The sequence below is a fragment of the Aquarana catesbeiana genome, linkage group LG13 (assembly GCF_042186555.1).
Source record: "Aquarana catesbeiana isolate 2022-GZ linkage group LG13, ASM4218655v1, whole genome shotgun sequence".
NCBI lineage: Eukaryota > Metazoa > Chordata > Amphibia > Anura > Ranidae > Aquarana > Aquarana catesbeiana.
In genome coordinates, this window is record NC_133336.1 from 168,274,512 (window position 1) to 168,346,600 (window position 72,089).

Genomic DNA, 72,089 nt, shown 5'->3' on the forward strand with positions numbered 1-72,089 from the left:
TGGAGGAAATGGAGGACCGCAGCAGGCGGAACAATCTGCGCTTACGAGGCCTTCCAGAGGCTACGGGCACGGAAGACCTGGCAGCTACAATCATAGCGATCTTCCGGGACCTGATGGGGGAACTATATCCGAACAGCCTCTCCTTCGACAGAATACACAGAGCCTTAGGACCCCGTTCGACAGACTTGGAGAGACCAAGGGACGTCATATGCAGGATCCATCAATATGCCCAAAAAGAGATGATACTTCGGGCAGCCTGGGAGAAGGGCAACATGGAGTTTGATGGAGCATGCATAAGGATTATGCCGGACCTGTCCAGACCGACGCTGCAAAGAAGAGCTCTCCTAAAACCGGTACTGGAAGCGGCTAGACTGTCTGGGGCTACCTATCGCTGGGGATTCCCCATCTCAGTGATTTTTAAAAGGGCACAGCATTCGTTCACCTTACGGAACCCCACAGATCTTCCGTCTCTCTTTACTTTCTTGGAGATCGAACCAGTAGAAGTACCAGACTGGCTCCAGATTCTCCAACCGTACAACCCCCGCACCGGACCATCGCACCAGAGGAGAGCACGGTCACCGAGGCCACAGCGGAGCCGGAACAGACCGAGATACAGATCTGCGGAGACACCAAGAGAGGACTGAACAACCGTGGCTGACGGGTAAGCTGAGAGGACCTGCCTCCCTATGGAAATGACTTCATTCATGATCCCAATATGCCCACGAGTTTCCTCCGTCCATATCTAATTCTACCAAACTGTGTCTTTCACTGAGTTATTCTACTGCAAAATTGTCATAATCTTTATTACTTCACTGGGGATATCTACACCGAATAAGGGGGACTCCCGTACAGCGGGAACTAATCTCTCCAGGACTGTTCACTGGACAATGAGAGGCATGGGGGAGGGGGAATCACCCCTGAACTATGACGCTGGACAGCCAAGAGACACGGCCTAAAGCATACAGACACAGAGAATAAAGGGCGGGGAAAAGACCTCCGAGAACAACCCTCTGACCTCTTCTTTGCGTGGTTTCCTGCATTCAGTATACTGATGAACGCATTGCGTCAGTGAGAGAACAGAACCAGGTATGGAGGAGGGACGATGCCCTGAACTACCTGAACTACGCCTCGAGCGTGCCTTACCTGGATAGACCCCCTTGATTCTTACCCCATGTATCCCACGAGACTTCCACTGGACCTAAGCTCTTATCCACCCTCTGTTCCGTTATTTTCCCTGCTATAAGAGGGAGGGTGCATAATCAATGATCACCGCAGAAACTGTAAGCAAGGAAAACGGTAAAGTGATAAGCAAGATAGTTGTATGTCGCGCTGCAGTTATAACAGATACTTACCGGGCGCTAGACAAAAAATAGTTGATTGACTGTGTTATAGAGTTGAAATAATGCCTAATGCTTGCAGTTGCTTTACACAAGGGATTTCTCCTACAAGTATAGTATACAGGTGTACTCACCCTAATGAGTAGAGCAACCAACCAGAATAAAACCTGGGATGCATATTCGTGGAGAGGTCCTAGTCCACTTACACTAGAAACTGAGCATCTTAGAGAGAACCAGACCCTAGAAGTAGAGGTGAAAAGACTGAACCCTTACTACATCACAGTTGACACAGAACAACCTTATCATACACATAGAGATACAAGACCACCAGTAATAGAGGGAGGTAGACGAATTATCACGGGATAATGGGCAGGTACTGGATAGGCTAGCCCCCCCATGCCTCACATACCATGATTGACCAGAAACCTTGGATGGATACCAGATAGTTCACGGAAAGGATAGAGATGTGGAGAGGAGGAACTGGGGGGAATCATCATTCGACATGGGAGGAGTATTCTCAGCGATACTGTTACGTTTTTCCCTCTTTCTGTTTATAAGGTTACATGTTCTGTTATACTTACTAAGATTTTCATGTCTACTGAGAATAGATATTTAACTTATGTTATCAAGCTGAGGGGGGTGGGCGGTGCCGGGAGGGCCTCTCCCGGTCATCTCTTACCTCTTCCCCAATAGGACGAAGCACATCTCGTGGTACATACCAGAGAAAGCTTCAATACACACTGTTGGTGTATTTGTATTTTTCGAAACAGATAGGATAGTTATACTATCTGACGGTTGCCGATCCTTTTTTGACGGCATTCATTTGTTGCCTTAAATTACCTTTTCCTCCCTTTTCTTCTCTGCATCTTGCTAACTTTCTCTTTCCTTACCCTACCCCACTCCCCCCCCCCCCCCCCTACATTTATCTGTGGTTTCCTTAACCTCACTAGCCACAATCAGGGAGAATATGGACTCCATAAACATTTATTCCGTAAACGCGAGGGGCCTAAACATACCTGAAAAGCGACGAATGCTCCTAAATGACCTTAAAAAGGCACACACTGACATAGCGCTCATACAGGAGACACATTTCAGAACAGACAAACTCATCTACCTCAAAAGTCGTCAATTCCCCCATGTATACCACGCGACGAACGCGACCACTAAATCAAAAGGAGTGTCCATACTTATTGCAGGGACTGTGCCGTGGACATGTAGTGACGTGCGTGCAGACCCGGAAGGGCGGTACGTATTTGTTAAAGGAACACTACGAAATACACGGGTCACCATAGCCACGATATATGCCCCCAATGACAGACAGGACACATTCCTACACCGTACATTGAAGCTGCTCTCGGACTTTCAGGAAGGCCAATTGATTCTAGGGGGAGACTTTAATACGCCTCTCAACCCCGCGGTTGATACCTCTTCGGGGGTCTCCTCTATGCGAGCGGGTACCCTAAAGAGGATAACGAAAGACCTTCATAATGCCCAACTGATCGACATCTGGAGACTGACTCACCCGGGGGAAATAGACTATACTTTCTACTCGACTCCACATAAAGTATATTCAAGACTGGACTATTTTTTCATTCCCCATAGACAGCTAGAGGCTATCCAAGCAGTGGAGATAGGCAGTGCCACCTGGTCAGACCACGCTCCTATTACCATGCGCTACTGCCTATCGTCCAATTGGACCACTAGATCCAGATTCTGGAGACTTAATGAAAGTCTACTGCAAACACCAGAAGTCCTGACAGATATTGAGAAGGAACTGCGATACTTTTTCCAGATAAACGACATTGACAACTGTGACCCGGGTATCTTATGGGAGGCGCACAAAGCCGTAATGAGGGGAGTGTTCATCAAACATGGAGCTCGCATCAAAAAAGAAAGAGAACACTTGTTATTGGAGCTTCTTGAGAAGATCCGGGTCATAGAAACAAAGCATAAGACAACACCGACCACATCCCTAGAGACAGAACTGCTGACAATAAGAAAACAAATATTGGAGCTACTACAATATAGGGCCAAAGCAGCACTACAGAGGTGTCGTAAACTTTCCTACGAATCGGGGAATAAATGTGGGAAATTACTTGCCAAGGAGGTACGAAATCTAAGACTTAACACATATATACCCCAGATAATAGATCAATCAGGACAGAAGAAGAATACTCCGACACAGATAGCGGGGGAATTTAGAGATTTTTACACCTCCCTTTACAATCTTCCGGTTAGACAGCCCAATGACTCCAAAATAACGGAATACCTCTCTGCATCTCAGATCCCCCAACTAGCGCCAGAGAACAGTGCAGAGCTGGAAGAACCCATCACTCTAGAAGAAATACAGCAGGTAGTAAAAGGCATGAAACCAGGCAAAGCCCCGGGCCCAGACAGACTCACCCTGCAGTATTATCAAACCCTACAACCTATCCTAGGCCCTTACATGGTACGGCTATTTAATGGCCTAAACAATGGAGTCTCCTTTCCTAGAGATACGCTTAGGGCACACATCTCTATAATACTAAAAGAAGGCAAAGACCCAACTGCCTGTGGCAGCTATAGGCCCATATCCCTTCTAAATGTGGATCTTAAAGTTTTCACAAAAGTACTAGCCAATAGATTAACCCAGTTCATGCCTGATTTAATTCATGTTGACCAAGTAGGGTTCATCCCGGCAAGAGAGGCACGGGATAACACTACAAAAGTACTAAATCTCATCCACGTAGCTTCCCAACAGAAGACCCCATGCGTCTTTCTCAGCACAGACGCTGAGAAGGCGTTCGACCGTGTCAATTGGGGATTCATGTCAGCAGTCCTCAAACAAATTGGATTGGGAAATAAAATGATACAGTGGATCACAAGTATTTACACTATACCTACGGCTCAGGTCAAGGCAAATGGGATTCTGTCAGACCCCTTTACAATAAATAATGGTACCAGACAGGGCTGCCCATTATCGCCGCTACTATTTGCCCTGACACTGGAGCCATTTTTGTGCACGGTCCGCTCAAATCCAGACATAACCGGGGTAACGGTGAAGGGCACTCAATACAAAATTTCTGCGTACGCAGATGACCTCATGTTCTCCCTGTCCAACCCAACGATCTCGATACCAAACCTACTCAAAGAGTTCAACAGATATGGAGCCCTGGCTAATTTGAAAATGAACTTTGACAAATCGGCCGCGATGGGAATGAATATCCCACCGGGCAGAGTGGACTCATTGAAGTCACAGTTCAAGTTTAAATGGTCAATGGACTCTCTTAAATATCTTGGCACCATGATTCCGAATGACTTGAAACGTACCTTTGACCTCAACTTTCCACCCTTACTGACCGAGACACGTTTACTACTGCAAAACTGGCGAAAGGGACTTCACTCATGGTTTGGCAGGTGTAACCTGCTTAAAATGTCGATACTCCCGAAATTTTTGTACCTGTTCCAGGCCCTTCCAATTAAAATCCCATCTAAATATTTTGAACAAATACATTCATTATTCACCAGATTTGTTTGGGCACACTCTAAACCTAGGCTACGTAGAAACTACTTAACATTACCTAAAAATATGGGAGGAATCGCCCTACCGGACCTGAAAAAGTACTACACAGCGGTCCATTTAGGTAGAATAATAGACTGGAACCGTCATTATAAAAGCAAACTGTGGACACAATTGGAGCAGGCACAGTCCGAAACTACTCTAAAAGGAGCAATCTGGTGTTACGACCGGATCTCCTCACAGTTAAAGTCCCACCCGGTCATCGGTGCCACCCTTCGGATTGGAGGATCAGCGATCTCCAAAAACCTCTTATCCACCAGTGACTCCCCCCTTTATCCCATATTGGGCAACCCTGCATTCTTGCCTGGCATGGGAAGGGAGGGATATAAGACACTAATATCGTCAGGAAAAGACAGAGCAACACATTTTTTAATAGATAATACCTGGCCGTCACTACAATCACTTACGGACGCTAGAGGACAGTTCAAACTGTCATTTTGGGAAGCCTTAAAACTACATCACTTTCTACACTCAATCCCCAATCCAACGCACTTCAGTAGAGACCTGACGACCTTTGAAGACTACTGCAGAGATGAGGGAGTTTTACCCCAAGCTCTATCTAAAATGTATAACTTACTTAACACCCCGGCGGAACTACCAGACTTGACACACATAAAAAAATGGGAAACAGACTTAAAATGCCACTTTACGGACACTCAAAAACTAACGATAATTAGGTTCTCTCTGAAATCATCCATATGTACAAAGACGCAGGAACTCAATTACAAAATATTAACCAGATGGTATTATACCCCTGTCAGGCTTCACAAGATGTTTCCTAGTTCCTCAGAGGGATGCTGGAGATGTCACTCTGCCAAGGGAACACTCCTCCACATTTTTTGGTCCTGCCCTCTGTTGCGGCACTTTTGGACAACAGTCCAAACGATTTCCCAGAAATTCACGGAATACCCGATGAAGGACGATCCGGCTTTCATACTGCTGCATGTCTCTTCTATTCCGCCAAAGAAATATAAGAAATCAATAATACGACATTTACTAAATGCAGCTAAATCCTGCATCCCACTAATGTGGAAAAAAATAACACCCCCGACGGGGGGAATGTGGCTGCGCAGAGTGGAGGAGATCAGGAGATTGGAGGACTTAGTCCTTACGGCACAGAATAAGCAGGAACAACATCTCAACACCTGGACGCTCTGGAATACATTTATAGACTCAGACGAAGGACAGGCTATGCTAGCGACTTGAACATATACTAATAGGATTAATACTCCATCTGCGGAACCTAGAGACGCTAATTCCACAGACCACCCTTACAATACCCCCCCCTCCCCCCTTCCCACTTTCCTTCTCAGCTCGTATTCACCTCTAAGACTGCTTCTCCCTCTTCCTGTCCCTTACTCTTTTCTTTTTTCTCTTTATTAGTTTTTTCTTTTTTGGGAGAATTCTGGTGCTCCTAGACTGAGATCATTACGTATCCATGTACTGAGCTGGACTGAAAGGAGCATGGAGTTCTTCCAGACACAAAAGAATACGGAAACAAGGCTCAGAGTTGGTTGTAATATGCTAGATTGCAGTTATCACATGTATATACCTTTCAGTGTACAAGAAGTATTGTTGTGAAACACTGTAACATGTCTTATATCTTGAATTTCTGTATGAGAAAATAACAATAAAATTTATATTTGAAAAAAAAAAAAAATAAATATAAACCCCTAAGTGATATAACAAAATGATAATTACAGCGCTGATTCAATAATTTACATTACTGAATTGGCGCTGTAATGAACATGTTATTACTGTAAACTCTGTACATATTGTCCAGCCCTTGTAAAATATTTGTGGCTATTATCTCACAAATAATATACTCTAGTGTTTTATTTCAAGGTAAAAACTGCCTTTCCTCTCCCTCTTATATTGAGTTCTAACCAAACTGCTTACATACTGTTCAGCCACTGTACTATATTTGTGGCTATTTTCAAATACAATATATTCAAATAATTTTTTTCCAAGATAAAACCTGCATCATCTCTGCCTTTTTTATTGCCGCCTAACAATTTTATACTGTCCAGCTAATATACAGTGCCTTGCAAAAGTATTCACCCCCCCCTTGGTATTTTTTGTGTTTTGTTGCCTCAAAACCTGGAATTAACATGGATTGTTTGAGGATTTTCATCATTTAATTTACAGAACATGCCCACATGCCCCGGTCCATGAGTTTTGGTGTTCGGCCGTCTCTTGGCAGGTTTGCTGTTGTGCCATGTTCTTTCCATTTGGTTATGATAGATTTGATGGTACTCCTAGGGATCATCAAAGATTTGGATATTTTTTTAAAACCTAACCCTGACTTGTACTTCTTGACAACATTGTCCCTTACTTGTTTGGAGAGTTCATTGGTCTTCATGGCAGTGTTTGGTTAGTGGTGCCTCTTGCTTAGAAGTTGCAGCTTCTGGGGCCTTTTAAAAAGGTGTGTATATGTAATGACAGATCATGTGACACTTAGATTGCACACAGGTGGACATCATTTCACTAATTATGTGACTTCTGAAGGTAATTGGTTGCACCAGAGCTTTTTATGGGCTTCATAACAAAGAGAGTGAATACATACGCACATGCCAATTATCAGTTTTTAATTTCTGAAAAATAGTTTTATGTATATATTTTTCTAATTTTACTTCACTAACTTAGACTATTGTGTTCTGATCCATCACATATAATTCAGATTAAAAAAAAAACCATTGAACTAAAGGCTGTAATGTAACAAAATAGGTAAACAGCCAAGGGGGTGAATACTTTTGCAAGGCACTGTATAATATTTGTGGCTATTGTCTCTCAGATAATACAATCTACTGTTTATTTAAAAATAAAACCTGATTTTTCTCTCTCTGTTTGCTGCCTATTTAAGCCATTGTGTACTGTCCTGATGCCGGCTAATTTATACCAAATGTGCACACAATCTTTATTTTGAGTGTTTAGGAAAAAATTGGAAATATGGAGATAGGAGGGGGTTTGGGAATAGTGTAGGGGTGGTTATTAAGGTAATTTACTTTATTTTGATATTATTAAACTGTTAAGACAGTGAGGTGTGATACTCCAAAAAAGACACTCACAATTATACTATAAAACTGTTTTACCACTGATCAATATGCATGAGGTTGAGGGATTTAGCTTTGTTTTTTAAAAGGAAACATTTCTATTGATTTTAGATTTGCTATGGTTGCTACCTCCATCGCTCAGGCCTATTAACATGATGAAAAAAAAGGCTATCTTTTTTAGGTGGTTTTGGCTGCGATACCCTATTTTTCCAATTGGGGTGTTTCCGCTTTATTTATGCCAAGAAAAATTAAAAAATGTAAAAATGAATTACACATTCAAAATACGTGTCTCAGCAAACACTCTCTGTGAAAAGTGATTGTAATATTCAGTAATACCACATACATCTTTCAAAAATCAAATTTTAAGGATTGGTGTATCTTTCATGTCACATAAACAGGACCTGTTCCCTCTATACATTTTATTCTTAATTTTTGCTTCGCCAAATATCCCCCATGGCAGTGCCTAGTGCCCTTAAAAACATCCAGAATTTAACAGCAGGATTCTGAATGGAATCACTGCAAAATTTGGGTTTGCTGAACTATGAACCAGATTTGCTGAACTTTCAGCATATAGAACTGGGGCAAATGTGCTCATCATTACTAGTGTCAAGTGATCATGACCATTTTAAGTGGATTTGCTTGATAAGCTTTTAAATGTTGAAAGTAAAAGTAGCTTATGAAATGGCCTAATTGACTTTCTAAAAGCTTTTTTAACTTCAGTATTCCTGAGTGTATAAATAAAGGGGTTTAACATTGGGGTGACAATGGTGTACATCAGAGCAAGGAATTTATCATATTGACTGCCTTTTGGCTTGATGTAGACAATAATGCCTGTACCAAAGAACAGACTGGATACAATAAGATGGGAGGAGCATGTAGAAAATGCCTTCTTTTTTCCTGCAGTGCTATCAATCTTTAACACAGTTCTTATGATATGAATGTAGAGAACTACTATTATAATAAAAGGACAAATCACTGATGTAATGGTTACTGATGTGGTAGCATAATTGCTGAGCATTGGGTCAGAACATGCCAAATTCTGCAGTGGTGCGAAGTCACAAAAGAACTTGTTAATCTCATTGGGACCACAGTATTCCAGAAGAATTGTAAAAGCAGTTGGTACAAGTGGAAAAATGAACCCAGCTATCCATGAAAGAGACCCTAATACATAACAAAATGCATTGCTCATAATTGTTGAATACCGCAGTGGATTATTAATAGCCAAATATCGATCTAATGACATCAATGTAAGAAGAAAACATTCAGTTTCCCCTAAAGCATGTAAAACATACATCTGTGTAAAACAGCCAATTACAGATATGCTATAATCACAATTTGCAAGGATAGATAGGAGTTTGGGAACAGTTACTGAAGCAAACATAATTTCTAAAAAAGCAAATATGGTGATGAAGAAGTACATTGGGATATGGAGAGCTGGATGTGTTCTAATTAAAGCAATGATAGCAATGTTTCCAAGCATACATAGGATATAAGATAATAAAACAACATAAAATATTATATTGTAGAATTTTTGAAAGCTGGAAAAACCCACTAGCAGAAATTCATTTACAATAGTCTTGTTGACATTGTGCATTGTTGACTTGGAAAAAAAAAACCTGAGGGAGACAAAGAAAAAAAATGCATGCTTTGGTTTTAAAGAACTCTTGTAGTAAGAGGTATATTTAGGCTGCCTTTGTGGTAAGTGTTGGGAGAAAGGTTAAATGTTAAAGTGGTTCTAAAGTCAAAAGGGTTTTTCTTTTCATTAGCTTTATATTTCCCCCACCCCCCACCCTAAATACTTACCTGTCACCTCTCTCGATTCAGCACTCTGCCCATCTGTAGCAACACTGGTCTCTGTCCCTCTTCTCATAGGGTAGCAGACAATAGCGGGACCAATTGGCTGCTGTCAATCAAAATCTGTGGGAGTATGGCTAAGCCGCACTGTGTGTGTGTCTATAGCTGCACATAGACCAGTTTGGGAGCGTGCCCACACATGTGCCCTCAGTGCACACAGATTGCTATGGGACACACACACAGGGAATGAGTGCCAGCAGGGGATCCCAGAAGAGGAGCTAACTGGATTTTTTTTTTATTTTAGGTAAAAAAAAAAAAAAAGAGCCTTTATCATGACTTTAAGGGTAAGTTCAGGGGTTGCATCAAATTTTTAGCGTCTGTTGAGGAGAGGATTAACGTGTAACTAAAAGCAAACCATTTTTTTCATTTTGGATAGAGTGAAGAGGGAATAGAACCCCTGCTAGGATTTTATTGTTGCCTTTGCCCCTATTGGGGAGATGCACCCTCTCCAAATTTGAGCTCTCTAATGTAAGTGATTGGGGCAGAGCTAAAGCAACACAATCACTTCTATAAATGCAGAAACAATCCCCCCCATAACCGACCTGGGTGGGGGGAATGCAGAGAAGACTTTAGGGGTCTAATAAATCCTTGATGGACCCATAAAGAGTGCCTAACACCTCGTATACAGTATGCCTTTACAGAAGGGGCTCGCCAACCCCCTCCCCTTGTTATAGTATAAAATCAAGTAAAAAAAAAAGTTTAAATCATGTTAACATAAATACAACTGCCAGTCCTCCTTCCCTGTGTGCATGCACACAAACACACACACACAGCACACATGGGTTCAAAAAACAGTTGTGCAACATATATTAGGTGTCCCCATGTGCATATTAGTGAGAGGAATAATTGTAGGCTTATTATTTACAGTTAACTCTAAACTGATTTGCTGAAAATGTTTTTAAAATGTCACCTGTAGGAAACTGGGTATCGTACAGTAGTTAGCTGCCACTTCAAGGGTGCAGAAAACCTTAAGTCTTGACATATTGATATCAATTTACTTGACTCATATTTAACTTTACATTTTATAGAAAATCTGGGGATGTTATTGTGTTTATGTGCAATAAATTAATTTGAATGTACTTTTACTGAAAATATTGATGATAAACAGTTAAGCTAAAATTGTGGGGCATAACATTTTATTCTATGGGACATTTGATTTTAGAAAATGTATAATGTTTTGTGATTTCAGTGTGTTTACATGTGAATAATGTGCATTTTAGGATATGTGATAGAAAAAGGGAAAAAGCTCCAATGGCAAATAAAAGGCACCAACAGAAAAAAGGTTAAATATTTATTAAATAGATTGTAGACCAAAACATGTTTCTTTTTTAGTTGAAAAAAAAGTGATGTATTTTAACTTAATGCAATCACATTAAAATGTATAGTTTAGTATTTTTCAGTAGCTGAAATCTAAACATTTTAGTATTACTTTTAAAATAGTATTTACCCCTTGGAGGTAAGGTGGCAGTGGGCATACTGTATTTTTGCAAACAGGTAAAAGATGCAAACCAAAAAGATTAAGAAAGCTGTATAGACTTTTATGTAAATACGTAAATGGGGTATGAGGATTATTTCTGATTTTGGGTAAAGCTCCTCTTGCTAAAAACATTAAGAGGTGTACAGCAATCACATTGCACAGACATATTGAACAATGCAATTTTAGTTTCTATGTTGTACTTTCTGTTTGTTTTTTTATAATCTACTATACGTTCCAATTGGGAACAGTATTATCCTGTTAAACTTTTCTATTTCTCGAACAGACCTACATTTTTAATTCTAAAGGTATAGGTTTATGCTTAATATTGCTACTGTAAGATTTTTTGTTATACTATGTAATCTTGTCTGTATTAGGCCCCATTCACATGGGGTGGATCCGCTGGACGGACTCCGCTACCCCAGCAAGAGATTGATCTGTTGATCCCCGCTGAGCAGGCCGATGACCGGTCCGTCTCTGCTCTCTGTGCAGGGACGGACTTGTCAGAGCCCTACTGTTCTATGTGGGGAGATCGGATGAAAATGGACAGCCTGTCCATTTTCATCCAATTCGATCCGCTGGACGGATGGTGACCATATCGCCATCCGTCTGTTTTGAGCGGATCTTGTCAGATCGGATGGCAGGCGGGTGTCAGCGGACACATCTCCACTGACATCCGCCTGCCCATAGAAGTCAATAGGTGGCCACTAGACATGTGGAATCAATGGGAGATGAGTACAGCGCTGCACCAATAATAGTGGAAAAATGGTTACACAGTAAGCAGCTGACACTCCTCTTAGACAAAGGAAAATAAAATTAGGAAGTGTATAAAGTGTAGCGCTATATGTGTAAATATAATAAATGAAAAAACAAAGTGAACTAGGCCCAAACCATTCCTGGGGGGCCCACGAAAAGAATAAAATTAATCTGGTTCAAGATTGCATATAAATGACTAAATACAATCAAAATTAAGCAAAGTGCCACATACTGTCATATAGATTGGTACTAGTGGACCAGTGAAAAAACAATGTGAAAAATGATATAAAAGTGATATAAAAGTGAAAAAATAGCAAAATGTCCATAAATGTTAAAAATTATGATCTAAATGGAGTTCAACACCCACCACCCAAAAGTCTCTGAGGGTTGAATAATGAAAACAATGGTGGAGAACTTCTGCCAAGTGGATAGCTGGAACACCAGGTAAATAGAACGTCTAAATGAGTGTCGGGACCACCACCAAAGCATCGGAGGAGGCTTACCGGAACCAGGTGACTTGAAAAGACATACGTCTTACAAGTCCCAGAAAGCTTGTTTAGCCACCAAGGCTGGCAAGATGGATCCTCAGATGTCCTCAACTTCCAATGGGGGGGGGAGGAGAAAGATAGAGATCCCGTCACAGCTTCAGCCGTCCAGACTTATCAACAGGCCAACCGGATAAAATTACATGCCATGGGAGAAATAAAGCTCACATGGCATGATATCGTTTAAAAACATGAATTTATTGAAACAATAAAAAGGAACACTCACATTTTTGAAGATCAGAATAAGCTCAAAACAGTATAACAAACGCGGTAATCGTAGGGAGTCCACCCAACATGTTTTGGCTAACGAGCCTTCATCTGGGGTGTGGAGCCCCCCTACCTCACCGCTATTTAAACTAGAAATGACCCCCACTGGGAGTGTCACAACACAGGAAGTGCCCCACTGATGTCACTTCCGGTTCAATAGATAGGTATGGGGTATATATAAATTGTGGGGTTCTGATCAGTGGTATTAAGCCACTAATGCCAATAAATAGCATTCAAGCATAAAAATGGTAAAACAAAAGAGACATCTATATTATTCATATGGCCAGCCGACCCGGAAGTGCTCGGAATATAACCAAACCTCGGTGTCAGCATGGCCAGATAGGCAGATCGGAGCGCCGTCGCACTCCGCCCGCCGGGCGTGTCCAGGTGGCAGAGCCGTGCGCAATAGCGGAAGTCACAGAGGAAAGCCCGCATGCGCACCAAGCCTCGCTCTCAGTAGGCGAATCCATAGGTCGGAGCGTCATCACGCTCCGCACCTCGGATTCAACATCCGGAAAATAGACAGAGCCCGTCTAGGTCGAATGCTGCGCACGCGCGCTCGCCGTTCGGGACTCAGCTACGTCACCACGCCGACAGCTCTCACACTTCCTGTAATTAGGGAGGAGGGCCCCAATAGGCCAGAGAAGGCCGGAATACCATCCCGGCGATCTCTTAACTCATATCAGGTGTCAGCAAAGGTGGAAAAATTGAAGACCTGGAACGCAATACAAATTGTGAATGTCTACACACTCAAAATAAAATGTTAGTAAAATTAAAATTAAAAATAGTGCTGATAATTATATGGGGGCAATAGCCGCAACCATACAGCGTTAAAAAGTGACACTACCAATGGGGGCATCCCGAACAATCGATAAATTACACCATAAGCAAAGGGGACTACCAATAACAGTAATACCATTAAACCAGGGAACATCCACCAAGATACACAGATATATGAAGTAATGGTATAATGTCACGATATAGAATATATTAATGATCAAAAAACTACCTAGCATTGGTGTAAGAATTTAGTTAAAAAACACATATACACCTGAAAGCGAAATATAAAAATGGTATAAAAAATATAGATAAAAATACAATTAAGAGAGATCACGAATAGCTATGCCTGATTAATAAAAAAATAATGTCCCACTCCACGTTAATACCTTGTGGGAAGTGGCAACCCAATTCGTAAATCCAGTAAGTCTCACGACGGGAGACCCCCCTAAGGGTTGATCCACCCCGTCAGGGGGCCACATATTTGTCGATAATGAGAAACTGGGTACTCTCGGGGTTCCAATCGTGGGATTCCCTATAATGGCGAGGTACAATGTGTTTGGTACTACCCGCCTTGATAAGATTGATGTGCTCTGAAACTCTGGTCGTAAATGACTTGATAGTTCGTCCCACATACTGTTTGCCACATGAGCAGGTCAGGAGGTAAACTACCCCCGTGGTCGCACAGGTGCAAAACTGCTTGATCTTGTAGGAATGGCCAGTCACCGTGGAGGAAAAAGTGTGACTAGCTCTCCTACCATTGGTATTGTATTGACAGACCAAGCATTTTCTGCAGGGGTGGAAACCGGTCCAATTGTGAAAAAAGGAAGGTTTATTAGGGGGATTAACCACATTAGGTGCCAGCCTGTTACGAAGGGACGGAGCACCCCTGAAGACCACCTTAGGGGTTTCGGGCAACATAGGGCCCAAGATCTTATCTGTTTTTAGAACGTCCCAATGGTGTTCAAAAATCCTTCTGATGTGTTTATGTTGGATGGAGAAGGATGTCATGAAAGACCATTTAAAGTCCTCATTGACCTGTCTAGGTCTGTCTTCTAAGAGTGTTTGACGATCAGCAAGACAGGCATTATCTATCTCCCTATCCAAATCTGAGGGTTTGTAACCCTTCTCCAAAAATCTATTTTTAAGAGACACTGCTTGGGTCTTAAAGGTGTTGAGATCACTGCAGTTCCTGCGCAGTCACAGGAACTGGCTTTTAGGGACTGATCTGATCCAAGGGGCATGGTGGCAGCTATCGGTAGGAATATATCCATTCCGATCGTTAGATTTAAAATAGGTACTGAATACAAATTGACCTTCCCTCCTCTCAATAGTCAGGTCCAAAAAATGGACAGAAGATAAGCTTGCTTCGAAAGACAAGACAATATTCATGTTGTTATTATTAAGGGTCGCAAAAAAATCAACCAAATCGTCCGAAGTCCCAGTCCATAGGAGGAGGACGTCATCTATGTAGCGAGCCCACAACAAAAGGTGCGGGCTCTGCATAGCATAGACGACATCCTCCTTCCATTTGGCCATAAATAAATTAGCCAGACTGGGAGCGAACTTCGCTCCCATTGCGACCCCTTTATGTTGCCGGTAGAATCTACCATCGAACCAGAAGTAGTTGTGCTGGGTTGCAAACTCAATTAGTTCGATAATGTAGTCCACCTGGGGTGTGGCAAGGGAAGCGTCTCTGTCAAGAAAGCATTTGACTGCATCGATGCCCCTGTTTTGTGGGATGCAGGTGTAAAGTGATGCAACGTCCGCAGTTGCCATGATAAGATCACCTGAGTAGGACACATTAGAAAGTAATTTAATCACATCTTTGGTGTCCTTCAAATAGGACGGCATCTTGGTGACTGATGGCTGGAGGAAAAAATCAATATATTTTCCAATTTTTGAGGTGACCGAGTCGATGCCACTAATTATTGGCCGACCGGGGGGATGTAGGGGGTCCTTATGAACCTTGGGCAGGTAATACATAACGGGTATGCGTGGAGCAAGTGGGACTAAAAATGATCTCTCTTTCTTGTTTAAAATATAAGAATTATACCCTTTAGACACCAGTCGTTGTAACTCTTTCTTGTACTTATGTGTAGGGTTACCTGGTAATTCAATATATGTCTCGTGATCTCCCAAAATGCGATGCATTTCGTGGATATAATCAGATTTGTTCAATAAGACAATGCCACCGCCCTTATCGGCGGGATGGATGACTAAGTTTTTGTTGTCGACGTTCACAATTTGCATTGAGTTCCAGGTCTTCAATTTTTCCACCTTTGCTGACACCTGATATGGGTTAAGAGATCGCCGGGATGGTATTCCGGCCTTCTCTGGCCTATTGGGGCCCTCCTCCCTAATTACAGGAAGTGTGAGAGCTGTCGGCGTGGTGACGTAGCTGAGTCCCGAACGGCGAGCGCGCGTGCGCAGTATTCGACCAAGACAGGCTCTGTCTATTTTCCGGATGTTGAATCCGAGGTGCGGAGCGTGATGACGCTCCGACCTACGGATTCGCCTACTGAGAGCGAGGCTTGGTGCACATGCGGGCTTTCCTCTGTGACTTCCGCTATTGTGCACGGCTCTGCCACCTGGACACGCCCGGCGGGCGGAGCGCGACGGCGCTCCGATCTGCCTATCTGGCCATGCTGACACCGAGGCTTGGTTATATTCCGAGCACTTCCGGGTCGGCTGGCCATATGAATAATATAGATGTCTCTTTTGTTTTACCATTTTTATGCTTGAATGCTATTTATTGGCATTAGTGGCTTAATACCACTGATCAGAACCCCACAATTTATATATACCCCATACCTGTCTATTGAACTGGAAGTGACATCAGTGGGGCACTTCCTGTGTTGTGACACTCCCAGTGGGGGTCATTTCTAGTTTAAATAGCAGTGAGGTAGGGGGGCTCCACACCCCAGATGAAGGCTCGTTAGCCGAAACATGTTGGGTGGACTCCCTACGATTACCGCGTTTGTTATACTGTTTTGAGCTTATTCTGATCTTCAAAAATGTGAGTGTTCCTTTTTATTGTTTCAATAAATTCATGTTTTTAAACGATATCATGCCATGTGAGCTTTATTTCTCCCATGGCATGTAATTTTATCCGGTTGGCCTGTTGATAAGTCTGGAAGGCTGAAGCTGTGACGGGATCTCTATCTTTCTCCTCCCCCCCCATTGGAAGTTGAGGACATCTGAGGATCCATCTTGCCAGCCTTGGTGGCTAAACAAGCTTTCTGGGACTTGTAAGACATATGTCTTTTCAAGTCACCTGGTTCCGGTAAGCCTCCTCCGATGCTTTGGTGGTCGTCCCGACACTCATTAGACGTTCTATTTACCTGGTGTTCCATCTATCCACTTGGCAGAAGTTCTCCACCATTGTTTTCATTATTCAACCCTCAGAGACTTTTGGGTGGTGGGTGTTGAATTCCATTTAGATCATAATTTTTAACATTTATGGACATTTTGCTATTTTTTTACTTTTATATCACTTTTATATCATTTTTCACATTGTTTTTTCACTGGTCCACTAGTACCAATCTATATGACAGTATGTGGCACTTTGCTTAATTTTGATTGTATTTAGTCATTTATATGCAATCTTGAACCAGATTAATTTTATTCTTTTCGTGGGCCCCCAGGAATGGTTTGGGCCTAGTTCACTTTGTTTTTTCATTTATTATATTTACACATATAGCGCTACACTTTATACACGGCCACTAGACATGTGCATTAGTTTTTGTCCGAATGCATTTTCGTCCGAATTTCAGGTATTTTTGTTATTGTTTTAACAAACGATAACGAAAGTGCAGAATCCGAAAAACGAAAGATCCGACATAAACAAATGCTTTATTTTCATTTTCATTGTTACAACAGTTTGATATAGATAGGAGATTCGACATGATGATGACAATAACAATCTGTGTCCATCAAACCTGTGGTCAAATGTGCCTAACCTTAACTTAACTAAGATTATTCTACATAGAGAGAAAAGATTCGACGTAGGGGGGAAAAGATTCGACGTAGGGGAGAAAAGATAAATAAAAATAATGATGATGATGAATGTTATTGGCTGATTGTAACCAAAGAGGAGGAGCAGTAAAATAGCTAGAACTAAGTACACATGTATTTTGGCTTATGGTGTCTGTTGAAAGTTGAAAGAAGATTCGACGGAGCAGGTAAACTATACAGCGTCGTACAGTTTAGCTGCTCCATCGAATCTTCTTTGAACATTCGACAGACACCATAAGCCTTCAATGACAGATTCAACCTTAATTTGGATTTTTGGACGAATGCAATTTTTAATGAAAAACTAAATAAATAAAAACGAATTTCGAGAGTAACTAAATACATTTATTTTTTCGGACGAAAACGAAATTCCGAAACAAAATATTTCAGTGTGCACATGTCTAGTGGCCGCTCGGAAAAACAGGCAGGCGGATCTAAGCTGGCCGATCCCGTGAAAGGGGCCCAAATCATTAAAGAGTTCTTATTGCTTTGTAACTATAACAGTGAGACCTTCTTTGTTATTTTTATTTCTGCATAACACACAAGATTAGTAAGCCTCGGTTCACACCAGAGGCGGCACGACTTGCAGGTCGCCTCACCGAGGCGACCTGCACACGACTGCCCGGGCGACTTGCAAAACGACTTCTGTATAGAAGTCTATGCAAGTCGCCCCAAGTCGCCCCCAAAGTCGTACAGGTCACCTGACAAGTCATCCCTGTGTGAACCGAGCCTTAGGGACCTTTGTAACATCTAAGTTATAACAATTGTAAATGTTATAAAATGAAAACAAACATTCCAAATATATTAAAAACAAGATCTGAAAAAAGATATGCCTTTATTTCGACAAAGAAAACCTAGTTTGCCTCAAAAGGCTATGTTTAAAATAATTTTAAAATTGTGATACTTTTTTAGCCTTTTGAGGCAGATTTGATTTTCTATGTGATAGTAAAAGTATACCATTTAAAAAAAATGAAATTGATGTGTGTGTTGCCTACTTTATACCAGGTTTTTCCTTTCTTCAAATAACCTTCTGAATTGTTGTCTTGGTGCAAGCGTGATCTGATTTATGATAGTACTGGCTTTTGCATTTATGAACAAAGAAAAACAGCAAAGTGAAATTACCATGTAGCCTGTGTTACATAAATCTCTTGAATCTATTTTTTATATTCAACTGTAAAGTCAGCAAAAGTAACATATGTGGGATATTCAAACATGATATTGAGAGCATGTTATATCCTTTTAGATGACACGTACACGATCCCTGTAACTTTTACAATTAGTGTATTTTTAAAATATCAGTTGAAAATAATGAATGCAGACCTTATATCACTTAGGAATAGCTTTAATAAAATCTAGCATTGCCATGGCTTCTTTATAGTAAAAGCAAATTGAACTTGTAATTATTCTGACTGGGGATTAACTCCCATATGATAGTTCAATTACAGAAAAAAAACTGTTAAAAAAATGAGTGAACTCTCAATAGATTTGAAAATTAGAAAAAAATAATAATAATGTAACATGGCTTTTCACAGTGTCTAAATTGGTAAAAACATAATTACTAGAATATGTATTTACCTTTTGTCATTGTGACTTTGATATTTTTATTGGTGGGGTTAGGTTGCAGTGGGCTACATTTTCAAAAATATGAATAAAATCTTAAAGGATCCAAAAGTTGAATTGCCCCCCTGTGAAACTTTATTTGGGGAAAATGACATGGAAGATCAAAGTGGCTTGGCACAGACATACTAATAAGCATGGTCAGACAGGGCATTTTTCTTATTTCAGACATGCTGATGCTGATCTCAGGTTTACAATATCAGATAAGAATGAGCAAATCTGCATTGCTAGCTTTGCTTGGATATCAGTTTAATCCTGCCTGAAATCCACAAAACCCCAAACCTAGCAGAAAATCCCAGTTGAAATCTATGGGGAGGGGAGCAACTCTAAATTCTGGCCATTTTCGAAGCTAATAGGTAAGCTATTAAAAAAAAAAAATTGCATGGGTAGCAGGGCACTGACATCTATAAAATAAAAACAGATGTAGACAATATTATATGTGGGGAGAGGGTCCATTTAATGTCACTTCACAGGCGACATGGGAAAATACTTACCCTTTATATTACATGCTTGGGAGATGCCTTTAAACTGTGATGTTATAGAACAGTATGATTTTCACAGACTGTGTCAGAAACACCATATTCTGCCATCACACATTTTAGATGTGTAATCTTTTTTTTTCATTAAGCTTGGCTCAAATAAAACAGCAGCACCCCAATCTGAAATTTCAACTTGGAAAAAAGGCTGTTGGCTGCAACACCTCATTTTTTTTTATCCTGCAGTAATAGGCTTGAATTGAAAAGTGGGGTAGCAGCCACAACAGATCTAAAATTAATATTTATTTAAAAAAAAAAAAAAAGTTAAATCCCTCAACTTTGTACACATTGGCATGCGGTAAAACAGTTTAATAATATAGTTTATGAGTTTCTTTTTTTCATGATACCACAATGCATTATCCTAAAATGTTAATAAAATGTCAAAACAGAGTGCATAAAAACCCCAATCCAAAATCGCCTAAACTCTCTCCCATCTCCATATCCCCAATTACTTGCAACATCTTGATGGCAGGTGTGTTTTTAATAGAAGTTGGCTAGTGCCAGGATAGTATGTGAGCATGAGAGTATTCAGCCAATAGAAATGGACAAGGCAGGTTGTATCTTGCAATAAAAATTAGAGTGTATTATCTGAGAGACAATAGCCACACATTTTTGTTCAGTGAGTATGTAAGCAACTTGTTTGGGCTGCAATATAAGATAAAGAGAAAGATAGAGAGAGACAAGGAAGGTTTTAACGTGAAATAAACATTAGGGTTTAATATTTGAGAGACATAGGCTGTCCCCTGTTCCCACTTACAGACCAACTAAAAAAATGATAGCCAAAAGCAAAGGCAGAGGTGCTTACACATGGAAGTATTAGATGGCAAGCCCCTTTCCCACTCGCCCTTCTTCCTCTAATGTGATAATGGCTGGCATGAGGAGAGTCTCTAAAGAGCAGGGATTTATTTCACCCCACTAGTGGCTCATCTTACATGAGGTTTTGAAGTGGCTAACAAAGCTTTTCTCCTCTTATGTCTCCTAGGTGCATGGCAGCCACTTGCCTGCAACTGCTGCTTATGCACCCTTTTCGTCTTCCACCTTTACTTCTCTCAGGTGCACAGCAACCACCTGCCTGCAAGTGCTGCTAAAGTGTCCTTTTCCTTCTCCTCCTATGTATAGAGTAGCCAATGTCCCCAAATGCTGCTACTGTGCCTTTTTCACCTTCAAGTAGAACTAAAGGAAAAACATTTTTCTTTTTGAATAGCATTAGGGAGGATTATGCCCCATTTTTTTTTTTTTGTTTTTGTTTTTTTTTGCCATCTCTGTCCCATTAGTAGGATTTTCCTTCATGTCATTCCCATAGCTAAAACATAAAGTGAGAGTATATTCCTCCAAAGTGAGGGAAGCCTTGCTTGTCACCAGAACTAATGTTGCCATTAGATGATTTCTCCTCTATTTCTTAATTGGTGACAACGCCAAATTTAGGATTACTTTCACTTTTACTCTCAGTGATAAAAAATAAACTTGCCAAATAAGAGGGTTAATATCTTTAATGACAGCAATAAAAAAACTGACAAGTGTTGTAATCCCTCTGCACTCTATCCAAAATGAAAAAAGAAAACATTTTGCCTTAAGCACTTCTTTGTCAGCTTGGCAAAACTTCTGTCTTTGCATCTGCTCCCTTTCCCATAATTGTATAGCCTGTGCTTCACCACAGTGGCAGGTACCCAGCCAACATTATTTTGCCTAGAATTCAACCCCCTCTGCCACCCTCCATTATTTCCCCCAGAAGGCTATCCCTGCCCTCCTGTAGCATGTTGAATGCAATGAAGCAGCAGAAATCAGAGGAGGAATACAAGGAGGAGGGTTGGGCTGCTGGTGGTGAAGAGGAAGAAACAGGGCATTCATCAAGGGGAACATTTTACTCCTTCCAAATCCTGGGCGTTCTACAAGGGTGGGGTGAGATTAGGGAACACGCAGGGTCTTCTGATGCAGGCAATTTTTTGCTGGAGATCACTATCCTGACGTCATCCTGAGGTCTGGAAAATAATCCTTTTGTCTCCCTCACTGAGGATATATCTGTGAAAGCTGGAGGGCAGACAGCTCCTAGGACATTGTGTGTAAGACCTGTGTTTGGGACTTTCATGTGTGCCTGAAGCTTTGAGTTGGATGTTTGTGGACCTATTGGTCATTTTGGAGTATTCTGAATCCCTGAATCCCTCTCCTGTTTCAAGTTTCTCAGCAATGAATTCTAAAAAGAGATCTCTGAGATTGAGCCTGTGTTGTTGGATGTGCATAGAACTGTGCTTTTGACTGGCACAACAAAGGAAACAAAATGGTAAGCACAACCTAGCGCAGTAAATGTTAATAATGGAATGAGACAATATAATACCACTCACATTATTCCAACTTTTATGCAGCCATATCATTATGAATGATGAACATCAGTTGTGACAGCCCTTCTCCGACATAGCCAAACCACCTGGATCATCAGCTGTATGTCTTGTGTGCAGCCCAAGCAGCTTCCTCCAATAGTCTTAGTATGTGAGCGGAGGGGGGGTGGTCCCACACACAGGCTGCTCTGACAATTTAACACTGACAGACACCAGGACAAAGAGCAGGAGACCAGCAGACTTGTTATTAACAAGAGGCGTGCTGGTAACCTAGTCACATGATGCATTTCGGAGGCATGGCCTCCTTTCTTAGATGTCATAATGTTGTTCTATATTATGTTATATCTAAAATGCTAAATTTCTTGAGTGTTTTCAGTATACATAGACAATGTTGGTGATGATGGACAGTCCTTGGTTTGGCAGGTACTGTTGGAGGTATTTAGGCATTGTACGCAACACCATTGATTTTGATTAGGAGTGGAGACATTCAAAATGTTGTATGGAAAGAAAAATATATATCTACAGCAGCCAGAAAGTGTCATTTGTTTTTATTTAATATGTGTTAGACAGAATACTATTGGCATGCTACAAAGTCATATTTATAAAAAAAAAGCTATGGGTAAACTGTCTTGTGCTTTCATGTAATTAGAGGCATTGTCCCATCAGTTTGCCTATGGCACATATAAAGATTGCTCCCACTAACATGCTGGTTAGATATATCATCAAAGGGTATTCAACCTTAGCTGAGATTTTTTTTTTAAGGTAGAAATAAGAAAAAATGTAATTGAAGGCATAAGCAGCCAGGTACTTCTACCCATAACTTAATAAACACACGTTTTAATGCAACATAACTAAGCAGTTATGGTAAACTAATTTTAGTAGCACATGAATGTGTACATTTTAACTTTGAGTGGCTTCTCTTCAACATTTAATACCTCCATTGCAATGAAAACTGCTTTTGCAATGACCTACTTATCTTTCTAAAAGCATTCTTCACTTCAGTATTCCTAAGTGTATAAATAAAGGGGTTTAGCGTTGGAGTGACAACAGTATACATTAGAGCAAGGAATTTATCATAGTGACTGCCTTTTGGCCTGATATAGACAATAATGACTGTACTATAGAACAGACAGGCTACAATAAGATGGGAAGAACATGTAGAAAACGCCTTCTTTTTCCCTGCTGTGCTGTTTATCTTTAGCACAGTTTGTATGATATTAATGTAGAGAACTACTATTGTAATAAAAGGACATATCACTGAGGTAATGGCTGCTGACATAGTGGCAAAATTGCTGATCAATGGGTTGGAACATGCCAAATTCTGAAGTGGAGCCAGATCACAGAAAAATTGATCAATCTCATTGGGACCACAATACTCCAGAATAACTGTAAAAATTACAGGTATAAATGAAATAATGAACCCAGCCATCCATGGAAGGGAACCTAACACACAACAAAATGTGCTGTTCATAATTGTTGCATACCGCAACGGATTGTTAATAGCCAAGTATCGATCTAAGACCATCAGTGCAAGAAGAAAGCATTCTGTTTCTCCTAACGAGTTTAAAGAATACATCTGTATAAAGCAGCCAATCGCGGATATGCTGTAATCAGCCTTGGAGAGGATTGATAAGAGTTTTGGGATAGTTACAGAGACAAACATAATTTCTAAAACAGAAAATGTAGTTATGAAAAAGTACATTGGTATCTGAAGAGTAGGGTGGATCCTCACTAAAACAATAATGGCAATGTTTCCAAGTATACATATTATATAAGCCAATAGTGCAACACAGAATATTATATTATGAAATGATTGTAGGGTAGAAAATCCCAATAGAAGAAATTCTGTTACCATAGTCTTGTTGGCATTCTGCATTGTACAGTAGTATTGGTAATGCCTGAAAAAAAATATATATATGTTTTTCAAAGGAACTTGCAATGCAAAAAAAAAATATATAGGCTGCCATTGTAGACTACATGCTGAATATGCTAGTTGCATTGCTGTCATGTGATTCCAGTTGCTTCAATAATGAGTCACTCACCAAGAACAAGCATGCAGCTGGGTGACATCAGAATTCCTAATTCCTAATTGTTCCTGATCAGTAACCTAAACTATTAAAGCAATAGGATCAACAAAGCAAATATTTCCCTTCCTGAAATAGGCACGACTTGACATTCCCAAATTATGACACAGGTAGCAATACAACCCCTGGCAAAAAGTATGGAATCACCACTCTTGGAAAATGTTCATTCAATTGTTTCAATCAAGCAGAGGAAAAAAATATGGAATCACCCAATTCTGAGGAAAATATTATGGAATCACCATGTACTTTGCAGTTCTAAAATAAACATCTGCATCAGATTACATCCTGAAAAATGTCATCATCACCAAACATCCTTTCAATTGCATTTGTTTGGAGCTGTTCCATAAAGAAGACTGCCTAAAGAAAACATGCAAATTTCCACAATCAGATGATATGGGGTTACATGTCAGGTAAAGGTACGGGGGAGATGACAGTCATTAAATCTTCAATAAATGCACAAGTTTATATTGAGATTTTGGACACTTTTCTTATTCCACCAATTAAAAGGATGTTTGGTGATGATTACATCATTTTCCAGGATGTAATCTCATGCAGACGTTTGTTTTAGAACTGCAAAGTACATGGTGATTCCATAATATTTTCCTCAGAATTGAGTGATCCCATATTTTTTTCCTCAGCTTGAAAAATGGTTGCAACTGACTACAGTTTTCTTTCCTTTTTTATTTTTTTTAACTGTTTCTTAAAGCCAGAAGGTTGGAATGGTAAATGAAAATAGTTTTGAGGCATGTCTGTAATTATTTTTTTTCTACACAAACAATTGAATGAACATTTTACAAGAGTGGTTACATAGTTACATAGTAGGTGAGGTTGAAAAATGACCATCAAGTCCAACCTATGTGTGTGATTATATGTCAGTATTACATTGTATATCCCTGTATGTTGTGGTCATTCAGGTGCTTATCTAATAGTTTCTTGAAGCTATCAATGCTCCCCGCTGAGACCACTGCCTGTGGAAGGGAATTCCACATCCTTGCCACTCTTACAGTAAAGAACCCTCTAAATAGTTTAAGGTTAAATCTCTTTTCTTCTAATTTTAATGAGTGACCACATGTCTTGTTAAATTCTCTTCTGCGAAAAAGTTTTATCTCTATTGTGGGGTCACCAGTACGGTATTTGTAAATTGAAATCATATCCCCTCTCAAGCGCCTCTTCTCCAGAGAGAATTGGTTCAGTGCTCGCAACCTTTCTTCATAACTAATATCCTCCAGACCCTTTATTAGCTTTGTTGCCCTTCTTTGTACTCGCTCCTTTTCCAGTACATCTTTCTTGGCGACTGGTACCCAGAACTGGACAGCATACTCCAGGTGCGAAATTGTCCTGCAAGACATTTAGGAACTGGCGAGCCTTCCATACTTTTTGCCAGGTGCTGTAGAAGCTAATAGAATTTGGTTCTAACCTTTCCATGCTCTACCTAATACAAAATTAAAGGTATTGACTGGAGATGTAAAGTAAATGTAAACAGCACTGTATATCATAAACAATTGCAAGGTTTTTATTTATATAAAATACTGTTTTCACTTTTTTCTTCCTTTTTACATCTCAGTGCTTCTGATCTCCTTTATTCTTTTGGCTGCTTCCTGTCTGTCTGCACTTGTTCAAGCATCAGCTTCACATCATTGCTGACAGTAACCATGTCTGTGCAGATAGTGTCGGCATGAACACGAGGAGAGCATTTAAAAGGATGAAAAAACAGGAGCATAACATGGAAACAGTTGTCACCATATAACATGATCACTGGGTTTTATTTTGCTGAATATTGCCCAATTTAAAAAAATATATATTTAAACAACTTTTGAAATTACTTTAACATGCTAACGCTTACTTAAGATTTTAGATTTACTAAATCGGAAATTAGTTTAGATGGATTTTAAAGCAGAACAGACAGGTATAAAAGGCACCAAAACTGCAGCTCTGTAATCAATAATCATCCTTAAAGGGTAACTCCACTTTCGTGGGGAAAAATATAGCAAATAAAAAAAAAAATAACATAGCATGCACAAGTCATTGTAATTGAATGTTATTAACCACTTTAAGACTGGGCCTCTTTTTTAGATGTGGTGTTTACAAGTTTTTTTTTGCTAGAAAATTACTTAGAACCCCCAGACATTATACATTTTTTTTCTAACATCCTAGAAAATAAAATGGCGGTCGTTGCAATACTTTCTGTCACACTTTTTTGAATTAAAAAATAAGACAAAAGTAAAGTTAACCCAATTTTTTTTACACTGTGAAAGATAATGTTACGCCGAGTAAATTGATACCCAACATGTCACACTTCAAAATTGTGCCCGCTCGTGGAATGGAGACAAACTTTTACCTTTAAAAATCTCCATAGCCAACATTAAAAAAATTCTACCGGTTGCATGTTTTGCGTTACAGAGGAGGTCTAGGGCTAGAATTATTGCTCTCACTCTACCAATCGTGGCGATACCTCACATGTGTTTGAACACCGTTTTCATATGCGGGCGCTACTCATGTATGCGTTCGCTTCTGCACGCAAGCTCAGCAGGACGGGGCACGTTTTAATTTTTTTTTTCTTATTTATTTTACCTTTTACTTTTAATTTTTACACTGTTTTTTTTTTAAAAAGTGTCACTTTTATTCCTATTACAAGGAATGTAAACATCCCTTGTAATAGAAAAAAAGCATGACAGGACCTCTTAAATATGATATCTGGGGTGAAAAAGACTTCAGATCTCATATTTACACTAAAATGCAATAAAAAAAAATGTTGTCATTTAAAAAAATAAACAAAATAAATGCCGATGGCTCCGGTAAGCGGCGGAGGGCACCCGATCGCGACGGGAGGGGGGCCCCTTTCCTGCCTCCGATAAAAGTGATCTTGTGATCCGCCGCAGAGACCACTTTTATCTTGTACCGGACCGTCGGCCGAACACGGGGATACCGGGGTTATGGCAGCTAGCTGCTGCCATAACAACGATATCCGTCCCCAAAGTAGGGACATACATCAGCATGCGGCTGTCCAGAAGTGGTTAAAAATTACCCTTCCTTTTCAATCGGCAGCCTCTGTAATTTTCTATATATGTAATGCAATATGGCTACATGGGAGTTGTTCTGTACACAGAATGTGTACTGACCACTCCCCAGAAACAATATTTCCTGCTTGTGGGTTTGGCTCACCAATTTCACCTGAAGTCTGCCTAAGATACAAGTCAGATTTCAGGCATCCCCTGCAACAAAAATTTCATTTTTGGTGAGTTTTTTCCAAAAGGAACACATCTAAAGGGATGCAGGCCCAGCAGCTTCCTCATTAGTGCCCTGCAGTTGACTGATAATTATGAAACCACTCCCATTAGACCTACTCTGCACAGAGGCACAGACAAATACACATTACTTTCACATTTCTTCAGAATAACAAAAGGTAGGAATCTGCAACAAAGGTTGTTATAATCCTTGCAATGTACATAAATCACCCATGAGGGGGATGTTTTTTTCTTAACAAAAGAGAAGTTACGCTTTAAACATATTTTCTTTATAGTTCATAAAAGGACACAGGACCAGTAATTGTTTTATATTATTACATTATACTGCCACCATCAAGAGGAATTGGACTCTAGCAAACAAAAGGCCTTTGGCTAGCTAAGTAGAAGCCCCAGAAAAAAATCAGTTTTATAACAAGTAAATAAGAAATGGAACAAAAATTACCTAGGTGCTCAAAGAATTGTAAATAAAATTAGGATGAGCCTATGATGGATGGATTAAAAAAAGTCTTTCAAAATCCTTCATAATACATCCTTCATTTTGCTCCATCTGGTGGACTTGCTGCAGCTCCTTTCAGAGATTATTAATAGGATAAAACAGACAACAGAGGGCGCAATCTATATGCAGCATGAAAAGCACTCTAAGATCTCCAAGCTGACACTGTCTTCCCGGAGATCCAGTGCACCATTTTCCAATCTATCAATATATCGCTGACAGGAGCTAGATCAGCCAAAATGTATAGAAACAGATGAAAGAGTGGGAAGCTCAGGAGGTTAGATCACATGTCGGAGATGGGTGTGGTAACTAGTTTTGAAGCTGCCGGCTTCTTTGTCAAGCCTAACTGTCCTATGCAAGGTGTGTTCTTATACCAACAGTGGGGCCACAAGGTTCAGCTGAGCTGCAGTAAACTCTCAAAAAGACAAAGATATGGGGGTATTCTGCATATACCTAACATAAGAAAAATAACCATGAGGTAAAAGTCATATATAAAAATGCTACAAAACAAAAAAAGAGAGAGAGAGAGAGCGCACATCCGCCCTAGTGTAGAACAGCTTCATTAAAATTAATCGATTAAAAAACTTCAACCAGTGCTCTTACATTTGACAGAAGATATGCCATCATTGTTTTCAGGCTACTCTCCTAGGTTGCCACTGTAAGATCCGAAAAAGAGGAAGATCTCAAGAGCGCTGGGTGACAGCCCGGGATCCTAGTCATGATGACATAGCCGTAGTTCGGCACAGCGTGCATAACCCACTGCACATGTGCCCGGTTCAGCCGACACCATCAATGAAACAGCAATACGAGTATTCTAGGAATACTTCTTGTTCTTGTCTGGCCAGGATGATGTAAAACTCCAACCTTATCAAGCTTCTATTGGACTACCCATGTCTCAGATTGACTGAATCTCCTACAGTGGGGACGGAAAGTATTCAGACCCCCTTAAATTTTTCACTCTGTTATATTGCAGCCATTTGCTAAAATCATTTAAGTTCATTTTTTTCCTCATTAATGTACACACAGAACCCCATATTGACATAAAAACACAGAATTGTTGACATTTTTTCAGATTTATTAAAAAAGAAAAACTAAAATATTACATGTTCCTAAGTATTCAGACCCTTTGCTCAGTATTTATTAGAAGCACCCTTTTGATCTAATACAGCCATGAGTCTTTGGGAAAGATGCAACAAGTTTTTCACACCTGGATTTGGGGATCCTCTGCCATTCCTCCTTGCAGATCCTCTCCAGTTCTGTCAGGTTGGATGGTAAATGTTGGCGGACAGCCATTTTTAGGTCTCTCTAGAGATGCTCAATTGGGCTCTGGCTGGACCATTCAAGAACAGTCACGGAGTTGTTGTGAAGCCACTCCTTTGTTATTTTAGCTGTGTGCTTAGGGTCATTGTCTTGTTGGAAGGTAAACCTTCAGCCCGTCTGAGGTCCTGAGCACTCTGGAGAAGGTTTTCATCCAGGATATCCCTGTACTTGGCCGCATTCATCTTTCCCTCTATTGCAACCAATCGTTATGTCCCTGCAGCTGAAAAACACCCCCACAGCATGATGCTGCCACCACCATGCTTCACTGTTGGGAGTGTATTGGACAGGTGATGAGCAGTACCTTGTTTTTTCCACACATACCGCTTAGAATTAAGGCCAAAAAGTTCTATCTTGGTCTCATCAGACCAAAGAATCTTATTTCTCACCATCTTGGAGTCCTTAAGGTGTTTGTTAGCAAACTCCATGTGGTCTTTCGTGTGTCTTGCACTGAGGAGAGGCTTCCGTCGGGCCACTCTGCCATAAAGCCCTGATTGGTGGAGGGCTGCAGTGATGGTTGACTTTCTACAAATTTCTCCCATCTCCCGACTGCATCTCTGGAGCTCAGCCACAGTGATCTTTGGGTTCTTCTTTACCTCTCTCACCAAGGCTCTTCTCCCCCTGGTAGCTCAGTTTGGCTGGACGGCCAGCTCTAGGAAGGGTTCTGGTCATCCCAAACGTCTTCCATTTAAGGATTATGGAGGCCACTGTGCTCTTAGGAACCTTAAGTGCAGCATACATTTTTTTGTAACCTTGGCCAGATCTGTGCCTTGCCACAATTATGTCTCTGAGCTCTTCAGGCAGTTCCTTTGACCTCATGATTCTCATTTGCTCTGACATGCACTTTGAGCTGTAAGGTCTTATATAGACAGGTGTGTGGCTCTCCTAATCAAGTGCAATCAGTATAATCAAACACAGCTGGACTCAAATGATGGTGTAGAACCATCTCAAGGATGATCAGAAGGAATGGACAGCACCTGAGTTAAATATATGAGTGTCATAGCAAAGGGTCTGAATACTTAGGACCATGTGATATTTCAGCTTTTCTTTTTTACTAAATCTGCAAAAATGTCAACAATTCTGTGTTTTTCTGTCAATATGGGGTGCTGTGTGTACATTAATGAGGAAAAAAAATGAACTTAAATGATTTTAGCAAATGGCTGCAATATAACAAAGAGTGAAAAATTTAAGGGGGCAGAATACTTTCCGCCCCCCTGTATGTCAAGGTCCAATCTATATGGTCGCTGGCTTTACTGGCATAGCTGCTGAAGCCCCAGTCTTAGGAAAAAGGGGTCTCTGATTCAGGAAATCCCACATTTCCCATAAGGTCCACCATCACACTTGGAAGATTTACTTCAATCAGTGCAGACAAAGAAAGTTTTGCCCCAGAAAAAACGTAGTGAGACAAATTCAGATTTTTTGCAATCAGATCTCATGATTTGTCAGAAACCATGAAAACAGACCGAGACAGAAAAAAGAAAGTGGAGTGGTGGCGCATGTATGTGCTGGTCTGGCCAATCCGGTAAGCAAACAAACAGAGAAAGGCCTAGTGCTCAATGCACAGCATACCCCTCAGGATTTTGAGGACAGACCAGAGATATATAAAAACTTTTCTTTATTAATAAAAAAATGATAATACAATAAGGTATAAAATCAATGACATAGTGCAATAGTCTCAAACATGATAACTGCTAACAATAGAGCAGCAGAAAATCAGTGCAAGTGGCTGTAGAATGATGCCTGACATGTTTCAGACTAACTGTCCTTCTTCAAAGGCTTTTGTGTCATCTATAACACAATTATTCTATAAGGTAAACATACATGTCAGTATAGAAAAGCAATCAAGTTAAAATCGCTTTATACAGAGATTGAATGATCATCTGATCAATGGACATAACAATGGAGAAAACACATATTATCTCGCATACCTGAGCTGATCAACGCCAATACACGGGGGGAAGGCAGAGTGGCTACAGCCTGCGCAAAAGATGCCATTGCAGTATAGGATAAGGATATGTGGCTGGATGTAAAGTAGCCAAAATCCAGAGCATGAGAAATAAGGGCCGGATGAGCCAACAGGTGCTGCAGGAATTCCCACTGACTGGAGGTCACTCCAGTCAGTATATGGTCAGCCCAACAATTGAAAAAGTATACTTGATATCTTCCTATAGGGGAGATATAGTTGAGGATAGTAAGTGTATAAAAAGTGGCAGGGTAGATAGTATGCAAATAATAAAAAATTCATATAAAGTACTTGGTATAAACTTTCCTTAACAAAGATGTATACAGATCAATGGATCCAAACAGCAAACAGACACCAGCGATGTATGTGCTGTTGCTGAAAGAGGACGATAAATAGTAGACAGCTGAGTGTGGGCTGCAACCAGCACCAAAGCCAGCTGAGGCTGATGAGGCAGAGCATTGCGCAAAAAATCCTGCAACACTCTGCTCTCAGAATTCCCAGGCAGGGCAGCGTGCGGCACGGCCACGTCTCAGAAGGCGGAACCGTGTCCCGCATCATCCCGCCACCGACGCGCGTATGACCCGCCTATCTACGCTCCAATGTGGAACGCAAACTGGAAGGAGCGCAGCACAAAGGCTGCGCTCCGAAGGGTAAGGGGAGCCAGATTGCCATACATGGAAGGCGATCGGGCATCTCCAGCGCACCGGGCAGCATGTGGAGGTACCCAGACCAGAATCCTATGCGCTGGAAATAAATGTGTGGCCCAACCAAGAAGGAAAGGTGGGGACAAAATTGAACTACAGAAACATGGCAAAAAAATGCACCCCCTATTGATAGGAGGTGGTCAGCTCAGGCGAACAAACCCTCATTTTTATACATCATTGGAGATTGTGGAGAAGATCTAAAACAGAAGAACACAACAATTAGAGAAATATAATATACAATATTGCTGATGTAGACTTTGTTGACATTTTCAAAAAGAGAAAATACAAGTACAGAAACATACCAATAAAAATAGCATAATGCATATCAAATATACTCAATCAAAATTCTATTTCGTGTTTGGGCTATTCATTGAGTATATTTGATATGCATCATGCTATTTTTATTGCGAGTCGGCACTGCGTCGCTTTAACTGACAATTGCGCGGGGGTGCGATGTGGCTCCCAAACAAAATTGATGTCCTTTTTTCCCACAAATAGAGCTTTCTTTTGGTGGTATTTGATCACCCCTGCGGTTTTTATTTTTTGCGCTATAAATAAAAAAAGAGCGACAATTTTGAAAAAAACGCATTATTTTTTTACTTTTTGCTATAATAAATATCCCCCAAACATGTATAAAAAAACAATTTTTTTCCTCAGTTTAGGCCAATACGTATTCTTCTACATATTTTTGGTAAAAAAATCTCAATAAGCGATTATTTATCGCTTTGTGCAAAAGTTATAGCGTTTACAAAATGGGGGATAGTTTTATGGCATTTTTATTAATATTTTTTCTTTAAATGGTGGCGATCAGCAATTTTTATCGTGACTGTGACATTATGGCGGACACACTGGACATTTTTGACACATTTTTGGGACCATTGTCATTTATACACTGCACTGCTTTCTGTGTAAATGACACTGGCAGTGAAGGGGTTAACCACTAGGTGGCAGTGTAGGGGTTAAGTGTGTCCTAGGGGCATGTTTCTAACTGTGGGGGGCATGGCTGTGTGTGACACGTCACTGATCTCTGCTCCGATGACAGGGAGCAGAGATCAGTGACACTGTTACTAGGCAAAACGGGGAGATGCTTATTTACATTAGCATCTCCCCGTTCTTTCTCCTCGTTCTTTCTCCCCGTGAGGCGATCGAGTCCGCGGGACCCGCGACCCGACTCACGGAGCAGGGGAACATACAGGTACGTGATTCTGCCTGTACGAGCCCTTCTGCGGCAGTATATCTGCGTGAGGCAGTCGGCAAGCGGTTAAGTAGGCAGGACTGACGAACAGGTTGTCATCAACAGCTGAGTAACTGTGGAGAAAGATGGGAGCTGGCAATTAGCCGACAGCTGAGCGGCCAGCTCAGAAGGAGAAGGGCTGAGCCCAGCCGTGACTGGATCAGCATTTGGCAAGTCACTCATTCTTTGGTCAAGACTTTTCTACAAGACATCTGTCACGTTGTTCCTCCTGTACAACAGTCTCTAACTCTGTGGTACCTTAATTTTGTTCAGTTGGCTTTTCAAAGAACCTATTAGGAATATTCCTTTTCCACTCTCACAAGATTGCATTCTTTGTCACTAACACCTCTGCAAAACATATGTATGAGTTGGCGATCTTATCCTGTAAAGTACCCTTTTTTGTCTTTCACAAGGTGGTATCGAGGTCTACAGATAACTTTCGTCCAAATGTTGTTTCAACCTCTCACCTCAAACAAAACATTGTTCTTTCATTTTTCTGTCAGGCTCTATTACATTAGTAGAAAATGTCCCTTCACTACCTGGATGTCATTTGTGTTGTACAGGTTTACCTCTCAACCACTGCTTCCATTAGAAAGACCAACACTCTTTTTTGTCATTCTTGATGGTTCTAGTAAAGAGAAACCAGTTTATTGTTCCATCATTTCTCAGTGGCACAGAACAAATCATTATTCATTTTTATGGCCTTAAAGCAGAGTTCCACCCAAAAGTGGAACTTCCTCTTATCTGATTCCTCCACTCCCCCCTCTGGTGACTCATTTGGCACTTTTCGGGGTGAGCAGATACCTGTCTTTGACAGGTACCCTGTCCCCACTTCCAGGAGACCAGGCCATGGCCTGTCCCCCCACCCCCCTTCTGTCAGGCCAATGAGAGAGCGAAGGCTACACTGCCGGGTTCCCTTACTGGCAATGGCGGCAGAAGCACCCGATAGCTGATGAAAACATCAGTGCCAACATCGCTGGACTCTAGAACAGGTAAGTGTCCTAATGTTAAAATTTAGCAGCTACAGTATGTGTAGTTGCTGACTTTTAATTTTTAAAGGGGCAGGTGGACCTCCGCTTTAAGAACAAAGTACCACCTTTTTCTGTCAAGGCACACTCTACTCTACTAAGTCTGCTTCTTGGGCTTTTTCGCATCAGACAAGTGTTTCCCAGTTTTGCAAGGCTGCCACCTTTCTCTACTGTAAACATGTTCTCTGCATTTTACCAGGTGGATGTTCGGGCCTCATTTGATACAAAACAGTGATATTATGGTGGAAAAAAATTATGGGTACACTATCCACACATAACTTGCCTAGTGGAGGAGAGTCTTTATGAAAAAAAAAAAAAAGCACTAAATGAAAGTCCACAATGCCACATTAAAAGTTCATAAAGTTCCATTTATGTCAATAGGTTTTGCACTCTACTGACAACTCCGCCTGAGACAGGAACATAAGGGAATGCCAGCTACTGTAACTGTAGCACAAATGGATGTTTTATTGATACTAAAAATCCAAGTGCAGATTCACATGGCAATAAATTCAAAGTGCTTATCTGCAACCATGTGTGAGGTGCTAAGGTAAATCCTTCTGGGGAACCTTGTAGTGGCTGACAACATACAGTAAGTAGATGGACAAATGGAGAGCCGAGTTAACCAATCCCGGAAGTGAACAAAATAACACCCGGAGTGTGGAGGTGAATATGACAGAGGTAGGCCTGTTTCCATGGAATCTCAATTCAGATCTTTATTGGTTCCTTTGTCAAACCAATGAGCTAGGTGGGGATGGAAACTCCATTTAAATAGGGGAGTGGTAGTAAGGAAGCTCAGCTGATCCCAAGGACCAACCGGCATACATGTAACGGTGTAGGGGAGGGGAGACCCCCACCTAGCAATTGGTTTGACAAAGGGGTAACAATAAAACATTTATTTATGCTACACTTAGCTGGCATCCTTTTATGTTCTCTTTCTAGGCCTCATCTGATGCCAGCTTTGAGTATAGAGACTTTGATGAAGCTCCTTGAGCTCCTGTGATTTTTTTTTTATATGGGCCAGTTGGAGTTTTATTTGCTGTGTTGCCCACCCCTTAGTTGGACTGCTTTTGGATGTCCCAATCAGAATAACTGTTCCTTTATGAATGATAAAGAAGACAGGATTTTTGTAGTTGCCGTAAAACCATTTCATTAACAGAAAATCTGTTTTATTAACACAAAGGATCGGCAGTTATTGTGGTATGATTTGGTTAGACTGTTGCTCCGAAACGCATTGAGTTTTATTGATTTTAATACATTTGTGACTTTCATTTTTTAATATCATTTTGCTCCACCTCTTTTCTCTGCATTGCGTGGACTCCCAACATCTAACAGCATTGTTGTTGAGTGTGGGACACCTGATCTTGGGATGTGTTCTTAAAAATCTCTTGGAAGTCGACTGTGTATTCCTGCTATGTAAGCAGGTCACAAATAGATATTTTCTCAGCCACATGCCAAAGTGAGTTTCATACAATGATAAATTTTCCTCTTCACCTATTGATTACTCTTAGATGCGTCTTGCCTTTGTTTTGTTTATCAGGAGCAATGGAACACTAGCAAACAAAAAAGCTGTTGCCCAGAAAAATATAACACCTCCCATTTCCAGCATGCTTCAGTTTTGAAGAAAAGCATTATTTATCAGTAGATTACAAAAACAGTGCTTGAGTTCTCTGTGGCCATTACTGGGGGATACATTTTAATTTTTGAGTTTTTAAATGTATTTTATATATTGAAAATGCAGCAGGAAGCGCTGGAACGCATAAAAGAGGGCACCCAAAACTTTCTTGGTCAGCATAATGTGGCCATTAGGAGAAAGGCACACTACCCTTGTTGAGTTTTAAATGTATTTTGTGTGACGTAAATGCAGTTGGGGGGGCTGGAACACACACACATGGAAACCCAATTGTCAGGACCTGGATCACCTTCTGATGGCACTGTGGTTCCCATAGCATAAGGTTGCAGTTCTGGTGTCCACCAGCAGGTGTCTCCCAGTAGTCAGCAGATCCCAGCAATTAGTCTCCACCTGATGCTGACTGCTGGGAGGGTATTTCGTCCATCTTCCACTATTCCCTTGTGCTTCAGTGTTTTGCACTGTTCGCCAGATACTGCTTGTTTAACTCTGAACTTGATTCCTGCCTGACCTGCTCCTGTCTTGTATTTGTACCTTGTACCCCACTGCCTCATATATGGTCCCCATGTTCCTGATCCCAGTCCTGCCCCCTCACCCTCCTTGTATCTCTGGTATTACCCTGTTTATCTGTGTTCCTCATTTTGTATATATTATATTGGAGCTAGCTTGCTTGTTAGGTATTTTGTCACTGGGTTTGTGATTCACTTATATATTCATATTTGCTATATATTCTGTTTATCAACTGTAAAAAAAAACCTATCCATACAGTATGTAGTCTGGTCTCAGTTTTCTAAGTGTGGCTATGCAAATCTGCCCATCCCTGTTGCTGGATGCCTGCTCTCAATATTCCTGACATCTAAACCCTAGGTGGAAAGGAACAGTGTTTATCTTTATGACAGTAGGTATTTTTTGGCATACATAAATTGTATATTAGAGCAGGGACTTTTTCAGTTCACCATGTTCAAACATTAAAGGGGTTGTAAACCCTCGTGTTTTTTTCACCTTAATGCATCCTATGCATTAAGGTGAAAAAACTTCTGTCACTGACCAGCCCCCCAGCCCCCCGTTTTACTCATCTTAGCCCTGTAATTCCCACGCCAGAGATGCGCTCTTCCTCTCTGCCCATTGTCTTGGCTCTTGATTGGATAGATTCATAGGAGCGCAGCCATTGGCTCCCACTGCTGTCAATCAAATCCAATGATGCAGGCGCCGGTAGGTGGGGACGCAAATGCTGGACTGGGAAGCGTGCATGCAAGGTGACCCCCCTGGAGAGTGCCTCTCCTAGGGGGTTATACGATGTGGGGAGGAGCTACCAGCACCACCGGGGGACCCCAGAAGTGGAGGATCGGACCATTCTGTGCAAAATGAACTACACAGTGGAGGTAAGTATGACATGTTTGTTATTTAAAAAAAAAAAAAAAGCAAAGCTTTACAATCACTTTAATAAAAAAAACTGTATTGACACTTTAAAGAGAAGCTCACAAGCATGATTAAAGCTGCACTTAAGTTAAAAAAAAATCACCCCACACTGCAAGGTTTAAAAGCTCTATGGGTGAGACTATCTTTCATGGATTCCTCTGCAAGGTATTTGTATGCCGTATATGTCGCTCAGATGTGATGATAATCTATTTTTAACATATGTGATTATTATATGAAGTTTTATTTATATGTTTTCATTGTAGAAAGTGAGACCTGTTTTTCTCCAACAACCCCTAAATGTGTCCTGACGAAGCCAGACAGCGAAACGTGTTGACGCACAGGGACTCACTACTATGTACACTATGCATGCTTATTTATGCCGTGTATTATGTACATGTTTTTATCTCTTCACACTTTTTTGCTCCCTGTACCATGTATTGTTATTTATAAAATATATTTATCTATATTTTCCACTGTCTATGTTGCCTTTAAAGTCCAACCCTTGTGGCTTTCATATGCCCAATTTTTTTCTTTTATATCACATCTACATATATGCTTCAAGTTTCTAATGGTCCTAGTCATATTCTGGATATAACCATATATCCTCTTTTAACATTAAATAAAGTATATTTTATCAAAAACATGTTTATTTTATTTAAAGTGTATCTAAACTAAAAAGAAAATATTTTATATAGTGAAGCTTGCCAAACCTAAGTGTCATTAAAACCACATTGTTAAAAACTGCCAATAAAAGCTATATTACATGTTGTTCACACTCACCCAGTCACTATAAAATGTGTTTTCTGTATTCTGCAAAAAACCTGGTTAATCCTGTTGTTCACCGTACCTCTCTCCTTGTCTGTGTCCCCGCTGCAGCCTGAGATTGTGTAGACCAGTCCTTGCCACATCTACTGATCATGCTCCACTTTCAGTTCCCTTTATAAGCTGTTCATTTACTTTTTTCTTATCTGTGCAGCCCACATGATATAGAGTCACACACATGGGCGTACACATTCTGGATAACTGACAGCCCATTTCCTCCCTCCCTCTTCCTCCATGACCACTAAACACAATGGAGGTGGGATACTATGCATTGATTGACAGAGGCATCAATTCCCTGTAATTGTAAACACATACAAACAATAAATTAATAAATAATGTTCCCAAATGAATAATAAGTGCATATAAATCTACACACATCATAACACATCAATAAACAATCTTCTTTAAAATATTTTCTATATTTCAATGCTTAAAGCCCCTTTCACACAGGGCAGATCTGCTAGCTCAGTGGGGGGATCGCTCTGTTAATCCCGCTGGCACATGACAGGTCCGTCTCCGCTCACTGTGGTGAGACGGACCTGTCAGAGCCCCACTGTTCTCTATGGGGAGATTGGATGAAATCAGACAGCCTGTCCAATTTCATTTAGCAGTATAGTGAGGCTAATAGAAGGAGCAGCCAGCTCCGAGTGCGTAGCCTTTCACCACTGCAGCCCTGATTGACAAGATTCCAGACCTGCCCAGGTCCAATCAGACTCCAGTGACATCACTTCCTGTTCCACGGTCCATGCTGGTCAGTGTGGAGCTTCTTGGTTCCTTTGCTCCTGGAGAAACACTGTGATCCATTCCAGCCTGCTGCTCAATCCTTTCCAGCTATCTGGAACAGCGGTGGGACCTAAAGAGCCATGTGGAATGCCAGGACTGCACTTTACTTTGATGAGCATGCATTTTCTATCATCATGTAAGTGTTTTTAATCTTATCCTATTAAAGTCATCATATTAATACTACATTCAGGTCGGCGCCTCCCCCTCCCTGTTTTTCCTTACATGTCTGATTTCATCTGATTCGATCCGCAAGACGGATGGCAAACATATCGCCATCCGTCTGTTTTGAGCGAGTCTTGTCGGATCGGATGGCAGGCGGGTGTCAGCAGACACATCTCCGCTGACATCCGCCTGCCCATAGCAGTTACTGAGTGGCCAGCTTGGATCCACCTGAAAAAATGGACAGGCGGATCTGAGCAGGTCGATTGTGTGAAAGGGGCCTAATACAAATATTTGTAATGCTTACATAAAAAACAAACAAAATGTTGAAAATAATAAAAAAACTGTCTATCAATTCATCATGATTCAGTGCTTCAATCAAAAAAATATAAAAAGGCAATCTTTATTCCCAGGTGCTTGTGAAAATTGATACTTCATTATGAAAAATGAAAATGACAAACAATAGTGAACTGTCCTTAAAGGGGTCGTAAACCCTAAGGGTTTTTCACCTTAATGACTTTTCGGCATTAAGGTGAAAAAACTTTTGTGCTGCAGACCCCCCTTTTTCTTACCTGAGCCCGATCGTTCCAGCGACGGGGACGAGCAGAGCAGCTCCAGCCGATGTCTCGGATCCTCATTGGATAGCTTGATAGTGAATGCAGCCCAAAGTTCATCTTTAAGACTAATTGCTAAAGGTCTGTACAAAAGATACGAAAATCAGAATAAAATTTTCATCCGACAAACGATCTGCCAATTATTTCGGTGCTTTCGGCAGCCGGATCCGGTTTTTCGTCCGACAAAACCTGGATGTGCAGACTATAAAATTTTTGTCGTACATGAACTCAGCATCCGATTTTCATTTAATTAGTACGGTTTTCGTCCAAAAAAAATCGCAAGAGCAAGAATCTGATCGTGTGTACAAGGCATTAGACTAGATAATTGATCACCAATACTTGGCATGTCAAACAAACTGAGTTAAAACCATTGGTAAACCTTTTTGTTACGCTGATTGCATGAGTGTTATTTCTCTCTTTTAAAATAACTTTAGCTAGAACAATAAAGAGAATCATATTATTTTAGCAATGGCATTTTACGGCAATTATAAAGGCATTAAATTAAAGTGCTTCTAAAGGCAACATTTTTTTTTTTACCTTAATGCATTCTCTGCATTAAGGTAAAAAACCTTTCAAAAATTCAAAATCTTCCTTCATATCAAGCACTTTGTTATGAGGGAAGATGGAGAAGTAGATAGTGCCAAGGGGGACCCCAGAAGAGAAAGATCGGTGCTGCTCTGTGCAAAACTACTGCACAGATCAGGTAAGTATGAAGTGTTTAATTTAACGTGATTGTTAAATAGTATACCAATTTTATATAAGCATTTACATTCCCAGTCAAAGCAGTGCTGAGGAATACTTGTTATACCTACGGAATAACATATGGGATAACCATTTACCTATATTGTGTGTAAAATTATTGGAATAAAATAAGTATTAGATTGTTGAAAATAATACATATGGTATATCTATTGACACTGCAAAGACCTAGAAGATGTATTTTTTTTTAATTACTTATTTGGGGTCTTCAGATTGTGATCCCCGTAATTTATACAATTATTTTATGTTTATAAGCAAGCAAGTATGCTAAAGGCAGATATTTTGACATTGCTGAATGGCTCTATTAAAATCTATTATTGACATAGCTACTTTTATAGTAAAAGAAATTATATCAATGATGCCTGGGGATTATCTCCCCAATGATATTTTAGCTACAGAAATATACAGTACAACCTACATCAACAAGGATTATTAAAGAAATCTCAATGGGTTTGAATCTAAAAAAAAAAATTATGAATAATTTCAAATGGAGCATGGCAATCAACTAGGATACACAACACTGTTGTATGAAACTTTTCAGAAGTGTAAACTGTTCTGAAAACTAAAAGGTCAGAGCATAAATTATGAACTCAATTTCAAGTATACCTTGGTTAACCACTTCAATACCAGACAGTTTCATTTCCTTCCTGCCCAGGCCAATTTTCAGATTTCTCACTGGCACACTTTGAATGACAATTACCCAGGCATGCAACACTGTACCCAAATGAAATGTCTATACATTTTTTTAGATAGATATATCTTTCTTTTGGTGGTATTTGATCACCACTGGGTTTTTTTTTATATTTTGCTATATAAATGAAAAAACCCTGAACATGTTAAAAAAAAAACTACCCTTTTCTTAGTTTTTGGTATAATATTTTGCAAATAAGTAATCTTTCTTTATAAATTTAAGCCAAAGTTTACATCTGCTACATTTCATTGGTAAAAATAACCTTGCTTTGTAAAATAAAATTGGAGTAGATGAGGGTGTGGACGTGAGAGTGAGAGGACGCATGTAGAGCATGCTCCGACCCCTCCATCCTGCACTGGCTAACTCCCTGGATAACATGCCCTGAGTGTCTGGGAGACTGAAAGCAGCTGTATTGAATAGCTGCATTGAACTGCATGCTGATTGCTGGCCATTTCTGATCAAGGATCCTGGTTCCCTGTACTTCCCCTTGCTCTAAGAGAGACTTACCATAGCCTATACCAGCGGTATAGCTGGATTACCCGCAACGGAGCTGTTACCTGCTGGGTCTGTGTTTCTGTAGGAGCTCCAGGGGTGCTCATGCGGAACTTGGCAGTGCCGACCGGCTTCCCTTTTGCTTGGTGTTTGGCGTGATTCAGCCCCCTCCTTGCCCCCTCCACTCTCTCTGCTCCTGTGCTGGAAAGGGTCGGCTTAGTCTCGGCTATCGGTGGCAGCCGGTTCCATCGCTGCTTGCGGGAGTGGGCGGTGCTCATGGGGTGCCCTAGCCTCGGGAGAGCTCGGATGGACCCAAGGAGAGAGGCTGATGTCTTCTACCTTGGGACGGTCATAATTGGCCTGGCCATAAAAGGTAAAACTCGGCGGAGCTCGGCAGAGACTGGCAGGTATCGGCAGAAGCTGCAAAACAAATCAGAGAAGCATGGCCAAATTCGATAGTAGGAATAGGTAAATGCAGTAAAATTAGGGAAAGATGGCCAGGGGATTTTAATGCTGAATCCTCTGCGCAAGATGATAGTGGACCTCCTGTACAAATACAAAGCGGCAAATCCACAAAAGAGAAGGCTAAAGAAGCCGCAGCAGCAAAACTTGCAAAATTTGCATTGCCATTAAAAGACAGGGAAAATAAAGTGTCACAATATATTGCTAGTGAAGAATTGAAAGTCTTTTGCACTGATAAAGTTACTATGCATGAATACTCAGAACATTCAGATCAAAAGAGAAATGAAGTGGAAGAGATGGATAAAAGTGTAAAACTACAAACTAACAAACAGCCAAATGACTAGCAAATAACACCAATAACACCACTAGAGCCTTTTAGATGTGTTAAAAGCGATACAACAATGCCAGAGTTCCATAGGTAATTTGACCGGGCAAGTGCAAGACATACAGAAAATAAGGGAAAGAACGTCTGTTTTGGAAAACCGTGTCAAAGAATTAGAGGATTCAACACAACCATTGAGCAAAGATATTAAAGAAGCAATGAAAAAATCAGATTATAATGCTCATAAGCTGGAAGATCTCGAAAACCATTTTTGACATAACAACATACGGTTGCTGGGTCTCCCAGAGAACTCTGAGGGAGCAAACCCTAGAGAATTTGCGCAAACATGGCTTTGGGAGATGATTGGAAAAGAACATCTTTCTATGTCCTTCTCTGTTGAAAGAGTACTTCGAGTACCAAGTAGGCCACTACCTGTAGGAGCCCCTCCACGGCCATTCTTAATATGACCTCCTAATCAACGAGATATAGACCATATTGTCAGAAAAGCCAGAGTTTTTGAAGGAAGTCATGTTCAATGGAACAAAAAATATGTTTTTTCCGGATTTTTCTCCTGAAATTCAAAAACAGCGGGCTAAATTTCAAGTTGTAAAAAAGGGAGTGCGGACTCTGCAGCTGTCTTATTCAATGCAATACCCTGCTAAATTAAGAATAGAGGCAAAGTAAGCTGTATATTTTTTCTGACAAACCACGGACAGTTGCTGAATGGCTGGATAGGCACTATGGATAGAGTAGTGGGAGGGAGTAACATGGGAGGGGGGACGGGGAGGACAAAAGGTAGGAGAGGGTTTTTTTGTTTGTTTTTTTCTCCCCTGCCTCTCTTCCCCCTCCCTCCTCTCCAGTCTCCGTTTTCTTTTTTCCCCTATTCATGGGAGTTGGCCAGGTCCTTATTTTTTTGTGGTCAGAGGAAAAATTCCAGTGTTAATCACTAAATGGATTCTCTCTTTTTTTTTTCCTGAGGGAAAAGTTTGGTTGCAACTTTTAATTTTTTGTAATTATGGGTATTTGATAGGTTGTGGGGATCCTTTTTTTTGCTCTCTTGCAAAGTAATGGAAAAACATTTTCAGGTTTGCACTGTAATGTTTTTTATACAGAATCATTCTGGGGAAGATCGGGCAGGAGGATGGTAGATCACCAGGGAAGAGCATGAGATTTGCATAAATATAAGCAATTTTTTCATTTTGTTTTTTTTTCCTTTGTTTCTTCTTTTTTTTTTTCTTATTATTATTATTATGAATACTGAAGTTATATTCTTACACAGATATCTCTCATGCATTCATCAAATAGATCAAATAAAAATTGAAATTAACTCCTCGCAAAGAACTTTAAATGATCTCCCTTGCATTGCTAATAAGAATTATTTTTTCCAGGAATATGACCCAGGAACCAGGGATAATTTAAAACTGTAGTAATATGCCAATTCCAACGCAAGCATTAGGGATGAGCCGAACACCCCCCTGTTCGGTTCGCACCAGAACATGTGAACAGGCAAAAAAATAGTTTGAACACACGAACACCGTTAAAGTCTATGGAACACGAACATGAATAATCAAAAGTGCTAATTTTAAAGGCTTATATGCAAGTTATTGTCATAAAAAGTGTTTGGGGACCTGAGTCCTGCCCCAGGGGACATGGATCAATGCAAAAAAAAGTTTTAAAAAAAGACCTTTTTTCAGGAGCAGTGATTTTAATAATGCTTAAAGTGAAACAATAAAAGTGTAATATCCCTTTAAATTTCATATCTGGGGGGTGTCTATAGTATGCCTGTAAAGGGGGGGATGTTTCCCGTGTTTAGAACAGTCTGACAGCAAAATGACATTTCAAAGGAAAAAAAGTCATTTAAAACTACTCGCGGCTATTAATGCATTGCCGGTCCGACAATACACATAGAAGTTCATTGATAAAAACGGCATGGGAATTCCCCACAGAGGAACCCTGAACCAAAATTAAAAAAAAAAAATGACATGGGGGTCCCCCTAAATTCCATACCAGGCCCTTTAGGTCAGGTATGGATATTAAGGGGAACGCCGGTTAAAATTAAAAAAAAAAAATGGTGTGGGGTCCCCCTCAAAATCTATACCAGACCCCTAAGGTCTGGTATGGATTTTAAGGGGAACCCCGCACCACAATAAAAAAAAAAACGGCGTGGGGTCCCCCTAAACATTCATACCAGACCCTTATCCGAGCACGCAACCTGGCAGGCAATAAGATGAAGAGAAGAAGATGAAGAGAAGAAGATGAAGAGAAGAGCGGGAGCCTCCCTCCATGCCATCATGGATGCGGAGCGGCCCGAGGAGAAGAAGGGAAGAAGACGCCGACGCTGCGGAGGAAGATGCCGAACGAGAACACCGGAGGAAGAACCAGAAGAACCAGAAGAAGAAGAAGATGGAGGAAGAAACCGAGGGTAGATAGAAGATAGAAGAAAGAAGAAAGAAGAAAGAAGAAGCATTTAAATAAAAGAATTGTCAAAAACTCTCTTGTCATTTTTAACATTTTTGACAGTTTTTTAGTGAAATGGTAGGGGTACATTTGTACCCCCTTACCATTTCACACAGGGGGGAGGGCCGGGATCTGGGGGTCCCCTTGTTAAAGGGGCTTCCAGATTCCGATAAGCCCCCCGTCCGCAGATCCCCACAACCACCAGCCAGGGTTGTGGGGATGAGGCCCTTGTTCTCATCAACATGGGGACAAGGTGTTTTGGGGGCTACCCCAAAGCACCCTCCCAATGTTGAGGGCATGTGGCCTGGTACGGTTCAGGAGGGGGGGCGCTCTCTCACCCCCCCTTTTCCTGTGGCCTGCCAGGTTGCGTGCTCGGATAAGGGTCTGGTATGGATTTTTGGGGGGACCCCACAATGTTTTTCTTTTTAACTTTGGCGCAGGGTTCCCTTTAAAATCCATACCAGACCTGAAGGGTCTGGTAAAGATTTTGAGGGGGACCCCACGCCATTTTTTTGTTTTATTTTGGCCGGGGTTCCCCTTAATATCCATACCAGACCTGAAGGGCCTGGTATGGAATTTAGGGGGACACACACCTCATTTTTTTTTTATTTTTTATTATTTTGGTTCAGGGTTCCCCTGTGGGGAATTCCCATGCTGTTTTTATCAATGAACTTTTATGTGTATTGTCGGACCGGCAATTTATTAATAGCCGCGAGTAGTTTAAATTACTTTTTTTCCTGTCATTTTGCTGTCAGACTGTTCTAAACACGGGAAACATGCGCCTCTTTACAGGCATACTATAGACACCCCCCAGGTACGAAATTTAAAAGGATATTACACTTTTATTGTTTCACTTTAAGCATTATTAAAATCAATGCTCCCGAAAAAACTGCAGTTTTTAAAACTTTTTTTTGCATTGATCCATGTCCCCTGGGGCAGGGCCCAGGTCCCCAAACACTTTTTATGACAATACCATGAATATAAGCCTTTAAAATTAGCACTTTTGATTTCTCCCATAGACTTTTAAAGGGTGTTCCGCGGCATTCGAATTTGCCGCGAACACCCCAAATTGTTTGCTGTTCGGCGAACTTTCGAACATGAGTTCGACTCGAACTCGAAGCTCATCCCTAGCAAGCATTAGTATCTTGGAATATTAGGGGGCTTAGTGACCCTGTAAAGAGACAAGCTATGTTCACTACATTGAAAAATTTTCTCTGTCTATTATTTGCCTGGAGGAGACCCATTTAAACATACATAAATTAAATTATTTGAAACAAGCACAATATAAAAGATAATATCATTCTACATATACCACATATTCTAGAGGAGTATCTATACTGATAGCAAATGAAGAAGACTTCTCCTGTAGACAAGTCTAAACAGACATAAAAGGCTGCTATATTTTCCTATATTGCATACTGTATAGAAAATCATATGTGCTAGCTAACATATATATACCCCCCATACTCCCCATAGGTACTTAACCACTTAACAACCGGCCCATAGCCGAATGACGGCTGCAGGGCGGTTACTTAACCCTGGGAGGGCGTACTATGACGTCCTCCTAGAATTCCCCTCTCGCGCGCCCCCTGGGGTGCGCACCCGAACACATACGTGACAGCCGGGTCCGGAGGACCCGGCGCATCACGGATCCCGGTAAATGGCCGCTGATCGCGACCGTTTACCATGTGATCGCGCCGTCAAATGACGCCGCGATCACATGTAAACAGACCGGCGTCATCTGATGACGCCGGTTCCTCTCCTCCCCTCCTGTGTACCGATCGGTACACTGTGAGCGGAGAGGGGGATGGATGGCTGCAGCACTGTGGGCTGGATGTGTAGTGCCCACAGCGCTGCACAGAGACATCCAGCCATCCATCCAGCCATGCTCAGCCATCCCTACTACTGTGCAATGCTGTGCAATACTCTGCAAAGCCCCACATTATTCTGCAATTACCCCGCCATACTCTGCAAATACCCCGCCATACTCTGCAATTACCCCGCCATACTCTGCAATTACCCCGCCATACTCTGCAAATACCCCGTCATACTCTGCAATTACCCCGCCATACTCTGCAAATACCCCGCCATACTCTGCAATTACCCCGCCATACTCTGCCATTACCCCGCCATACTCTGCAATTACCCCGCCATACTCTGCAAATACCCCACCATACTCTGCAAATACCCCGCCATACTCTGCAATGCCCCGAAATACTCTGCAATACCCCGCCATACCCTGCCATACCCAGCCATACCCTGCCATGCTGAGCCATGCTCGGCTGTACTCGGCCTCTGTATGTGGCCAGGCTGTGGAAGTCTCACACATGTGGTATCGCCGTACTCAGGAGGAGGAGGAGAATCTATTTTAGGGTGTCATTTTTGGTATGTACATGCTATGTGTTAGAAATATTGTATAAATGGACAACTTTGTTAAAAAAAAAAGCGTTTTAACCACTTCCCACCCGCCGGCCTTCATACGACGTCCTTGACTTTGTGCGGGGATATCTGAATGATGCCTGCAGCTACAGGCATCATTCAGATATCAGCTTTTTCAGCCGGCAATTCCCTACACCATAAGAATGATCATAGCGGCTGTTCCACTGCTTGATCATTCTTACGGGAGGCGAGGGGATGTCCCCCCCTCCCGCCGCCCTCCGGTGCTTCTACCGACTCACCGCTACGATCGAAGCCAGGATCGTTTTTTTTTAACTTCAGGCTTCCCAGCCTAGAGGTGAGATGTGGGGTCTTATTGACCCCATATCTCACTGTAAAGAGGACCTGTCATGCCATATTCCTATTACAAGGGATGTTTCCATTCCTTGTAATAGGAATAAAAGTGGTTAAAATTTTTTTTTTTTTGGAAAAAAGCATCAAACTAAAATAAATAAAGTAAAATGAACAATAAAAAAAAAAAAATTTTTAAAGCGCCCCTGTCCCTGTGTGCTCGCATGCAGAAGCGAAAGCATACGTAAGTCCCGCCCACATATGAAAACGGTGTTCAAACCACACATGTGAGGTATTGCTGCGATCGGTAGAGCGAGAGCAATAATTTTGGCCCTAGACCTCCTCTGTAACTCAAAACATGTAACCAGTAAAAAAAATTTAAAGCGTCGCCAATGGGGATTTTTGAGTAGCAAAGTTTGGCGCCATTCCACAAGCGCGTGCAATTTTGAAAGGTGACATGTTGGGTATCTATTTACTCGGCGTAACTTCATCTTTTACATTATGCAAAAACATTGGGCTAACTTTACTGTTTTGGTTTTTGTAAAGCACAAAACAGTTTTTTTTTTCCAAAAAGAAAGGCGTTAAAAAAATTGCTGCGCAAATACCGTGCGAGATAAAAAGTTGCAACGACCGCCATTGTATTCTCTAGGGTCTTTGCTAAAAAAACATATATAATGTTTTGGGGTTCTATGTAATTTTCTAGCTAATAAATTATGATTTTTACATGTAGGAGAGAAATGTCAGAATTGGCCTGGGCACTCCAGAACGCCTGAAGGTGCTCCCCTGCATGTTGGGCCTCTGTATGTGGCCACGCTGTGTAAGAGTCTCACACATGTAGTATCACCATACTCGGGAGTAATAGCAGAATGTGTTTTGGGGTGTAATTTGTGGTATGCATATGCTGTGTGTGAGAAATAACCTGCGAATATGACAATTTTGTGAAAAAAAAAAAAAAAAAAGTAAAAAAAAAACTTGATTTTGCAAAGAATTGTGGGAAAAAATGACAACTTCAAAAAACTCACCATGCATCTTTCTAAATACCTTGGAATGTCTTCTTTCCAAAAAAGGGTCATTTGGGGGGTATTTGTACTTTTCTGGCATGTTAGGGTCTCAAGAAATTAGATAGGCCGTCAGTACTTCAGGTGTGATCAATTTTCAGATATTCGCACTATAGCTTTTGGACTCTATAAATTTCACAAAGACCAAATAATATCCACCAATTTGGGTTATTTTTACCAAAGATATGTAGCGGTATAAATTTTGGCCAAAATATATGAAGAAAAATTACTAATTTGCAAAATTTTATAACAGAAATGAAGAAAAATTTATTTTTTTACAGATTTTTCGGTCTTTTTTCTTTTATAGCGCAAAAAATAAAGAACCCAGCGGTGATTAAATACCACCAAAAGAAAGCTCTGTTTGTGTGAAAAAAAGGACAAAAATTTCATATAGATACAGTGTTGCATGACTGAGTAATTGTCATTCAAAATGTGAGAGCACCAAAAGCTGAAAATTGGTCTGGTTAGGAAGGGGGTTTAAGTGCCCAGTTGTCAAGTGGTTAAAGAGCTATTGAATTTTACGTCTGACAAAATGGAAGTTCCCTGGCTAATAATAGGAGATTTAAATAGGTATCTTGATCCTTCTTTAGATAGATTTAGCCTGAACACAACTTCAGTAAGTTCTGAAAGTGATATGAATGCTCCAGGCAGGTCAGATTGGAATGAACCTCTCCTCTAGTTTGAAAGCCAAAGTCATATAGCAATGAGATTTGAGAAAAATTTCTGGACAGCTGCACTCCAAAAAATAGCCTTTATTTGTCAAACTGAATAAAAAAATACATGCCATAGCAGAACGGACAGAAGAGTTGACGCGTTTCACACTATCAAACAGTGCTTAATCATAGCTTCCGTTTGACGAATAAAGGCTATTTTTTGGAGTGCGGCTGTCCAGAAATTTTTCTCAAATTTCAGTAATTTCTGCATGTACTCCTCTATGATGTTGCCAGTCATATCTGAAGCTACATATACAGCTCGAGGATTCTCCGATCACTCCTCATTGGTTCTTAAGTAGACTTAAAATTGAACTCACTCTCAGTACTTTATGGAAAGTCAACCCCCATTGGTTTTACCTTTTTCCATCAAAACACAAAATAAAGCTCTATATTTTGGCTTATGGTACTATTAACACCTTGCTGACCAGTGCACGATGATATACGTTGGCACAATGGCACGGCTGGGCAAATGGGCATACAGGTACGTCCTCTTTAAATCGCAGCATAGTGGGCTCGCACACACCCGCTGCATACTCCGTGAGCATGCTTGAGGGTCCCGCTGACTCGATGTCTGCCGGGGGCCGCGATCGTGTCACGGAACGGCAGAACGGGGAGATGCCTATGTAAACAAGGCATTTCCCTGTTCTGCCTAGCAACATGATAGAGATCTACTGTTCCCTGTCGTCGGGAGCAATGATCTCTGTCATGTTCTAGTGAGACAATCCCCCCCCTGCAGTTAGATGAACTTCCTAGGACACACTTAACCCCTTGATCGCCCCATAGTGTTTAACCCCTTCCCAGCCAGTGTCATTTACACAGAAATCAGTGCATTTTTATAGCACTGATCACTGTATAAATGACAATGGTCCCAAAATAGTGTCAAAAGTGTCTGATGTGTCCACCATAATAGCAAAGGGGTTTGGGACTTTAAATGAGGCAGATGATCAATGGTCAGATACAGAGTTGATTTATTCAAATGGTAAACATGTCACATTACAAGAAATGTAAAAAAGTGTTAAAAGACAATTTCATATATATATATATATATATATATATATATATATATATATATATATATACATAACATGAGTACTTTACATATGCATACATGCATGAACATTGAAGCAGTCCATCCCAATGATCCATCCTTGTTTGGGTAAATAAGGTACCAATCAATATGTTTGTATCCTGTCCAACATTGGTGGCATATCATACTTATATCATTAGCGTATCATACTTGGGTGATTAGTGATTTTAGTATATGTTGGCATCCCATTCAGCTCAACGAGTTTCATGGTTGAAACCACTCATGAGGAGTAGGTGCCTTTATATGTCTAAAAAGAACGCAATGGCAGACCAGGTATATGGCAAAAAAGCAACATAATGGAAAATTATTCTTGGACAGGAGGGAAAGGATGACCCATCCCAGTCACTTACATGTCACTCGAATGGGGGAAATATGCAGTGTGATAGAATGGGGACCGCTGAATTGGCCTGTCACGGGAACTGAGGTGGCAAAACCCACACATGAAGCGAACACGCACACTATATCCCCTGGGAAGAAAGAGTCTCCATAATTAATAAGCATTCAAGATGTCTGAAAAGAATCTTTGATTTAATTAAGTAATGAAGAGTGCGGTTGGTGAGGGTTAATTAATGCACCACTATACCCAGGAAAGTAAAGGAAAAAGCCACAAAAATGTGGGGTTTGGAAAAATGATCAAGGCTAGGTATAGAACCCACACACCAAGAATAGTGAAACTGCAAACTATATAGTTGATAACCGAAGGAACCCATATTGTTTAGTAACATAGCAAACACCAAGATATTACCTTGGACTTGGTGACATGATAGGATCCGTGTGTGAAGTACAAAACCTAGATCAGCAAGTGAAGATAGGACAGTGAGGGGTATATATGTGCGTGCACAAGGTACGTGCATGTGGGTGGCCACCAGCATCACGCTAGCATGAGGGTAAGGGGAGGCGCTTAACAAACATCTGCCACCCGGGAGTGGCACCAAAAAGATCCCCATGTGATCAGCTGAGAATGGAAAACACGCCCACACCGTGATGCCCTAGAATGACACCACAGGTGTAGTGTGGTGCTTGGTGCCAATGCGCAGTGTATGAACCGCCCGATCCCCCATTCCTACCCACCGTAGCGAGGGGGAGAGGGGGAGGGGCATCGTTGCGCATCGCAGCTCCCAATCAACAGACAACAAAGGCGGCCCCATAAGACAAAGGCTAATCATAGGGTGGAGAATGCTAGTGCAAGCAGGGAACAAAATACTGTAGTATCTGTAGTAAGACTGTATGTATGAACCAACAATGGGCCCATTGTACATACCGGACTCAACAAGAGTGCCGGTATTGCCGTGGCAAGTGGGGTCTCTATGCCACGGCAACTAAAGTCAGCTGATCAGGTGCCTCCATCCCTATTTGGGCATACAAAACAAAAACAAAAGTGTGGGACTTTAAATGAAGCCCATGTGAACACAGGCCTCCATACCTAATTCGATCCATCACACTGCAGATCGCCGCCATTACTAATAAAAAAAAAAATTATGATAAAAATGCCATAAATCTTTCCCCTATTTTGTAGACACTATAACTTTTGCGCAAACCAATCAATATATGCTTATTGTGATTTTTTTTACCAAAAATATGTAGAGGAATACATATCTGCCTAAACTGAGAAAGAAATTAGTTTTTTTATATATTCTTTGGGGATATTTATTATAGCAAAAAGTAACAAATATTGCTTTTTTTTCAAAATTTACGCTTTTTTTTGTTTATAGCGCAAAAAATAAAAACCGCAGCGGTGATCAAATACCACCAAAAGAACACTCTATTTGTGGGAAAGAAAGGACGTCAATTTTGTTTGGGTGCAACATCGCATGATTGCGCAATTGTCAGTTAAAGCGACGCAGTGCCGTATCGTAAAAAGTGCTCTGGTCAGGAAGGGGGTAAATCCTTCCGGGGCTGAATTGGTTAACAAGTCTACTGTATCTCTACAGATCTATTGGGATTCATTAAAAGCCTATCTGAGAGGTCTGTTTATTTCTCAAATTTCAAGAATAAAAAAAAGATCTAGGGCCTGGGAACATTCAGTGGCTTTAGATGTCTTAAAGCCTGAACTTCAATACATAGCGAACCCTACTTTAGAAACACAACAGATATGGATTAAAAAACAACAGCTATATTCTGGTATCTCTCATAAAAAAGCAGAGAAGAAAAGTTTTTTTCCTTCAGCAACTTTATTTTGAGGATTGGGAAAACACGGGTCATCTTTTGTCTTTAATTGTAAAATCCCAAAAACCAATGTCACAAGTAGTTGAATTACAATTTTTTCCTACTGAAATTGCGCAAACAACTTTGGAGATCTCTTCAGCTTTTCTTGATTTTTACAAAAACCTGTATAGTAGCAAAGTGTCCTATAAGGAGACTGATTTGAAACTCTTCTTGAATTTCATCATGTTAGCAGAATTATCAGAAAGCGATAGGGAGATGTTGGACCAACCCCTGTCACTACTTCACATGGCCTCTGCTAATTTGCCTAATAATAAAGCCCCAGGTGCAGATGGGTTACCAGGGGAGGTTTATAAGGTTTTTGGAGAAGACTTGTTGCCTGAATTGTTGGAGGTTTTTAATACTGCATTGGAAAGTGGTTACTTACCATCTTCTATGAATGAAGCAATAATTATAGTGTAGTTAAAACCTGATAAAACCCCTAGTAACCATGAATCATATCGTCCAATTTCATTACTTATTTCAGATGTGAAGCTACTGGAAAAGGTGTTAGCCATCAGATTGATGAAAGTAGTTGTCAGTAGGGGTCCCCTTCGCTGGTAATATCGATCACTTGGCAGGCAGTACTGAGGTCCACCATCAGGTGTCTCCTGGCAGTTTGGAGCTGTCAGAAGAGCTTTTTCCTGCTGGTATTCTGTCACCTTTTGGTCACTATACTGATGTCCACCAGCGGAGGAATCCTGGCAGTATGGAGCAGATATTCCCCTCTGCAGACAGGTGTCACCTGACCTTAATTAGCAGCTGCAGTATAAATACCCGGCAAGTACACACTCATCTTGCCCTGGTATTTTCCTTGAGCCCTGACCTGCAGCCTGCATCCTGTTAACCTGATTCCTGTTGTTCCTGTTCCCTGTCTGTTTCCTTGCTCTGGACCCTGAGCCTTGTATCTGACCCGTCCCTCCTGTGATCCATCCATCCTCTCTTGTCCTGTTTGTTTCCCTTCCCGAGCTGCTGACCTCCCATTGATGACCCTGGCCTGGCTCTGTTTATGATCTTGGTATTTCCCTTACTTGTATATATTTGTTCTGTTATTATTATTTGTGGGGTTCTGTTTTGTATTGGTTGTGGTGCACTGAGTGATATTGGAGGTGGTTGTGTTATATTTATTCATTTATCTTTAATAAATCATTTTTATTTTCACTTATACACATCTGGGTTTCCTCTGTTGTAGTCCACACAGTTCTGGTCTTATCTGGTACATGACAGAATACCAGGGCCATCTCTGACCAGAAGTGGCTGCGCAGAGGAACCATCTTGGTTCTGCTGGCTTTGCTGGAATGAATCCCAATGTGATCCCATATTATGCTCTGCTGGCGTCAGAAAGTGGCGAGTATCTCCGCCAGTCACTAAAAGCATGGACCAATGACTAGCTACTTGAGCTCATCCGTTTGGCTCACTCCCTGGTTGACCAGGGCTGTATGTTGTTTGGGGATGTGCAGCCTTTGATCCAAATATGTGCTGAGCTAGCCCTGTCCTGTGTTCCTAAGACCAGTGATGATTTTTCTCCCCCTTTCAGTGCTGATCAGTGGAGTCTCTGGTGTGGCTGTTAGAGGATGATTCTGCATGCTTTTTTGAGCACAATTCCATCTGTTCTCAACAGAAGCTTTTGGAGTGTATTCACTCAGTACCGACCCTTGTTAGACAGGCAGCATATGATCCGTCCTTTGTCCAACCCATACTCTCAGCATGGTCTGATATGTTACAACCAGCCCCAACCAATCCACAACAAACCACCTCTGCAATCAGGCACCTACATGCCCACAAGTCTGTCTCCCCATCACCCACACCAAACTCAGCTGCAGCTCAGTATACATTGCTCCCAACCAGATACTTATATCCGATCTCTGCTCCCTGTACCTATCCTGCATTCAACCCACCTGCCTCTTCTCAGCTGCCTACTAATCCACAAAAACTTCCCCCAGCTATTGTTATCTCTTCTCCACCATATCCCAATCCTCCTTTCCAGTCTGCTGCACCCCCCACCTACAGAGCCTCAGTGACTAAACCCAAGAAAAAAGGAAAGTTTTTTCCAACCAAGACGATCTGCCATTAACCCAACCTGCCTCCGCACCAGGTAATGCAACCCAGTCTGATGTCCCAGTGCTTGCAACCCAGTCCGACGTCCCAGTGCTTGCAACCCAGTCCGACGTCCCAGTGCTTGCAACCCAGTCTGACGTCCCAGTGCCTGTTATCCAGTCCGATGTCCTGATGTCCGCTTTCCAGCCTGATATCCTGGTACCCGCCTTCCAGCCTGAGGTGCCAGTGTTCCAGCCTGAGGTGCCGGTGTTCCAGCCTGAGGTGCCGGTGTTCCAGCCTGAGGGGTCAGTGTTCCAGCCTGAGGGGTCGGTGTTCCAGCCTGAGGGGCCAGTGTTCCAGCCTAAGGGGGCAGTGTTCCAGCCAGAGGTGCCAGTGTTCCAGCCAGAGGTGCCAGTGCCCGCTCTCCAGCCTGATGAGCCCGCTTTCCAGTCTGATGAACCCGCCTTCCAGCCTGTTGTGCCCACTCTCCAGCTTGTTGTGCCCACTTTCCAGTCTGATGAGCCTGCTTTGCAATCTGAAGTGCCTGTGCCTGCTGCCCAGCCTGATGTGCCTGCTGCCCCGCTTGATGTGAATGCTGCCCAGCCTGATGTGCCTGCTGCCCAGCTTGAAGTGCCCGTGCCTTCTGCCCAGCTTGAAGTGCCCGTGCCTGCTGCCCAGCCTGAAATGCCCATGCCTGCTGCCCAGCTTGAAGAACCCGTGCCTGCTGCCCAGCTTGAAGTGCCCATGCCTGCTGCACAGCCTGATGTGCCTGCTGCACAGCCTGATGTGCCCGTGCCTGCTGCCCAGCTTGAAGCACCCATGCCTGCTGCCCAGCTTGAAGTGCCCATGCCTTCTGCCCAGCTTGAAGTGCCCATGCCTGCTGCCCAGCCTGATGTGCCTGCTGCCCAGCTTGAAATGCCCATGCCTGGTGCCCAGCTTGAAGTGCCCGTGCCTGCTGCCCAGCTTGAAGTGCCCATGCCTGCTTCCCAGCCTGATGTGCCTGCTGCACAGCCTGATGTGCCCGTGCCTGCTGCCCAGCTTGAAGTGCCCATGCCTGCTGCCCAGCTTGAAGTGCCCGTGCCTGCTGCCCAGCCTTATGTGCCTGCTGCCCCGCTTGATGTGCCTGCTGCCCAGCTTGAAGTGCCCATGCCTGCTGCCCAGCTTGAAGTACCCGTGTCTGCTGCCCAGCTTGAAGTGCCCGTGCCTGCTGCCCAGCCTGATGTGCCTGCTGCCCAGCTTGAAGTGCCCGTGCTTGCTGCCCAGCTTGAAGTGCCCGTGCCTGCTGCCCAGCCTGATGTGCCTGCTGCCCAGCTTGAAGTGCCTGTGCCTGCTGCCCAGCTTGAAGTGCCCGTGCCTGCTGCCCAGCCTGATGTGCCTGCTGCCCAGCTTGAAGTGCCCGTGCCTGCTGCCCAGCTTGAAGTGCCCGTGCCTGCTGCCTAGCTTGAAGTGCCCGTGCCTGCTGCCCAGTTTGAAGTGCCCGTGCCTTCTGCCCAGCTTGAAGTGCCTGTGCCTGCTGCCCAGCCTGATGTGTTCCTGTTCTCTGCCCAGCCTGGTGTGTTCCTGTCCGCTGATCAGCTTGATGTGTTCCTGTCCGCTGCCCAGCCTGATGTGTTCCTGTCCGCTGCTCAGCCTGATGTGTTCCTGTCTGCTGCCCAGCTTGGTGTGTTCCTGTCCGCTGCCCAGTTTGGTGTGTTTCTCTCCGCTGCCCAGCTTGGTGTGTTCCTGTCCACTGCCCATCCTGATGCGTTCCTGTTCGTTGCCCAACCCGATGTATTCCTGTCTGCTACCCAGCCTGATGTGCCACTGCCCGCTGCCAAGCTTGAGATGCCCGCTGCCCTGCTGGACATCATGGACTTTCCCCAGCAATAGCTAGTTGGATCATCTGGAGGTCGCTCCTTCGAGGGGTGGTACTGTCAGGAAAGGTCCCCTCCGCTGGTAATATCGATCATTTGGCATGCAGTACTGAGGTCCACCAGCAGGTGTCTCCTGGCAGTTTGGAGCTGTCAGAAGAGCTTTTTCCTGCTGGTATTCTGTCACCTTTGGGCCGCAGTACTGGCGTCCACCAGCGGAGGAATCCTGGCAGTATGGAGCAGGTATTCCCCTCTGCAGACAGGTGTCACCTGACCTTAATTAGCAGCTGAAGTATAAATACCCGGCAAGTACACACTCATCTTGCCCTAGTATTTTCCTTGAGCCCTGACCTGCAGCCTGCATCCTGTTAACCTGATTCCTGTTGTTCCTGTTCCCTGTCTGTTTCCTTGCTCTGGACCCTGAGCCTTGTATCTGACCCATCCTTCCTGTGATCCATCCATCCTCTCTTGTCCTGTTTGTTTCCCTTCCACAGATGCTGACCTCCCGTTGACGACCCTGGCCTGGCTCTGTTTATGATCTTGGTATTTCCCTTACTTGTATATATTTGTTCTGTTATTATTATTATTTGTGGGGTTCTGTTTTGTATTGGTCGTGGTGCACTGAGTGATATTGGATGTGGTTGTGTTATATTTATTCATTTATCTTTAATAAATCATTTTTATTTTCACTTATACACATCTGAGTTTCCTCTGTTGCAGTCCACACAGTTCTGGTCTTATCTGGTACATGACAGTAGTACATAAAATAGTGCATAAGGATCAATCAGGCTTTTTTCCAAATAGATTCACGGCAGTGAATATAAGGCGTTTATTATTTAATTTGCAGGTTCCGTCTAAAAACCTGGGTGATAAATCAATATTGTCACTTGAGGCGGCTAAAACTTTTGATAGCATAGCATGGGATTTCTTGTGGCATTGTTTAGAAAAATTTGGCTTTGGACCCCAGTTTATAAGATGGATACAACTTCTTTATACTGCCCCAGTGGCACAGGTGCTTGTAAATGGACATATATCAGCACCTTTTTCACTGCAACGAGGAACAAGACAGGGATGCCCATTATCACTTTTGTTGTTTGCTTTACCCCTAGAACCTCTGGCTGCCTCAATTTGCCAATCAAAGAATATCATTGGGTTTTGTAGATCTATGGGAGAGGATAAAATTGCCTTGTATGCTGATGATATACTTCTATTTTTGGGAGATACCTTATCTTCATTGGAAGCAGCAATGTCTTTAATAACACATATGGCTCCTTTTCAGTCTGTAAAATAAATTAGGATAAGTCAGTACTTTTACCAGTGGACCACTTGGTGACTAAGGATGGGCTTTATGTTCAGGTCGAACATGAGTTCAACTCGAACATTGGCTGTTCGCCAAATTGGCTGTTCGCTGAATAGCGAACAATTTGGGGTGTTCGTGGCAAATTCGAAAGCCACGGAACACCCTTTAAAAGTCTATGGGAGAAATCAAAAGTGCTAATTTTAAAGGTTAATATGCAAGTTATTGTCATAAAAAGTTTTTGGGGACCTGGGTCCTGCCCCAGGGGACATGTATCAATGCAAAAGAATGTTTTAAAAACTGCCATTATTTCGGGAGCAGTGATTTTAATAATGCTTAAAGTGAAACAATAAAAGTGAAATATTCCTTTAAATTTCATACCTGGGGGATGTCTATAGTATGCCTGTAAATTGGCGCATGTTTCCCATGTTTACAACAATCCAAGAGCAAAATGACATTTCTAAAGGAAAAAAAAGTCATTTAAAAGTACTCGCGGCTATTAATGAATTGTCGGGTCTCTGCAATACACATAAAAGTCATTGAAAAAAACAGCATGGGATTCCCCCACAGTCCATTACTAGGCCCTTTGGGTCTGTTATGAATATTAAGGGGAAGCCCGAACCAAAATAAAAAAAAAAATGCGTGGGGGTCCCCCCAAAGACCTGAAGGGCCTGGTATGGATATTAAGGGGAACCCCGCGCCAAAATGAAAAAAAAAAATGGTGTAGGAGTCCTCCTAAAAAGCCATACCAGACCCTTATCTGAGCACGCAACATGACAGGCCGCAGGAAAAGAGGGGGTATGAGAGAGCACCCCTCCTCCTGAACTGTACCAGGCCACATGTCCTCAACATGGGGAGGATGTCCCCATGTTGATGGGGACAAGGGCCTCATCCCCACAACCCTTGCCCGGTGGTTGTGGGGGTCTGCGGGTGGAGGGCTTATGGGAATCCAGATCCCGCCCCCCATGTGAATTGGTAATGTACCCTACCATTTTACAAAAAAAGTGTCAAAAATGTTAAAAAAGACAATAGCCAGTTTTTGACAATTCCTTTATTAATGACTTCTTCTTTCCCCTCTTCTTCTTCCATTCTTCTTCCATCTGCTTCTGGTTTTCCTTCGGTTTTCTTCTTCTTTCTCCATCTTGTTCTTCCCCTGCTTCTTCCTCTATCCTCCTTTGCTTCTTCCTCCGGTCTTCTTGTCTGGCATCTTCTTCCAGCTTCTTCTTCCCAGATGATCCGCCTCAATGGGAGTCTCCCGCTGTATGACGCTTCTGTTCATGTGACAGCTCTTATATAACTGAGGACGGGGCCACACCGTGACATTTCTGGGTGACTCCGCCCCCCTCTGATGCACGGGGACTTCCCTATGGCTTCTCCTGTGGTGTCAGAGGGGGAGGTGGTCACCCATTTACGTAAATGGGTGACCCTGCCCCCCTCTGATGCCCTGGGAAAGCCATACGGATGTCCCCGTGCATCAGAGAGGGGTGGGGTCACCCAGAAATGTCACGGTGTGGCCCCACCCTCAGTTATAAAAGAACTGTCACAAGAACAGGAGCGTCACACAGCGGGAGACTCCCATTGAGGCGGATCGTCCGGAGGACGAAGCGCGGAAGAAGAAGCCAGAGGAAGATGCCAGAGAAGAAGACCAGAGGAAGATGCCAGAGGAGAAGACCAGAAAATGAAGCAGAGGAAGATAGAGGAAGAAGCAGGGGAAGAACAAGATTGAGGAAGAAGAAGGAAACTGAAGGAAGACCAAAAGAAGATGAAAGAAGAAGCGGGGAAAGAAAAATACATTAATAAAGGAATTGTTAAAAACCGGCTATTATCTTTTTTAACATTTTTGACACTTTTTTTGTGAAATGGTAGACAAGGTGCTTTGGGGGGCTACCCCAAAGCTCTTTCCACATGTTGAGGGCATGTGGCCTGGTACGGTTCAGGAGGGGGGGCACTCTCTCGCCCCCCCTATTTTCCTGCAGCCTGCCAGGTTGTGTGCTCGGATAAGGGTCTGGTATGGATTTTGAGGGGACCCCATGCCATTTTTTTTTTTAATTTTGTCATGGGTTTCCCCCTAAAATCCATACCTTCAGGGCCTGGTATGGAAATTGGGGAGACCCCCACGCATTTTTTTTAAATTTTGGCTCGGGGTTGGCTCTCCCCTGTGGGAGAATCCCATGCCGTTTTTTCAGTGACTTTTATGTGTATTGCCAGGACAGACAAATCATTATAGCCGCGAGTAGTTTTAAATGTATTTTTTTCCTTTAGAAATTAATTTTGCTCTCAGACTGTTCTAAACACGGGAAACATGCACCACTTTACAGGCATACTATAGACACCCCCCAGGTACAAAATTTTAAGGAATATTACACTTTTATTGTTTCACTTTAAGCATTATTAAAATCACTGTTCTCGAAAAAATGGACATTTTTAAAACTTTTTTTTGCATTGATACATGTCCTCTGGGGCAGGACCCGGGTCCCCAAACACTTTTAATGACAATAACTTGTCATAACATAAGCCTTTAAAATTATTACTTTTGATTATAAATGTTCGTGTCCCATAGACTTTAACGGTGTTTGCGTGTTCGAACAAATTTTTTGCCTGTTTGCATGTTCTGGATGCGAACCAAACCAGGGTGTGTTCGGCTCATCCATATTGGTGACCAATCTGCCAATCTCTGCTTCTCAGGTTGCTGTAGTCTCCACTCTTAAATATCTAGGGGTACATGTTACTCACAAGTGGATACATATGTGGAGAGGAATATGACCCCATTACTTAAGTGGCTTGGGCAAGTGGGACAAATTTGGAGTAAATTGCCTTTAACTATAATAGGTAGAGCCAATTTGATAAAGATAATTTGGATGCCACAACTATTATATTTGTTACATAACTGCCCCATGTGGTTACCACAGAAATTCTTTAAACAAATAGATACCCTGTTTAGAGATCTTATATGGAGATATAAACATCCTCGGATCAGTTTGGAAACTTTGCAGTTACCTAAGGACGAAGGAGGGTTGACTGTCCCTAATACCAGGTTTTATTATCTGGCACCTCAATTTCAGCAATTAAATGTATGAAATACTATAAATTTTGAGGACCCCACACAACAAATGATACTTTCCCAATTGCCGCTAGATCCACTAGTGCAGGCAATAGTTTCTTACCATTTTTATAACAAACGTAGATATTCTAAATTCTATTCGGTGCATAGGATCTGGACCACCGTTCAACAAGAAACTCATTATGAAGGATATACACAATATATGCCCATATGGAATAATCCACAACTGCCTGAAGTGGCGAAACGTAAGGCAGTTATTTTGTTTCTTAGCCAACTTTATAATGATGTTTTGCAATCTTATGATGAATTGGTAGTGAAATATCATTTGTGAAATAAATAATTTTTTCAATACTTAGTTACGGCATGCCTTGCAGACTCAAGCAAAGACCTTTTTATTGAAATATGATCCTTCATCAATTTTAGCTTTGGCGGTAACTAGACATACTAAAGATATATTCTTCTATTCAAAGGATGACTAGAATTCATTCACAAGAGGGTAGTTTTGGACAATGGCGCAGAAACCTAGAGACACTTAGTGATGTAGAATGGGAGCAAGCCTTGAAAAATGTATTTATCCGCTTCCCGACCGCTTTATGCTGCAGCAGAAGGGCACATATAGGCAGAATCACGTACCTGTACATTGCCCTTTAAGAGACCATTTAAGAGGCGGCTTGCGGGCGCGGCCGCCGCTGGGAGTTCCGCAAACATGATGGCGGGTTCCGATGTCTGCAGGGATACCCACGATCATCTCACGGAGAGGAAGAACAGGGGACATGCTAATGTAAACAAGCATTTCCCCATTCTGCCTAGTGACACTGACACTAATCACCGCTCTCTACAATCGGGAGCAGTGATCAGTGTAGTTTCACACATGGCCCCTCCCCCCCCACAGTTAGAATCACTCCCTAGGACACACTTAACCCCTACAGCCCACCTAGTGATTAAACCCTTTACTGCCAGTCACATTTACACAGTAATCAATGCATTTTTAATTGCACGGATCGCTGTATAAATGTGAATGGTCACAAAATCATGCCAAAAGTGTCTGATCTGTCCGCTATAATGTCGCAGTCATGATAAAAATCGCTGATCGCCGCCATTACTAATACAAAAAATTATTAATAAAAAATGCCATAAAACTATCCCCTATTTTGTAAACGCTATAACTTTTGCACAAACCAATCAATAAAAGCTTATTGTGATTTTTTTTACCAAAAATTTTTAGAATACATATCAGCCTAAATGGAGGAAAAAAATGTTTTTTTATATATATTTTGGGGGATATTTATTATAGTAAAAAGTAAAAAATAATGTGTTTTTTTTTTAATTGTCGCTATTTTTTTTTATAGCGAAAAAAATAAAAACCGCAAAGGTGATCAAATACCACCAAAAGAAAGCTCTATTTGTGGGAAAAAAAGGAAGTCAATTTTGTTTGGGAGCCACATCGCACGACCATGCAATTGTCAGTTAAAGCGACTCAGTGTTGAATCACAAAAAGTGCTCTGGTCTTTGGCCAGCCAAATGGTGCGGGGCTTAAGTGGTTAAGGCATCCTTATCATCCACACAGTGTTTGACTAAACTATTTATTATCCATAGAGCTCATTATACTGCTTTAAAACTGTATTCCTGGGGTAAAGCAATTACACCCATTTGCCCATGATGCACAAAAGGGACAGGTACACTTATACATATGATGTGGAGATGCCCCAAATTGCACCGCTACTGGAAGTTCATATTTGACACTTTAAATTCCTTGTGCTCTACACAAATACAGCCTGATTCAAAAATAGCATTGCTAGGGGTTATACCAGAAGATTCTCTCCCAGTTGAAGCGCATGTGATGTGGCTGAGAACTATGCATATGGCACGTAAACTTATTTTGCAAAAATAAGTATCAAACTACCCACCTTTGACAGATCAATGGATTAAAGCGATTAATCTTAAAGCGGAGTCTACCCAAAAATGGAACTTCTGCTTTAAGTGATGGTGACCCCCTGACATGCAACATTTGGCATGTCATTTTTTGGGGGGCTGCGGATACCCATTTTTTTAGGGCCATCCAGATCCCACTTCCTCCTGGAAGTTTACCTCTACCCCCTCCCTTCAGTGCAATCTTCTGGGACACGTCACAGGTCAGCATGCAGCACGCATGCACAGTGCATGCCCGGCGCTCAGTCATGATGCCGGCACAGAGGAGAGGAGGGGGAGAGGAGCAGGGCTTCGTTCGCCTGCATTGCTGGACCGTGGGACAGGTTAGTGTCTGATTATTAAAAGTCAGCAGCTACACTTTTTGTAGCACTGACGTTTATATGGGTGGAACTCCATTTTAATTTAAGATGAGAGGAACTGACCTATAAACATAGGAGATGTCCTAAGAAATTTGAAAATTTTCGGCACTGGTGGTTAGTGTCTAATCTAGTTGAACAATCAAACTAATATCTTAATGATATGGGAAACTAATAAAGAAATATAATACTGAAGTAAAGCAAATACACATAAAATAGATACCATCTTAGAATAATGTGAAGGAAGGATTTAAAATAGGGTCCGATGAACGCGGTTAGAAAGGGAATGTGTTTTTTTTTTTTTACCCAGATTTTGATAGGTGGAATGTGATGGTAATGTTATAAGTGTTCTGTTTTTGTTGTATTATGTGAAAAAAATCCAATGAAAATCAGTTGATTGAAAAAAAAAACACACATTTATAATCTCTCATACTGGTGTTCATACTTACAGAGAGATTAAAGCTGAACTCATGGAACCCTTAAAAAACCTCTTTTGAAGTGGAACTACCCCCACACTACTTGTCTGTGCTGTCAGCCCAGTCCTTGCAGCCTCTTTCCCCTATGCTCTGGCCATCTAAGGCTTTCTGGCATCATCAGGACTGAGGGGCTGCTGTTACCCACTGAGGCAACCATCTGACCAGAGCTCCAGAGGTCGGTGTGCTGATCCTTCCAGGGTTCCAGAGATGGTCGGTGCCACACATCCCACCAGAGAGGGACCTCTGGTGCATCTCTGGGTGTTTGAGGACAAGAGGTGTTCCAGTCACAAGGTGGCCAGGCTGACCATCTGAAGAACATTCTGCCAGGACATCTCCCTCTGGGCCTTGGTTGCAGGACTGGTGAGCGGGCACTTGCCCACTTTAGGGACACTGTGTGCAGCAGCATTAATTGTTCCTACTGGTGTAAGCACAGGTAAGGTAAACTTTGCTGAGCAGCCTCAGTATCTATCTTGTTTGCAAGGATACTGTCAGTACACTGCACATTACTCTGCCTTGCCAGGATATATTCCAAAGACTTCTTGCTTATCCTGCCAAATAGGACACCACATGCACCAACGCCAGGCTAGCCTAAGACACTGGACATCTCTATTGTGAAGACCCCTGTCCTCTTCCAGTTATAGGGGATTAAGTGGTCCTGTTGATTTTCTCTAAAGAGGAACTCTAACCTAGGTCTTAAAATGATAGATTGCATTGTTGCCTATTACATCTCGCATCTACCACCTGGACCCGTGATCCCAGCATTTCAGAGAAGCAGGCTGACCATCATTAAGCCAGTCCTGTTCCCCTCTATACCTGAGTACATAGGTCACTTTAGAACTGTTTAAGTTGTTCTAAACATGCCATTTTGAAGTCTGCATGAAGTTTGAATCTATATCGTTAAAAATGACAGTTTGCCATTCTTGACTATTTAATTATTGTTTGTTTGATTGAGGAACTTCCTCCCAGCAAACAAATCCCTTGGTTGACTACAGTTGTGTCTGTTGTTACTGTGCTGCACTTACACTCCTCACTAGGTTTGCCAGAGGAGTTGCAACGGTTCTTGGGGTTGAGAGGCTGTATAGAACCAAATATATTGAAATGGCTCCTTCAGAGGTGGCGCTACATGAGAAAGAAAAGAACATTCCTGAGAGGACAATCCCTTTCACCAAGAAAAGAGAAGTGGCACAGGTTATCAGAGGAAGAAAGTAATTGTGGATTTAAAGGACCATACAGGGTTCACCTAAAGGAGTGCATGTCCACAGAGAGATGCAGAAGAAACAAGGAGATTGCTTAGTAGGGAAGTCTGATAGTACACTCCAGCAAGGGAAAGTGAGTCTGGACCTGGGAACAGTTCTAGACTAGAGGTGAGCACAGTGGTGAAAGGTGGTGGGAGTTAAACTATATACTGTATATATAAAAGAAAATTTGATATACAGTACAAGGGTGATGGATTAGGAAGAATGGCACAATAAAGTTGTATGCTATAAGAAAGAGTTGTTACAAGAATGGACTAATATATGTTATATAAGAACTGCATAGTTTCAACACGTGGAGGAATATGATTGAGTGATATATATTCTGATTGATTTATATTAGTATTGATTGTTTTATATTTATGTACACAAATGGGTTAAATAAAATTTGCAATTTGTTGGGAAAGTTTAGGGGAGACACAGACAAAATGTTACACTTTATTCAACTGTACCCTGCTGGGAATGTTATGGGCCAGGAGGGAACAGCACAGTTCAGGGGGGCCAGGAGGGAACAGTATATAGGGCAGGAGGGAACAGTACAGTATAGGGGGGACAGGAGGAAACTGGAGGGCACAATACTGGGATTAGTAGTGGTTTTCCTCAGGCAGAGTATCTCAGGGAAGCTGCAGGAATAGATCATATCTCTTGAGCCAATTTTTGTTTGTCATCCTCTCTCGTCGCTCCTAAGTGATATCACACACAGTCACACACAGGAACCTGGGATGGAGGGGAGGGCCATCTGGGATTGTTGCCGGACAGTGATGTCATCTGTGCTCTGCAGCCTGTCAGCTATGTGGAGATGGGATCCACCATTCATCTGCCTGTGATGGATAGCAGATTGTGGTGGAACCCCTGGGGACTTCTCACAGAATGGAAACCCCAGTTGAGAAACACTGATCTAGAATGTGGGAACATTTCCACAGTGCAATTTCTGCTGAGAGCAAAGCTGCAATTTTCAAATATTATGAGAAGAAATATTCTTTTCCAAATGCTATAAGGATGACAAAACAAATCCTTGCATGCCAGAGATGCCCTAAAGACATTAAAAATACTTTATGGTGTAGAGCACCCTCTTAAGGACCCGTGGATGAACACGATCCCCCACTCCTGAACGGCCAGGCACAACAAATTTTCACAGGTGCTCCAGAGTCAGAGAACAGCCCATAGCTTTGTTTTTGTTATTTATTTAGAGTTAATAACTTGGACAGGGATGGGAGGTTATGGGATGCCCACTTGACTTTAGCAACAAAACTTTGGCAATAACTTCATATGTACATCTTCATATGTACAATCTATGTACAGTCTATATACAGTCTCCTATACACTCCTCCTGCACACACTTGCTTACTGGCTACAAATGAATCACTGATGGTAGATATGACAAGCTCCCAGTCATATTTTAAGCAATGGCCCTTTACAAGCAGGAACTCAAAGCCCCTTGTTGTGTAGCAAAATATAGTGATCAGCTTAAACGTTTCCTCCTGTGGCTACAGATCCTAGCACCACCTCTTCAGACATTGCCAACCCACCTGGCTGCAGCTGCCCCTTTTCACTAACCCTTCAGACTAACTTCTCCAAACTAGTCCTCCAGACTGACTCTCACAGCCCACCTGGCTGACTCTCAGGAGAGGGAAGGTTGAACACTGGCAGTCCCCCCCTTTGTAAGTCCCCAGTAGTGCTTACTCACGCTGCCCTCTCTTTTTCTCCCATGCCTCCATGGAGGGCTTTGTCTGTGTGTTGTGGCAGGAGCCTTCCAGCACCCGAGCTCTGACCCAGAGTCACCCTCCAGACTAGTGGGCACACGAGGGCCACCAACAGCCTTCTCAGCACTAAGTAATGTATCTCCATCTTCCACCAGAATGCCCTTGCTGGCATAGCACATGTCTATTTATGAGGTAAACTATGCCCTCTGCCAGCCCACTACTGGGGATTGACTGGAGCCTCATAAATATTAAAAGCAGCTCTTCCTCACTTCACCTATTAGCTCTAGAACATTCTCCAATGTCCCAGATACAAGGGGAGGCATCAGAGGAGCTGTGAGGATGAGTCATCCAGCCCTGGGTCACTGAACCCTGACCCAGATTCAACAGCTCAGGCTTAGCCATAAGCTAACTAAATCTACCCACTCTAACAAAACCTACTCTACTTCTAGCACACACTAGAAGGTGCTACAATGGAATGACATGATGAGGACCAGAATGAAAGTGCAAGTAGCTTTTCCCTTTAGAGTCCTGCTTCTGCATCATCGCAAAGCATTTTTTCATCAGCAGCAGCTGCAAGTAAGGAAGTGTTACAAACCATGGCCTCACATAAATACACAATCCCTTTATTTATAGATAAAATGATATCTGAAAATCAGGAGAACATTGATCAAGCTCTTGCAAGGGCAATATATGCTTCTGGAGAAACAGAAGAGAGAGGCGCCTCTGGGTGTAGACTAAAAACAGATTTTATTCATAAAAGGATAATAATGGTCAAACTCACATGTTGAAGGTCATCAGTAAAGCATAAAATAGTGAGCAGATACTGGAGAAGACATCATCCATCAGGAAATCAAATCGGTCAAACAGCTCCTGGCTGGGGGCTCTGCCTGTGTGTGAGGAGAGGTACCGCTGAGATGTATGGCCGGCCGCAGCGGTGACAGGTCACAGTACTAGGTGGAGAGCGTGGAAGAACGAAAACATCCGGTGAGGAGTGATGACGTCACAGATCGAGCGACGCATTGCAGGGCGTACGGGCTGTGGTGACGTGACAGCCGCGCCCCTTCATCAGGCTGGAGATGGATGGGATTGGGCGGCTTAAAAAGTAGGAGGTGGGAGGGAGGACCAGGACAGGAAGTGTGGTAATTGGTCTGGATAGAGGAAGGGGAGGAACAGGACCGGAGCTAAAGGAAATGGTCAAAAAAACGATCAGAAGTGTCAGCAATAACCACTTCTGATCGTTTTTTTGACCATTTCCTTTAGCTCCGGTCCTGTTCCTCCCCTTCCTCTATCCAGACCAATTACCACACTTCCTGTCCTGGTCCTCCCTCCCACCTCCTACTTTTTAAGCCGCCCAATCCCATCCATCTCCAGCCTGATGAAGGGGCGTGGCTGTCACGTCACCACAGCCCGTACGCCCTGCAACGCGTCGCTCGATCTGTGACGTCATCACTCCTCGCCGGATGTTTTCGTTCTTCCACGCTCTCCGCCTAGTACTGTGACCTGTCACCGCTGCGGCCGGCCATACATCTCAGCGGTACCTCTCCTCACACACAGGCAGAGCCCCCAGCCAGGAGCTGTTTGACCGATTTGATTTCCTGATGGATGATGTCTTCTCCAGTATCTGCTCACTATTTTATGCTTTACTGATGACCTTCAACATGTGAGTTTGACCATTATTATCCTTTTATGAATAAAATCTGTTTTTAGTCTACACCCAGAGGCACCTCTCTCTTCTGTTTCTCCTTAGGATTTGGAATGTGGTTTCGTTTCTTGATGAAGGCAGCCCTGCTTGTGGACTTACCATTCCTTGGATCCTTGAACCCCTTATATGTATATGACTGTGAGATCATGCCCCACATGTAATAACGTGATACATTTCTCTCCATGGATGTATACATGTGGACACTATTCATTTATTGAATTTATTGTAAGACTGGGAAGATTTCAGTTTTCTCCCCACCCCCCTGTTTTTTGTTTTTGTTGTTATTATTGTCATTTCCAGTTCTCTGCGCCTTTACTTGCATACAATATATGCTTCTCAATCAGCATTGTCAATAACTAAAAATGCATATTGGCAGGAAGCTTTTACATTATTATGAGGGAAAATAGGGGGTGCTTCCCTGTTCAGATGTCCTTAACATATACAGTCCTTGTTATTCCATTTGCAATACAAAGCATTTTAAAAAGCATGTTTAGTTTATTTACTGAATAAACTGTACTTTTATATACACTGCATTTCTCATTCCCAGTGGAACAGAATGAGTAGTAATTTGTAAAATTACGCAAAACTGAATTTATTATTTAATTTTTTTTTCCAAAATGTTAATTTTTTTCCAGAAAAAAAATGGTAAAAAACATTTTATTTCCCCATGGCTTCAAATTTTCTGGAAATTTTACATCTCTACTCATACCTTACCCAATCCTTGGTGATGGAGAGTTTAATAAAAGACCACAGATGATTTCTTCCTGGAAAAAATATTCTAAGCAACAGACAGCATGGATTAATGAAAGACAGAAGTTGTCAAACAAATCAGATTTTTTTTTTATGACAAGGTGAGCAAAACCTTGGACAAAGGAATGGCTGCAGATGTAGAATATTTAGATTATGCCAAAGCTTTCAATACAGTTCCCCACACATGGCTAATTAAAGTTAATGTCCAGGATCCTGCATTCACTATATCTGGTCTCCCACAGTACACAGAACATGGAAATGCATTAATTTTAGTAAATATAAAACTGCTAAATACCTTTTTTCACCAGCAGTATACTGAATAGCAGTCTTGTGACTTCAAGGTTGTCTTTGTTTAGAACACTGACATTTGACATACCATTGCTATCACTGGCCTATGGGGTTTATGCTGATCACTAACGCTACCCCACCCTCTTTACTGTTTGTATTATGCATGTTGCAAGCACGAAGACCAGAGGTAGAGTAAGAAAGGGGGAAGTTGGAGGCATGGCCAGCTGCAGACCGAGATGACAGCGTTAGAGCTGAGCTCTGCTTCTCAGGGACAGACAACAGCACGAAACGGCTTTCCAGGGGGCCTTTTCAACTCACCAATGGAGCGCTCTGCACTCCATCAGCCCGGGGACCATGCCGAGGAAAAGAAAAGAACACAGGAAGCCTGAGAGGCTGAAGAAATTCTTTACACTGCAGCCGCATGGAGGTAGGCAAGATGGCTCCGGTTCAACATCCTCCCCAGCCCATAGCTCATACTCCTTACCAACTTAATTCACATCCAACAGCAGAAATAGTGGATCTCCCACTAGCCCGCAGTCCTATCCTAACACACCTCAGTAAGCTAGCCCTGCCAAAGCTAAATTCTGGATGGATGGCTCTGGATGCAGCCCAGCTGCCAGCCCTAGCACTGATTCTGGGGAAGACACCAGAGAACTGCCTGATAGTTTAGAGGTATTCCTTACTACCAATCAACCTGTAATGGACATGGTTTTAAAAGATATTCTCTTGTCATTGCGGAGCTCACTCCAGACTGAAATGATGTCCTGTATGCAGAAATTCAATAAGGAGATTCAAGTAGTTGAATCCAGAGTGAACCATATTGAAACTAAGATGGGGGAGTTTGCAGCAACTGTTAACAACCTGGTAGATTCCCATGATGGGAGGGAGAATAAAATAGAATGGCTTAAAATGAAAATGGCAGACATGGAAGATAGAGCCAGAAGGAATATTTTAAAAATTAGAGGAATTCCTGAATCTGTCCAGCAAGGGGATCTGCGTGTCTACACTCTATTCACAGAAATCCTCCCTGAGCTTACAGAGCTGGATGTCACTATAGACAGGATCCATCGCCTGCCTAAACCAGAGTATTTACCTGACCACATACCAAGAGAAGTTATATTCTGTTTATACTTTTACTACACCAAAGAGAAACGAATGACAGCAATGTGTGGCAAGGAGCACATTCCTCCACAATACCAAAACCTGCAATTTTTTGCAGACCTATCGCAACACACTCTCCAAAAGAGGAAAAGTCTTACCACTATTACTTAAGCCCTCAGAAATCACAGGATCAATTACAGGTGGGGATATCCCACAAAAATCACTATTACCAAAGTAGGGAACACCTTTATCATAGATTCACTAGAAAAAAGCCTAACCCTACTGAAGGAGTGGCAGATCATACCAGAACATGATGGCAACTCCAAATCTCCCAGGAATGTTCTACATGTAGAACCGGAATGGAAAAAGGTCACAGCAAAAAATGCCAAAAAACACTAATGACCCTGAAGAGCAGAAATTAAAACCTCAAATCCCTGGGGGTAGAGAGGCCTCTCTCCCACACAAACTTACCCCTCAGAGTTTAACTGAGCAGCAGTGTGCTGCACTTGGGTTACCTTTATCTGGTTTGAAACGTTAGTTCACAATGTTTATACCTCTCTGGGTAACTGGAGATCTCTTGGTAATACTGCAATACTACATACACTACATACTGTGACTAAAGATACACGGTCTTTAGACAGGTTCCACAACAAATTAAATTCCAAACTTGACCACAGGAGGGAGCTCTATACACATGGACAGCTTTACAGCAACACAGAATATCAAATTAGTATACCTTCTTTGTCCACATGGGGGTGACATTTCTCTCTCTTGACACAAAAGGCGTTAACCACCCTGCCAAAAGGAAAAAAATGTGGAAAGAAGCCCTGCAATTTAAATGTGATGTCCTGTGTGCACAGGAGACACACTTTAGCAGCTTAGCACCTATTTTTTCCACCAATGCGGACTCCAAGAAAAGGGGTGTTCACACTGCAATTAGAGACACTGTCTCCTTTAAACTGCATGAAGAAAATAAAGACCCACAAGGAAGCTATATAGTATTAATTTGTGTTATTAACGCCACAACATATACCATCACTAACATATACGCTCCAAATGCTTGATTGATGCATGGCGATGTCTCCATGCAGGAGAGAAGGACTTTTTTCTCTTTCTTCCTATTCAGGTATAGACCGTTTTTTAGTGGATCAATGGCTCCTGACAAGGATAACTTTAGCTTCAATCAACACTATCACATGGTCAGATCATGCGTCAGTGGTTTTGACAGTTAAGGACTCATTCTCCTCTAACCCGTTACCAGTATGGAGAGTTAACCCACTTTTCTTACAAAGAGAAGACACCAAAAAAACACTGGAGCAGCACCTATTACAGTACTGTGCAGATAACGAAGCTTCTATAGACAATCACTTTTTACGTTATGGAACGCCCATAAGGTGTTCATGAGAGGTATCTTTGTTTAAATTGGGTGCAAGGATGAAGAGGCAGCGTCAAAAGTAGCCACAGGGCCTTATAGATAAAATCCACAATTCAGAAATTCAAAATAAACAAAACCCCACATCCCCACTTTCTTACCAACTAGTTCCGCTATGACCTCCGACTCCTTCTGTTGGGGGACTTTGAAAAATCCTCTAGAAGATTAAAATAGAGCAGGGAAAATTCTGGTGTAACGCCTTTGTGGTTGCAGGTATAAATCTAAAAGCCCGTTCATTATACATCCACTTACTAAAGACAAACGCTACCA

The 72,089-nt window shown here is 42.0% G+C and overlaps 2 protein-coding genes across 2 annotated transcripts; both read right to left on the reverse strand.

Annotated features, from left to right (window-relative positions):
• Nucleotides 1-8,574: 8,574 nt before the first annotated feature.
• LOC141116578 (olfactory receptor 6C4-like) lies at nucleotides 8,575-9,543 on the reverse strand. The gene has a single exon (XM_073608973.1). The coding sequence runs from the start codon at nucleotides 9,541-9,543 to the stop codon at nucleotides 8,575-8,577; it is 969 nt and encodes a 322-aa protein (XP_073465074.1).
• A 13,507-nt stretch (nucleotides 9,544-23,050) lies between these two features.
• Nucleotides 23,051-23,998, reverse strand: LOC141116579 (olfactory receptor 10C1-like). Its single transcript, XM_073608974.1, has one exon. It carries the CDS (start codon nucleotides 23,996-23,998, stop codon nucleotides 23,051-23,053), a length of 948 nt encoding a protein of 315 aa, XP_073465075.1.
• Between the last annotated feature and the right edge of the window lie 48,091 nt (nucleotides 23,999-72,089).

Excerpts from the sequence above, each read along its gene's own strand:
- LOC141116578 (XM_073608973.1), bottom strand. The coding sequence starts at position 9,543 with ATGCACAATGTCAACAAGACTATTGTAAATGAATTTCTGCTAGTGGGT.
- LOC141116579 (XM_073608974.1), bottom strand. The coding sequence starts at position 23,998 with ATGCAGAATGCCAACAAGACTATGGTAACAGAATTTCTTCTATTGGGA.